Raw genomic sequence first — 64,366 nt, 5'->3', positions numbered from 1 at the left:
AAAAAAGGACCCCCCCCCCCCCCCCGACGATACTTCGTGGATGTAGCGGCTTTTATTTCTCCTTTCCCGTTTGTTTCTTTTGCCGATTTCCTCCCGTCGCCATACGTCATACGAGTTACACAACTTACAGCTATACGAAACTGATGATAATAATAATAGCTTTGATATCATTAAAATATTGCACTAATCTGAGTGACTTTAAACAGGTTAAACATATTAGGATACATCAATTGACATAGTCTTCGCTTACTGTAAATCTGGTACTTGTAATATTGTTCAATTGTTGTATTGAATAATATTATAATATTATGAACGAGCTACAATATTTTATTAAGTACTTATCATTTTTTAACTACATACGCCACTTTCTTCGGCCTATAAAAGAAACTCTCATTTCAATCCGAAAATAAAATAGGTACTTATACTAAAAATGTAGCTGTGTAATATGCAATAATATAATACCCTGATGTGGTGCTTTGGTTGGCCTCAGTTACTAACGCGTTCTAAGGTCAATCATCAGCCGGTGTAGCTAGTTCCCGGATGGGTGACCACTCGGCTTTCTAGTAACAAATCCTCGCCACATATACAAGTGTTCTAACCAACCATACCCTCCTCCGCGGTAAAAATCGGTTAAATAACTTTCAGGCTAATGAAATCAGATGTTAAAGCCTTTACTCAATAAAACAAAAAATAGAAAAGACCCTAGTATTATACAATATAACAATTACTATAGGTAATTATATTAATAATCAACTAATAATGCATACAAATTAAATTATGACTGTTGGGTATAAGACATTAGAGCGAATGGATCAATCTGTGTATGGTAGGCAAAACGCGCGATGTTTAAGTCGACAAAAATACAGTTCCTTGTGTTTACGTACACAACTTACTTAATAATATTAAATTGGCTGATCTCGTGCACTATGTTGCCCGTTAAAAATGCCAACTCTTTATTGTGAGACTCGTGGTGATAATGCGAACAGTATATTATGCCTACCTGCTGTGGATTGCGGACCCCGCTTGATGAGTACTTTATATAAATAATATGTTTTATTTTTATTTTGATTGCGGACACGCCGACGAATGGCTGTAAGTGCAACGCAGCCACCGCTTGGTAGGCAATGTGCTAAAATTCAATTGTATGCATGCTCATATACCTGATCTGCCCGATGAACCACTGCAGGCGACCAATCAACAAAAATAAACACCAATTTCAACTAAATATATTTCCCACATAACCAATGGCAACCGTATATTAAACAAATATTTCCTTCGTAAATCTTAAAAACCCTGTTTGAGCAACTTCCCGGGTGGACCTATAGGGTCCAATTGTGAATCTTAACCATCCAGGGCGTCATCCAAACGCATACAAATGCTATGTACTGAAGTCCCGCCATATACGCATATATTTTAAAGGCTTAAATAGTGAGGGGGACATAATATGAGATTGTTCACACTGGGATGTTGTCAACCTCGGGGATTAAGAATAACGACGCAATAAGAAATCGAGTGCGTATAGTTCTGAGAATCCGACTACCGAAAGTACGTTAAGATAATATATCTAATCTCTCGACCGCCACAACCGGGCGACCGTTTCCTGGAAACCTACGCACACGTGCAATAGTAAACGGGGTCAGCGCTATCTTATCGCTAGGAGAAGAGTGGAGAGTAGGCCTATAAAACAGGGACCCATCTACCCGATATTCAGACTTGATTCACCAGAGCCAGTACGAGCACCGGGGCTGGGACAGATTTTCCGATTTTGATAGCGGTAGTGATAAGCTTTTGGCCGAAATGATAAGTGTGGTTGTTCTTTGTTATTACATCGGTTACACAGTGACCAACTTGAGGTGGTGTTGCATAGCAAGTCGAGGGATATTTTCGATTTGCGGAGCGTAGCGACTGCGCCGAGGAGCGTAGCGACGAGTGCCGCTAACAAGGCATCACTGTAAATTATTTCCTATTGGTGGTGTCACTGCTGGATCTCTGGTATATTCTGGTACAAGTTGTGGTATATCGAGATATTATCAAAATTTTTTCGCTTATCAAAATCGGGAAATCTGTACCCGTCCCTACGAGCACCCTCACGCCAGTCGACTCTCTGATAAATTTCAGTGTACCAAAATATTCTATCAGTTTTACATGTCAAATAAAGTCTATGTTCAAAATAATCTAAAATTGACTTAGAATTATTTACACCTCATCATCTTTCATCTTGTACACCACGATCTGTGGGCTGGACAACTACACAAAAAATGCATTCAAATCGGTCCAGCCGTTTAGGAGGAGTTCAGTGTCATACACACGTACAGTAGAATTACATATATAAAGATTATGTACCTATACATTTCAGGATACTATATACCAGCTATTACATATTATAATAAATAAGTCGTTAATTGCGCACTGCAGAGTTTTAACTTTGGTAATATTTTGGGCGAGTGTCTATATGTATATTTGTGAGTGCATGTAGTATGTGATAACCTAAGTCTCTATTATAATATGTTAGGGTGCTGGAATGCGCTACATGAACAATGTTGAAAATATGCATCCGAATATGTAATTAAAATTAGGTACTAAGATATTCAGCTAATATTATAGGGATAAAAACGATTGAACATTGTCAAGATGAGCACTTATGATGAGCACTATATGATAGCCGATAAGTATCAATAACCGATTAAAATTCTTACATTTTTCCAACTAGTGTTTTTTTTTTTTTGTAAAAATGTTATGAAATATGATGAAAACTATGTCAAACTTTTTGTATGATTTCAGCATTTCACGAAACAAATTTAAATATCTTACATTGTACAACCGTCAAAATAAGTAGGCACGTGTGCAAATGCAAGGATAGTCTTGAAGTCTATTTGATATTATATAACAAATTATCTTGCCGACGTGTGTTTCACTTATCGGGAAAAAATCGTTGTACACCGCGCTGTTGTACGAGTCACGTAGTCACGGGCATAATATTATATTATAATAATATTTATTGTAATATTTTTCAGCATTCATTTTCAATCTCCGTCGTCGCCGAGATATCGAGAGAAAACATTAAACAATAATAACGTGTAATATATTATCATCATATGGATGGTACACGCTCACTGCGATATCTCCTTACTGGAAAAACGAACGGTGCTGCAGCTATGATATTATATTATGCGCTCGCCGTATCTGGAAAATATCAATAAAATATCAATACGCATCAAATGATTTGTACCAACTAACAGATGGATTTATAACAGTTCTTTTAAAACAACAATATCACATTACTTCGTAACGTAATGCAGTTCTGTATAACTGTATAAGTGCATGTATAATGTAACGTATATTGAACAGCGTTGTTTTCGACGGCATCGTGTATAACGATGACAAACGATAATAATTTACAATTTTTGTATTGTTTTTTTTTATTGTGTAAAAGACATCTAAAATCGATATAACGATATTATTATTATTATTATACCGCGTGGAATCGAAACGATTCGGATGATAAATATATTATTATATATGACGTTTTATGGAACCAGGTGAATGGGAACACCAGCGTGTTTCCTATACGGATAAAGGTAACAGCGGCCACTAACATAAAGCAATTGAATTATAAAATATATAATAATATGTATTAGTAATAATACACAATAATAATAATAATAATAATAATACTATACGTAGTTAAGCTTTGTATTTGCTTACATTTTATATATGCCATTCGAACATGCGCATGTGTGTTTATATTATGTAGAAATCCAATAAATTTATTGATAACACGATGAAGCATACTGAAGTATCTCGACTGCGAGCTGACTTTTTATTTTATGTTTTATACAACAGTAGGTAGAATCCGACTGTCACTTCTACCGGTTTTCTATCTCTGCATCACAAAATATCCGTTCCGATTTATTTCATTCCGTGACTTTATATGCATGTATCAATGTACCTATGCATCAGTGCGTGAGTACCATACATACATGCATACATACATACATGCATACATACACACATACATATACATACATATATATATATATAGAGTAGTGACTTGATTTACGTTTGGGTAGTAATATTTCACATGCATGTATATAATACGATATTATATATATGTTAAGCTGAAATATACAGTGTAGTGAACCTATATTAAAATATATAATATAATATATTAGTATGTTTTTGAATTTTATTACAGCTAAATGAATCAACCAAAGCAGAGCTAATAAGTCCAATGCTACAGATGTCCAGTTTACGGTGTACTTGTATATTGTACATTTCTCATGCCATAAATCTATCCACATTGCAATATATTATGCTATGTACATATTTTTTTATTTTTTCTAATGTGATTAGTGCCTGTACATGAAATTCTAAACGTTTTACTTATCATTACCTAGTTTGCAATATGACTGTTAATCGTTTTTATATCGAAAATAAATACTAATACGTTTTAGTTAATTAAATCAACGAATTTATCGATAATTCTAGGTCCATAGTCAATGTGTAAAAATATTTTATATTTTTCAATGTAAAGCAAGAATATATCTTTAAGTTATAGTACGCTTTGGTTTTAACATATATATTTTGTTTTGACCGCTTTTGAAATATTACATATATTAATAATCTTGTTTATTTAATATTCATGTCAGACAATATATATATATTTTTAAATGAATTTGAATAATAACTGTTGTAACTCTTCCCCTTGTTATAATTATAACTTTAGTATCTAATTTAATTTAATGGCTGTTTGATTATAATTTAAAAATAATGAAACTTTTCTTGTATTAAATAATAAGAAATCTGTTTTTTTAGTGTGAGTAAAGCTGAATATAACGTATAACGCTGATTAAAATGTTCGTAATACACAGACATTTATGTACTTTAGTTGCTGCTTACATTGTATTTATTTAAACGCTTATATTATTATAAGAATATAAGATGTCTGTACAGTGTAAATAGTAAATATAATAAAAAATAGTTAGGCGTTAAGTTAGGCAACCATCGTAGCCCGTAGGTAAAAATATTTGATAATAATTTAAGAAAGCAATTTGCGTTTTGTTTATTTATAAATTTTTAACTCTGATCACCGAAGTGAATTAGATTTTGTTATTGTTCAATGATTTATTGATTATTTTATTTTGAATTTAACTGGTTTTGCAAATAAATTTGAACATGTGAGAATACAAAACCCGTTTTTTCGTTGTAAACAAATATCAGTCTGGTATAAATATTTTATACTGCTACATAAATACATATTAATATTATTATAGTTTTATCAAATTCAAGATTACAATAATTATACACATTCGAGCCTCGATAACTCGAATCTTAAGGGAAATAAAAATAAATCCTAGTTGTGTATTTTTCGAGTTGTAAACCTCAAACACAACTAACAAACTCTTCAAGGGGCAAGAAAAAATTCGGGTTATCGAGACTCTATTATAAATATAAAATTATAAATTAAGATAAATTAAGTGAAAAAGAAATCATTACTCAAAGCACCAATATTAGTATAGTTATGGACAATGAAATAATGCTAAATATAATACATAATACAGCATTGTTATCAACGAGTAATTATTTGAAAGTAATACATATATTAAACTATAAATTATGTAATGTCGGGAAGCGCAGTTATTTTTTTTTATTTGCGCTAAAATCAAACAGCGTTTAAATGCAGGTGTCATAATATTAATTAAATATTGGCTACGCTTATAATAATATTACAGTCTACGCCCGTAATACCTGTATAATGTTTTACTAAGCGTAAACCACCCGCTGGCCACCGGATAGGTTAAAATTTTAATAATAATAATATATATCAATGTAAATAATCCAATACAGACGTAGTAAAAATTAGACACGAGTGATCGTTTCAAGACAACACGTCTGCATGGTGTGCACTTATATATAATAATATGCACAGGTTGTATACACGCAGACACGCTTCTATATTAATGGGTAGATGTGAAAGACGTTTGTCGTTGGAATTATCATAATATTATTTAATTTCGTTTACGTGTCGATGGTGCTCGCTCGTGTCGGTTATTATTAATATTCATGAACGACGTTTACGAAGCGAGCGTTCACAGTGTGGGGCGGAGGAGTATGATATACGGACAGGTGTACATTTTTATTATTTCTACACCATATTTTACATTATAGATACCTATACGACGTATAAATGTAACACAATTCGTTATAATATTATTATTATATTACGCGTTTTACGTGTTTATGATCCAGCAGGCCTCCGAGTCGAGCAGACTACCGCTAAACGGTATTATAATATGTATAGGCGGCACGAGCCTATAACATATAACATAATATTACACATAGGTAGGTACTATAGGTACTCGAAATGCGTGTTTTTAATGTCCGATAAAAAAAAATGAATAATTAACACCTGCCATTTATAGTGTTTAATAATTAGAGCTGCAGAGGGTTACGGATAATCGTGTTTATAGCTTTAAAACCCTACCACTCGCAAAATGCCTACAACTCCTCCCATGTAATAATGTTACAGATACCTACCACCGCGGCCACTGCCCTTCAATAAACACGGCGAAATTGATTGTAAAAATGTTCCGAAGTAATCGGCGTTTATAGTATTAATTCCTATATATATATATATTAAATTCCCACACTACCCAACCCTCTAAATAGTAAATACTGTACTAATTATATACATAAGTATGTGTTTCTCTGCAGTTTATGTACATTATGTAATATATGGAATACAACGGCAGCGAGTATTACGCAGGTATTATTATTATGTTATTTTTTGTTTAAATATAATATATATATATATATTACGGGGGACGTATTATTACCCCCATACTTGAGAGAGTAAAAACGTGAGTATGTTTCGGAGGGGGGGGGGGAAATAAATATTGTACACAGCAGTACCGTGCGTACCTAATGAAGAGATATATTAGTACATATATATTGAGAGGAAAAACGAACGGTTGGGAAAAAAAGAGAATAAATAAATCCTACTCCGGTTTTGGGGCTTGTAGTGGGAAACCAAGAGGGTTGTTTAATACCGCGCCCTCGGAAAAGCAACGCTACTACAACGACGAAACAATAACGTTACAACATCATACATATAATATTATTGAACCCGAGGGATTTGGCCGGTTGTAGGTATATGTATTTTATGTGTGCCCTCGCCGTCGAACGGTTTGCCAACCATTATGTTAAACAAAATATGTGTTTGTTTTTAATGCAATAAATGCGAATTACTGGATATTTGCTCTGTGTTTGTTTAGAGAGGTATAAACGGGTTTTACGGTTTTCCAAACAACTAATCAGCTTAAACGCTTGTACGAACGATCGCTGCCGCCGTCATTGCTGAGTCAAAATGGGGAGAGGGAGAGAGAGAGAGAGAGAGAGAGAGAGAGAGAGAACGAGAGAGAAAATAAATAAAATAGAGACACGGTCGGCGGCGGTGACTGCAATTTGTCAAAGATCTAAAAAATAAAAATAAACAAACGATTAATAATACACGCAGCAGCCGGGTGCAGGATAGGGTGACGAGTCGAAATGGACTTGAAACACAAGCTACTACAGCTCATCTCATGTTTGTGTATAAAAGGTTATGTGTTATACGAAATTATTTCTTCATTTAGGCACAATATACGCATTAAGGTCGTTGTTTCATAGTTGAACGTCAAACTTAAATCATTTCACGTATGCTTTCAGAGAACGTACAATATTATATTATGTATAAAATATAAATATTTTATAATAATATTGTATGGTCATATAATAATTTAACGTTTCAGCTTTGTACCATATCTATTACAATATTTATGATCTTGATTACGTTTTTTAATTTATTATTCGAATTTATAAAACATAAAAAATTATCAAATTTGGTTGTATTCCTTGATGACACTTTCTACATTGTAAATATAATTTGTGTACCTACCTATAGGAGTGGAATAGTATTACTGAAGAGTGAAGGTTAACTAGATTTGCATATAATAATACTTTTGGTTAAACCTGGTGAAACTGATATGGACAATAGACAAATTGAATCCCGTGTTTGTACAAAAGCGTTTTATTTGACAAGTCAAGTTCAGTAGATCGAATAAATGGATAAGGATTTGTTCTACTCTTTCAATATTTGATTAAAAATTCAAAAACTCAACAAGCAGATTTATTATATATTTTTATGTTGTAATTTATTAAATAACTTTATATGGCTAATGCTCACTAGGTATGAGATGTTGTTAACGAGAAAGCATCGCTATACAATTTTTTACATAATATTATTATTTTTCAATTTTGTTTAATTCCTTATAGTTTTTGGTTCACGTTTTTATATTAAGAAGGTACTACTAGCCTATGTAGGGTATACCTACTACACATTTATGATAATATCGTTTTTTAGTTAAACGCATCTGTTATTTTTTAATACAATTATTAAAATATACTAATTAAATAATTGATCAACCAAATTATCTTTTATAATATACAATAATAAATAATAATACAATAACGTGTTCTTTATAATATAAACATGAATTATAATCATTGAATCATATAAATAAATATTCTGTGGCTTGGTGAGGCGAGGTATTTTAACGTGTTCCGAGGCATCGACCGGTGTCACTAAATCCCCGATGGGTGACCAACAGTGGTTTTATTGACAATTCTTCGCCACATATACGCGTGTTCTAACCAACCGTAAACTCCCTACAGTACTAAAACCTACCAAGTAACTCAGGCTTATGACGTCAAATGTTGAAACCTTAACTCAATAAATAAAAAAATATGCTATTATAATTTGTTCACGGTATAACGAAGTTCAATTGTATTAACAATATTACAACTCATCATATACTAGTTAATACTATACATCAATTATCAGTTTATAAGTATTAGTGTTATTTACCACTATAATGTAGTGTGCAGTGTATAAATCATCTGTTAGTTTTCAGTTTCATTTCAATAATATTATTTTGAACGTGAATAGCACGAGTTTAAGAAATTTACATTTAAGAACTTAGTTTATCTAATACCTGCAGTGGTAGATAGATATTTAACAATGCCTCTGGCAACGATTTTCTCGTATAGTAGACTATCATCAATATTTTAATATTCAATCGATAAATTTAAGTATTATTTAAACAACATATTATATCAGGTTCAATATTCATGGTAATTATGGTAATAAATAATAATTATTATAAATTATAATCCTATTATGCGTACAATAATAATATCGTCCAATTCTTTATAAGCAAAATACATACATGCGTGTCTCGTGCACATGAATAAATACCATTATATTGAAAGTATTGATATCTTTGCAGTACATTTAAACTAAATCATATTGATTTCCTTTTATTTACTCGTGGAACCATGGTTGTCCAAAATTAAATTCTCTGATCACAATTATATACATAATATAATATAACTTATATACCTAACTATAAAAATATATATACAACATAAGACTATATTAGTATATTATATGGAAATCATTGTTAATATTTAATAGGCATCGTTCAACAACAATAAATTCGAACTAAAAGTATTTTTGGTTTTGTAATTCGGAACATTTGATCGTAGACTTTATGCACCTAAGTATATGTTATACTCATCCACGTTTATACATAACTGTTAATAACTATATTGTACACTGTCGTCAGAATGCAGTTGTTATCATCTCTCGATTCCGGGGGATGAATGGCAGCAGTGAGCCAACAACGTGTACCCAAACCTCAACTTACATCGGCCCCGAACAGCATGTCGTTTTCCGTCTGTGAGAAATCGCGGCTCCGTACAGCGTTTTGACGCAGTTGGTGTTCGGGAAATACGTTTTAATGATAGGTAAACTATTGTCATCGTCGTCGTCGGGCCCGCGCGGTGCTCCTCGCGGGAGCGCGCAATCGATACGCGCGCGCCGGGTCCGCCGAGCGCGCGCTCGCCCGAGCTCCGAACGGCCGACGTATAGTCGAGCGACGGCGGACGGCGAGCGGCGACGTCGTCTCCGGGCAGAAGTGTGGGCGGCGGCAGCGCGGGGGGGTCCCCGGTTCTGCGAGGGGGGACGCGGAGGGGGCGTGGTCCATATTTCCCGTACACTCCTCCCACTCTACACTCTACAGCATCACTCGCACACAAGAGCACGCGGACGCGCGTGCGTACGTGAGTGTACGCGTGAGTACGAGTGTGTGTGCACGCGGGCGCGCGCGCGCGTGTTTACCGTCGACGGCGCTCCCTCCCCTCCCCTCACCCCGCCCGCGATCGCGTCCACCCACTATACGCATGATATTATTATTATTATTATTATTATTATTATTATTATTGTTACTATTATATTATATCCGTCGCCGACCGCGTTTTTTTTCGCCGTTTTTCGTACCCGCTCGCCCTACTGTACACACGACGACGGCGATCGCGACGCGCCGTCGCGGCCTGCGCCTGGGCCGACGCTGCCACCGCCGCCGCCGCCGCCGGGTTTCCCGTCGCCCGCGTCATACCCGTATTATACGGCGTACGCGCGCGAGCGTTATCTGATGATTCGCGTTTCTCTCTGTGAACCGCCGCCGCCGCTGCCGCCGCCAATAATATATCCTCGTGGTGTGGGTGCCGCCGACGGTATTCACATTTTCTGCTTCGCTGCAGTGACCGTCTCCGCAGCTGCCGTCTCGGCCATCGCTCTCTCCGCCACCGCGAGTACCTGATACCATAAATATTATGTTATTATTACCGTTACCGTAATACCGCATTCGCGGCCCGTCCGAGTGCGCGTTGGCCGACCACGAAAACATATATTACTATTTGATATTTGTACGCTGCAAAGTCGACGTCCGTCGTCGCCGTGGTCGTCGTCGCGGCCGCAGCAGCCGTCTCCATAGTAGTCTGTACAGTGCGAATCGTGCGCGCGCGCACAGTCCGTCGTCGTAGGTGGATGAGCGCGCACGGACGGCGCGTATTCCCGCCGCCGCCGCCGCATTGACAAACAAACAAGGATACCGTGGTAATATATCATATTATTATTATTATTATTATTATTAATACCATCAAACCGTGCCTACTATAAAGGCGCATTCACAGCAGCTACGCCGTGTGTCACGCCGTGTTGATCAAATCGCATTTTGATTGGATGTTAATTTTTCGGTATCGTGTAGTAACCAAGTCGCAACCGAGTATACCAAGATTTGACTTCAGCTCAACTTGTAAACCATATTGGTTACCAGTTATAACCATATAGTTACCACGAACTCGCACGACAGGACACACGACGCAGCTGTGAATCCGGCTTAATTTCGTATCATTATTATTATTTGGCTTGCACGTTTTTCTCCATACCCTGACGGGACCTAGGCAGGGACCTAGATGGTAGGGTCTCCGTGAATCCTAGAGCATTACCACGTCATCCTGTTTGGTTTGGGTCCTCGATGTCTTGTCGTGTCGTAGTGGTTATGATGTGTTATAAATTGTAATATATTATACTGGGGATCTTGCTGGAATCGTAAATGTTTTCAAGTTATACCAACACGGTACTTACAGCGTTATCACCTTTCACATTGGTATATAAACTATTATGTAAATGTTATACATTAGTGTTTTCGTGGTAGACTTTATAGCAAACAACTATAATAGGTACACTGCAAAGATACCGCGGTAGGTACTATTATAAATTATAATATTAATATCATCAAACTATATTATCTGTACTACTGTATCATTAGGTACCGACATATTAGAATAAAGGTAATGTTAACGTTGTGACTCAGTGTTTGTACTGAAAATTTCGTTTTTGTGTTTAAGATTTCGATTTTCCTCCATCGCTGTAAGTATTATAATAACGGCGTGTGTCACTATACCCCGAGGTGTGCAATTTCGGGGATCTAGGTGGCATATTTATCCCCGTGAATCCTTCAGAATTTTTATGTCGGTGGTCCTCGATGTACTGTCTTATCGTAGTCGTTATGATATGTTATGAATTATAATATATTATACTGGGCATCCTGTCTGTTACGTAAATGTTTTCAAGTAATACCTATATGGTACTTACCGCGTTACTACTTTTCACCTAGGTATGTATACTATTAAAATAGTATTATGTAAATATTATTCATGGGTATTTTCGTTATAGACTTTATACCGTATAATGAGGATACCGTGGTATTATTAATGTCATCAAACTGTATCAACTGCTCTATATCATTACATGTTTGAGAATAGATAATGTTAACGTCATGGTTCGGTGGTTGTACGGGAATTTTCGTTCTGGTGTTTAAAATTTCGATTTTTCTCCATGTCACACATATTATTTTATATTACTTTAAGTGCTTATAATTTCCTATGTGTGTTTAATATCTGGTGATTAAATTAAAAATTATATATACTGTAATGTTTAAAATTATTATTAATATATCCAGAATAAATCGGGTTTGATATCCCGTCAATGAAATAAGAAAACATATTCCATAAGTACAATAAGTTATTAGAAATTTGTAATGACACAGGTATTATTTAATACTTTTAACTGTCTAATTCTGTTTTAATATCTCTAGGACATTTAGGTTTGGTTTATAATTTATATAATCCGTTAATGCGAGTATAAATACATTTTTTAATCAATCATTTTAGGTACTAAATTAATTACAATTTTTGAACCACTATTATTCCAAAAGTAGAGATATAATTCTGAAATGATCACAAAAAACTGATTTAATAACTAAAAACTAAAAAAAAAAGGTCAATTTATTCAGTTAAGACCATATTGTATCGTGTATAGTTTAAACGCTTGAGGAACTAAGACGTAACTATAGTACCATACATAGGTACCTACCCTGATCTAACGAATTTTAAATGTCTGAATTATATGGTATTTATGTATTTTTAAAATCTCACATAATATGTTGATATACATTATAACTAATATAACTAATTAATACATTATTACAACTAATCGAGGAATTCGTTTTTGTTAAAAATAATAATATTATATTGTATTTAACTAGAAATTTAATATAGAAATCACACTTAATGCACCTATGTATATTGTACAGATTTAATACTTTGTAGATTTTTTTGAAAACAGATTTCTTTTTTGGATTGATTAGTGTGTGATTGTAATATAATGTAATAAACAAAAATTTATTATTTTATCATTCATTCATTTACTTGTATCAAACGGCTGTATATAGTTATAATCATACCTAAGTTAGAAGAATTATTAAAATTATAGGTGGTTATTAAACTAACATTTTATTTTAACTTAATTTTTAATTATTTCAAACAGGCTATACATATTTGCCACGAATGTTTTATAATGCTATATGCATAAACTATACAGTATAGGTTGTAAGATAGCCAGGTATATTATTCCAAACACAGTAGATGAACATTTTAAATTTTTAAAAATTTGAATGATTTTATAAAACAGTATAATATAATGAGATATTGTATATTTTAAATATCATACAAGCAGTAAATGTTATACTACTACGTGTGTGGTTGAAGAATTCGTTCAATAGCGATTGTTAATATTTCAGTCTGTACTTTTTGTTGTAGTTGATAGTTTTGATACACTGCAGTCAATAAACAATAATAAATAACTTTTTAATTGATGTAATATTTTGTGAATCAAATACGATGAACTGAAACATATTGAATTTTCACCCCCTCTGCACGCTATATTATTCACGGATGATTAGACTTTATACGAAGAACAAATCTGCATCACGAATAATATAGAATTACCACAGTATTCTCTCTATAAATAAAAGTCTCCCTCACCCTAACCAGATTATATATACTTATACTAAAACATATTTTTTTGTTTGAAAAACTACCATATTACTTTATACTTGACGTGCTTTTAACAGGGCGGATTCACCACGCCCTTTCTACACTATATTATACACATTATTCATTTGACCAAATTTTTTTCTTCTATCTGAGTTATAGAAGAAGAATATTTATTGAAATCATTAGTTTTATCATGAATAAGAAAAATAAATAACTTTTCTTAAGACCTATACATATGTATAAGGTTATAAAAAACAAACGATTTTTATCTAAAACAATGAAAAATAAAATTAGATTAATTTTTAGATGTTCATCAAATATTACGAAATGTTTATAAATTATAGTTTATTTTAAATATATTTTAGTTTATTTCCAATATAACAGTATAACAATAAATTATTAAATGGAAGTAGGTAGTAGATTATTATTGGATACTGATATAAGTGATAGCTGATAAGTTTAATACATTACAAAAATATATCATGTGTTTATGTACAGTAATTGTATACCTAGGTACATATATATACCTACATATACAATAAAATAATAATAGATATAATAATATGTGTATAATAATATTTTTGTATTTCAAAGTTAATATTATATACGCCCTATTATTTAAATTACTACTTAATCTGGTTGATTTTAGTTAACAACCAAGGTTTAAAAATAATGTAATGAATTAAAAAACGATTATAATGCAATTCTTTGTATTTTCTTAAGTTTAGTCACATGTAAAATATCTATGCAGATGTTCATGTTTATTATAGTCTACATTTTTAAACACAAAAATAAATATTCAATCAAGATTATAATAAATCATCAGATGTTGAGATTATACACCATTTGAAATATTTTACCCAGACAAATATTTTAATTTGATAAAGGCCAACTTTTTTTTTAAAATAATATTACGCACACACATACACACCTATATGTATAAATTGTATATAATATAATATACATCATAAATATATAAAAATAATAAATTATGCTCTTTTAATGAGAATAAATTGACAATCGCATGATTAAGTACAGATTGTTTTTAAATATTTATATCCAAAAATTAATAATACAATAAATTAAATATTATGTTTTTTATAATACTTAAAGATGTTTCTTTTTATTTGATTTAAGCAGTAATTATGATTCGTAAATATGTTGATCATAATTCATAATAATTATTAATATCAATGATACCGTGTTACAGTATTACTGCAGGGTTACAAGGTTAAGCCCCCCCCCCCCATCAAAACTTGAACAATACTTCTTCTTTTTTATAATATTTAAAAGTCTAATGTCGAGTTGCATTAAAATTGACTATTTAAATCGTTCACTTAAATTGAATGGACCAATTATAGGCAATTAAATTGTACTTAAGGGATCATTGAATCACTATTGGTTCATTATATGCGTTAAGTAATTGTATTGCTACCCAGCATTAAAATTTAGAACAATAACATAGCTAAATATGGACAATTTTAAATACATATTAATTTTATGATATATGATACTGAAATATTATTGTATTATTGCAGTTATTCCTTCATTTTCTTTTCTCAAATGCTTATATAGGTATGTATTAAGTTAAAAGTATTGTTTACTTTTCCATATAATTAAGACTACGTGTTGCGATGCTATCGTGGTAGATCACGTACATCCTGACCAGTGATACATGACCACTATACTTGGTTCAAATAACCCATATTAGGGTTTAAATTGGTGAATTAGTCGTCATATTATGGAATATCATATAAAAAAATCATGTACAAATTATACAAGTTACTGTGTGGCCAATCGTTTAATATAGCATAAAAAAAATATAAGTGCTTACTATGCGGATGGTGGATATCAATTACCTCTATAGTAGTTAGAACATTTTGATATAACTAGTATAATAAAAAAAATACATCGATATACGATGATATTATATATAGGTACTAATAAAATTGTCTACCTTACAATGTTGAATGAAACAAGTTTTATTTTTGGTGAAGTATTTAAATTATTACTATTTTGATTGTTTTATGGTCATGATTAAAAATGTATTAATATTATAAATTATCTTTATAGACCATCAGTTGATACTATCAGTTTCTAAGTTGTCTCAACTAGCTATATAATTGCGTATAAAATAGTGAGTAAAATTAACCCATGTAAATAATAATATTAAGTAGGAACAAACCGATTAAAATTGTTATTGATTATTAAAAATAAAGACTGTTTCATTCTCAAATAAAACTTAAATTAACAACAAAAAGCATTAACAGTATTATGTATACAACGATTCGTGATTCGTGTGCCATTAATTATTTTACTCCTAAGTAATCCTAGAAAAAAAATTATAATGCATGTGCCAGATCAGGATAATTTGTTGTTAATATCTCTACTGCGAGTTGATATAGTAATTAAAAACAATGATTGTGTTGTTGTATATATAAAGTTTTGATTACGATTTCCATAACTATTATATTGGATGCATATTTTGTTATTGTTATCGAAGATGGTTGGGTTAGGTTAGGCACTTGTCGATTGTCCGAATACGGAGGAATGTGATTTCAATGATTTAAACAGTGCAGAACAAATCCGATGCAAAACGTTTCGCAGACTTCCGTTTAACATTTTTGAGGCCGAGCCGAGGCTCTGAATAACAATAATATGGCCACCGCTTTTCGGGTGACTTTGACATTTTGTGACCCAAAAATCCGGTTATGATAGATGAAGAGGGGAAAGCAGCGTGCGTCATCAAATTTACTTTATTATTTTTTTTTTGTCCGGCCACCTCCTCCGACCATCCTCGTAGAATTTTTTCCACATAAAACGTACATGCTACAGATAGATTTTTACTGTGCGACGAATTTTCCAAATAAGTCGAAACCGGTCGTCCCGCAGGAATCCCGACCGTATTGCAACAATGGCTTTTATTGGCTAAGACAGGTTCTCTCTGTGCTCGGTATATATACCGAGCGGTCATTTCACCTGCGAAGTATTTTTATTATATTATGTGTGTGAGTTTGTGTGTTTGTGTGTGTGTGTGTGTGTGCAAGTGAGCGCGCGCGCGCGAGCGTTTTTATTTTTTTATAATACTCCACTATAACAAAACGCGCCGCCTCGCCAAAGTCGGATATATATTTTTATATGTATAAATGGAAATCATAAAAAAAAAAAAAATAGCGCTTGCCGAGAGAAAAATAAACAACTGCAGCAGAATTATAAATTGTGGCAATTTACCGGTACCACCGCAAAAGTATTATTATCATGTGTGTACGATACGATTGCATCGATGAGGACAACGGTACTTGATGTAAAAGATAAAGAAACGGACCTATATAAATAATATTGCGCACACAAGGGTCTTATAATAAATTATCTTGAATATTATTGTGTGTTGTGTATTGAGAAACAGAATGATGAAATATCTTCTGTTTAAAATAATAAATTATTTTCTGTTTTTTGTACCTGGGTATACATAGATACACCCATGACAAAATAGATAGGTATTATCATAGTTGTAATAATTTTTGTCAGTAAGCGCATCTCCTTTACCTCCGACCCATGTATCAAAGTTCTCTACTTCTGATTAGGTAATTGATTTTTTTTCTATATTATACATGTATGTATATGATTGAGAGCCAATAAGAAGTGGAGAATTACGAAATATGGGTGAAGTGAAGAGCGGGGAATAAGTATCAAACAACTGTGATGATACCTATCTATTTTGTCATGGCTATAAGTACGAATAATATATTTATTTGTGATTACACACCATATTATAAAAATATAAACAATTTCGATTGTGATAGCGTATAAGTGAATAAAATATTATTTCTTCACTTGTTTAAAAGTCATCTTTGATCAGACGATACAGGTTAAAGCACGTTATAGTAGACCATATAACGGTCATCATTAGACAACATTTTCGGATGAAATTAATTGTGGTTCAATATTTTAATATCCATGCCGATTTGCAGCTATTGTACCTAACGTTGTATCTATGTCAGCGGCATTATCTGTACTCTACAAATTACAATACATAAACATATCGCAATAGAAGCGAAAAATTTGAACAATATAAAATATTTTATATAATTATTGTATACTAACATTTAAATTAAATATCAAAATCGTAATATCAGGAACCGTATCATCTCCAAGAGTAACCCAGAAACTATTTTCAAGACGTACACACTTGCAAGGATTGCAGGTATACAAATGAAATTTTTTGACTTTTGATAAGTAAAAGGTTTTACTAATTTAAATTTTAAAATGTATAAAGTTATTGCTATTTTATGATTTTTATATAGTTGCACACTACCGATTTAATAGTTTTCTTAATTGTAATAAATAGATTTTAAACATAATTTTTCTTTTTTTCTTTCGATTTAAAGTATCTTTTTCACATTTTTACTGATTTAATCTTGATTTTTACGTTTACGAGAAACGATCGTCGTTAGCACACTCTATATGTGTCGTGGAACACATGTGAAATGGGCTAACAAAATGGATATTGTTATTAATTACCTATTAAAATATATACATCATAAATTATAATAGGCTATCGATGAGGCAATGAACAATATTATGAATCCTAGTGGTAATTGTTGAATACTAAATTTTAATTACTTTTAGTTTACAATTCATTAAATCAATTTGTGTAGTTACCTATAAATATTATAAAATTGTTATTATTTTGATAAAAAATATCGATTTTAATTATTGTGAATTCTAATATAAACCTTGAATGTCATTAAAAAAATTTGTTTCTTAAAAGATTTATATCGATTTTGAAATCGATTTCAATCAATGTAAACCATTGAATTATCGAATAGAAAACGCGTTCTTATAGGAGCAAAAAAAATCATCTCTATTCCATTCATAGTGTTTTTGCGTGGCCATTAACGGTGTTATTTATAGTCGGTCTCAGTGGTTTTTAAAACTAACAGGTTCTTGCTTGGAGGAGGGGGGGACAAGAAACACTATACCGTAATGTCAAATTACTATAACGCCCCGACACACGATGGAAGGACGATAATTAATTTTTTTTTATAAGTTGCAGTTATAATTTTTTTAAACACTTTTTACGAAATGATACGTGTAATTAGAGGAAGGTCTAGCAATTGGTGTTACAGTTTTTTTGAATCGTGGCCAGAAAAGAGCACGAATTGGTGGGTGTCAAGAGAGTGGGAGGATAGGGACAAAAAAAACCATTTGAAGATCTAGATTAAATAACCCGTCACTGTCAGAGCTCTAATTAAAAGAGATGTAAAAAAAACATGTTTGTTATACATACATAACTTTTACTGCTCAAGTGATGTGTATACTCAAAAAGAAAATAATTTATTAAACCGACCAAAAAGAGAAAACATCATTAAATATTAGTGAATTCTGTCAATCAATGATGTATATTTCATGAGTTTATTACAAAACGTCGACGATTGTTTGTACACGATTTTATAACTATTATTGTTCATTATTAGTGTATAATAATATATTATTATCTATATACCTAATTATAATACTATTATAAAAAGACGTATTTTTGTTTTATTATTTTTTTGTGTAGGTTTCAAAAAATGGCAAACCGTGTTTGAATATAATTAACAATTTACACGGCCGCCAATTCAATCGATGGTGATATTTTTTCATTGCTTTCTGTATAATTTAATAATTTTGGATGTTATAGCTTTTTTTATACTAAGCAATTCTAATTTTGGAATCGAGCCATTCCGACTAAACCGTTTTACTTGATTAAATAGGTACTAACGACTCAAACAAATTGATGAGTAAATCGCGTATTATAGAATGCACTTTTCTAGTTTAAATATAAACACTTATGTTTAATCAACTTCAACGTCGTGACAAGTGTTCGTACTCATTATGAAAATTGGCAATTACAACAAGATTGTCTCTTTTAATAGTCACTAGTTTACCTAACATTTCGAACAAAACATTTTACAAACCCGAAAAATTATACCATGTGTTTGAGTCAAATCGTCTGAACCAGGGATGTTTAACTTTCTGGGATTCGTGGGGCACACGAAGAGTGTAAAAGTTGTCACGAGCCACATTTTCCATAATACAAGTATATAGGTTATAGATATATCTCATAAGAGCAAAAAGCAATAAAATATTATCCTTTTCAATAAAACATATGTTTATAAATTATATAATTACAATATACGTATACTAATATACACCCTCTATGAGTTTTATTTTTGATATGTTTCAATCTATGTATAGTAGTACTCAGTATAATATTTTTTTCTCAGAATCATAATTTATACAGATAGGTTACAAATAGGTGATAAATGGTTTTGAAATTGTCGGGTACTGTGAGTCGGAAACGCCTGGTCCCGGCGGCGTGCTCGGAATCCGTTCCGATTTAGTAAAATATCAGACAAAACCCGAGACGTTTATCATGAAGCATATGGGAATATTAATTGTAAATTATTTACCCATGTACTATATGTTACAGGTCATGTTCTGTACGTGGATATGCTGAAGGATATTCACAGTCCAGGATTGGCTGCCGATCCGGAGGACGGCAGCAACGGAGCTTGTTGCGCCGGTTGCGGTAGATCGATAGACGACCGTTTCTACCTGTCCGCTGTGGATATGTGTTGGCACATAGGGTGTTTGCAATGTGCCGAATGTAAACTGCCACTGGACACGGAACTTACGTGTTACTCTAGGCACGGCAACATCTACTGCAAACAAGACTATTACAGGTATTTTTTAGAATTTTTTATCTTAGCAAACAATTATGTAGGCATGCCTACTGGCTACTGGGAGAAAGAAAAATAACATAATTGCATACCAGTTCAAAATAAATGAATTTGTTCGAGACTGTACTGGTATACATATTATATTGTAGTGAGACGGACAAAGACTTAGGATGTAAATGCCTGAAGTGCATTCATTATGTTTAAAATGACATAACTATACTCGTACACGAGTTCTGAATGCAATTACGTGTAGGGAGACTTTGTTCAACAGCAACTCGAACACCCTAATTTACTCGCATGATGACTGCTGGTTCCGGTTGAATTCTGACCTACGACTTGCAGGGGAACAAATAACCCAGTAATTATTTGTTTATAAAAATATGGTAAACGACAGTAACAAAACAGATCTAATTTAAGAATAGTTGTTGCTTATCGTCGCGGTACAAAAACGTCGTAGTTTATATACCAATATAATACATATTATGCTTTTTCGGAACCTCAACGATAGTGTATGAAATACGTATTTTTTTCTCTATAGATTTTTTGAATTATAGAATTCAAAACCATATTAATCGTATTGGTACGAGTAGGTATAATGAACATTATTTCAAAACGAACTAATTCTGAGGATTTATTTTAAGCCAATAATATGGAATCGGATTTCCTGTCAATATGGTTTGAATGATTGTATGCACGTGCATATCACGTTTGAGTTGATGAAGTGCAAGGATTAAATAATAATAATACAATGAGGGGTTAGAGAATAGGTACTGCAAAGCCTGTTGGAGTGATTTGTGCTTGTGTATTGAACAAGTCACGCCTCCGTCGTCATAAAATATTTCAGCATTTTATTTCATTAAATTTTCATACCCATATAATAATTTTATATAGTAGTAGTGTACCTGTAGTACCTCTAATCCTAAAGTTAAGTTAAATTTCGTTCATTTATAAATAATTAAATAATAAATATAATAAAGTTATTATTGTTATTATTGATGATATAATTTATATTGCATAACCATTTACTTTTTTATTATTTTAAACCACCTAACTGGCTACTTATTTACTAAAAAATAAACAAATAACTTAAGTTAAGTTAAGTTAGTTGCAAGTTTTCAAAAAGCCTTTAACTTAACAGAGTTAAAAATAAATTAGTTTTACTATTAACTTTAAACTTTTAAAAATGTTTTCTATCGACTTAAATAAAGTCAATTAAAAATTATCTGTAACTTGTTCATGCTTGAACCGATAACTAGATGAAAGTTATCGCGGAACTAGAAAAATCAGTTTCTGGGATTTCTAACATGTGCTAATATTAATTAATGATCATCATCGCAACGATAATAATAATAAATATTATATTAATGTATTACGGGTATACCTACTCCCACGTCGAGAGTTTGGACTACGTTTTGAGGTCGGCTCCGTCTACCGACTGTCGGTCACGTTCCGCCCCTCTGACAATCGACTGGCAGGCAGGATTTAATACAATATATACATAAAATATAATAATATGATGATGTGTGCACGCGGTAATAACGAGACCGACTTGAGGGTTGTTCACTCGTGAACCGCACGCCGTTTGGGCGGACACAAAACATCTGTACCGACGATATAATATCGCGGCGGTGGCGGCGGTGGATCGAGTCTACCTGCCGCGTGCTTAATCCCTTTGTAGAGTCGCTTTTATAATACCAACCTACATAGAATTATACCACGGGCACCCGGAGAGACGTGTGCACGTGCACAAGTCTCTTGTCGTTTATAATATAATATTGTAATCATTGTTTCCGACGATCCCGAATTAATATTATATTTTAATACACTGCCTTTACCCCGCACACTATATATAGGTACACGGCTTTAAATTAATATAATGGTCTGACTACTGTACGTTATCTGCGGTAGCTGGTGCTTTCGGACGTCCCCCGCAGGTTTTCCAGGTGCCCGTTGTCGCCGCCGTGTCGTGTACCTACTCGTGTGCTTATATAAGTGTATATAATATACTTGTGTCATCGCCGATGGTCGGCCACGCGTCTCCTAATCAAAATCCGATCGCTGATTTTTGGCTAGATAATCTCCACACGGCACAGGGCGAGTGCAGTAAAATTTCCTTTTTTTTTTTGCACGTGTCCAGCCCCCGAGCCACAATGTGTTTAACAGAGTGTGCTACTCGCCACGCATTTGCGGTAGATCTGTAGGTTATATAATGACGTTTACTAGCTGCTGCGGCCGTCCGCTTCAAATTATAATATTTATGACTCTGTGGTGCGGTGTTATTCATGTTATACCGCGGTACAAAATTGACAACATGTTAAACTACTGAATAGGTACTACTATATATATTATGGGTATTGCATATATATACAGCGAAAAATATACTTACCGTCACATGAACATTCTAGTACAAAGTATGATGCTAAAATATGCAAACAGTTGTTATTCAGTTTTCAAATGTTTCCAAGTTTGTTTTAGGATCTTGTTTTATTGTTCAGCATTCACAAATTCTTTGAATTTGAGCTATTTTTCAAAAATAATAAAACAATTTATAAAATTTATAATCCATATATTCTAACATATGGACAGGTATGTGATAGACCATCGATATTCCCTTTGATGCACATTCGGAATAATATCCCATAACCATTTTTAAACATCTTAAAACTTGAATATTTAACCATGTATCCCTATAGACAAAACTATAATAATAATAAAAAATAAATGTTATCAAATAATAATAGTTTATTTTTTTTATTAGTTTTCTTTACTTATTGATCCAAATTTAATGCAAAAGACAAAATACATTTCTTAACATAATATTTTAATGATATAATTTTAATCATGCACTCAGTGAACCAAATTAACCGACGAACAACCAGGTATTACTGCTTTAGTATGGAACAAAATATAACGATGTATCGATACAAATAATATAGTTAAACAAGTATTTACTGACTTCGAATTTTTATACTTGTGGAGGGAGTCAGCTACGACTATCCCATTTCTCCTGCAGTGGGAATATTGGGATGATGGAGAAAAGTTTCGCTTTGAGGCTTTTTTATTTTTACATTATTATATTATTATACATCGACGTTTAATTAGTAGTAAGCGCCCACATGTGTTAAGTACGCGTCAATACATTTTTCGTGGATTACATTTCTGCAAACTATATTATATGAGAATGCAATATATTATTAAAAATCAGTTCAAACTTTTGTGAACAAAATACGTAAAACAAAATCAGTATGTATATCCTAAAAAAAATAAGAATATAATATTATCATAATATCATAATATCATATCGATGGTATATTATATGTAGTGGTTGTGGTGCGCTTAACCGTCCCATTACATCGCATACTACAATGTAGTCGCAACTAAAAACAAAATAAATATAGGATAGACCATTTTGTAAATAGTCGTTACACATTTAAAAGTAGTCAAGAGTTCAAGGTTTAGTGTTCAGGTATATAAAGTGTAATATGTATGTGTATTGATTGTGACTAGTGTATGGTTTATTGTACATTATAATATAAATTATAATACAATTATTATAATTGGATTTAGGACCGTATGTAATGTACAAATTAAATAAAATAAAAAAAACCAAAAACCGTATCGATAATTGCTTCAACATGCAGAGCAAATCTATATCAGCGTTTCCCAAACTGTTTCTCCTCCGGACCACATAGAGTATAATAAAAATGATGGCGAACCCCATAATGAAAATAATCTGACAATAATAAATAAAAATAATTTGCCGACTGCCTTCTGTACACATAGTTTTATGCGGACCTGCCATAGACTTTATACTGAGTATATCTAGTATAAGGTCTTTGGGACCGACACAGTTTGGAAAACGCTATACCTATGTTATCATGATAAAGTATAGTTAGTTATTATCACAGTTGTAATAGTTTTTTCAGTATGCCCAGTATTGCCCATCTCCTCCATTTCCGACCCATGTATCAAAGTTCTCTACTTCTTATTAGGTAATTGATTTTTTTCTATATTATACATGTGTTTATTTGATTGAGAGCCAATAAGAAGTGGAAAAGTACGATGTATAGGCGAAGTAAATAGCGGGGAATACTTATCAACTGTGACGACACCTATCATGCTAATTATATTATAAAATACGATAGTAAATAGTACAACGGCAACTCTCTAAAATAAACCCTTACATCACTTGTTTTCTTAAATCGACAGGCTGTTCTCGATAAAACGCTGCGCCCGGTGTCAGGGCGGTATCGGCGCTTGCGACCTGGTGATGAGGGCCAAGGACCTCGTGTATCACGTGGAGTGTTTTGCGTGTTACGCGTGCGGTGCGGTCCTGTGCAAGGGCGACTATTACGGGGTGCGGGACGGTGCGGTTTTCTGCCGCCCTGACTACGAGCGGCTCAAGCACAGGGACATGGCGTGCGATCTGGAGCCCATGTGCAGTCCCCCCCGGGCGGCCGGCCACCACTGGCCATCGGCGCACAAGGGTCGGCCCCGGAAGAAGAGGAACGTCCAACTGCTGTCGTCGCCCATGACGACGGCCGATTGCAACGGGCTCACGGAGCTCAACGTGCTCAGGATACCGCAGTCGACATTGGGTGAGTATACCTATTACCTCAGCTATTTTATATTTACATTGCACAGTCTCACACGCTAAATGTAAAGACAAGACCCACACATGCATACGATTTGAAAATTGTCCATTTTTAACTCCTTCGCAACCCCCTTAAGACGTTACCCCCTCTTGCGTCAGATAAGGTTAGATACGAGTTACAGTAAGGGTTGCCCTGCTATCGATGAGGGTCTCTCTAAAACCATAAAAAAATATTCAGTACATAATTGTTTGTTCAAACGACGGATTGTAATTATATGGTTGTATATGCATATATATATATATATATATATATGGCATTAATAAGTTTGTAACTATTTATATATGCGTGTCCGCAGTTAAGAATACATCTGCTGACTGCTAGTATTATTGGTTAATAACAAATTACAATTAGTGAATTTTTTTACCCATCCGATAATGTATAAATAATGTTTGATAAACTGTTTTTTTCCTGTGACTGTGACAATAATTTATCATTAAGAGTTATGAACTTATGGGGCATACGATAATTTTTTAACAAATATGTATATATGTTCCTACGTAATTATATACATTAAAATTATTTAAACATAAATAAGCAGCATACGTCCGAAGCCGAACAGGTGAAAGACATATTATAATTATGTATGATAAGAAACAGAAAAGCCATCTCATCCCCCCCCCCCCACAAGTATTTTTGCGTTGTACTAAAATATAGATAATACGAAATGAAGTATGCCACTGCATAGCTTATGACCTTCAAATTAGCAAAATATTCTTTAAAATTGAGTTTGTTATAATTTATATATCTATCATTTAAATTTTTACCAAATTTAAATTTGATATAGGTACATTAGATGAATTCTAAACAATTAAGTTTAATGAACTAATATTTTATGTAGACATCTAATTTTTTGTAACAGTGAGATACTATATTCTGTTCCATGTGTTTTGTGTCATTCTTACAACTGAGACGAGTATAAAAATAATGCTTGTTATTCTAAGAGGGAAATAATCGATTAGTTAAAATAATATTAATATTTCGTCTGTAATATAATACCTCAAAATTATTACAAAATTATTTTCTTTTAAACAATATTTACAAAAACTTAAGAATTTATATGTGGGCATTCTCAAATATTCATAAGTAACGTAGGTACCTATTGAATATTCTTCAATCCAAACATTATTTGCTTTTAATGGAAAATAAATGTTTTCCTTTGAATTTTATTTCACATATGAATCGTACAAATATCTAACACCTGTAACTTTAACTGCGTAAACAAAAACAAATAATGTATTCGAAATTCTGATCCCTACGTGTAAAATATTACAAATATACAATGATTAAAATTAAGTTTATGTGACGTTCATGAACTTGGCTCACTTACTTTACCCAATCCACTCCAGAGGTGTGCCAAAACATAAAAAATAATTAGCAAATAATAGCAAGTTACGGTCGTCATCCATATTGGATTCACATGGCCATATCGTTCAAACTTTTGCAAGCTTAGGTTAAAAAATAGTACTATTATTTAGTGCTGAAATCCAGAATTTCTGTTTCGTGAAATGTTCTTAGTAGGTAATTACTAATTAGTATTTGTATAAAGCTGTCAGCAGTTCTATAATCTATTTAAGTAGTTATCATGACATGACAAACATAATAATATATAAAACCATTAAAGCAATATTTTAAAGTTTGGTTTTTGTATGTATTGTTAATAACTTACTACTGGCCAGATTTAATATTTGAGATCATTAGATATGTAATTATTTGTAGATAATGCAAAAACACAAAAACATTAATTAGCAAATTACCTTATTTATATATAAGTGAGTAGAAAAAATAATAAGTTTATGCAAATAAAGATAATGTCTACCAACTCAGCATGTAAAACTATTTATTACTATCATTTATCAGACCTTATAATAATAATATATGCTTAAGATTAAATATCAAAATTCAAGCACATAAATTGCCAATCATAAATACATTAAGAATAATAAATACTTAATATTATACTACCGTTATGACTATTGATGGCATAAAATGAGACAAATTATTAAATACGATCGTGTTAAACGTATTAATTTAAATATTAGGTACTTTATAAACGCATTGAATAAATTCTACTTTGGTGGGCAGACTAACAGGTGAAGTACCTATACATTAGGCAAAAAACATAATTTTAATAGAGGTTTTATGTATGTAAAATGTTCAATGCCAAACACGTTTTTATAGAATTTACTGATTTTATATCTTGTTTACTGTAAACCCATCTACACCACTAATCTCCGTCTGGCTTGTATAGCAGTCGTAGCATAAATAATTTAAATATTATTGAGACTCCAACTCTCCGATTTTTGGTCCAATTAGTATTCTTTTTTCTATTATTTATATTATATAAATAATATAATGCAGTAAAAATAAATAAAAAAAACACACATTTTTGTTGAAGTTATTTTGATATTTGTTTAAGTTATATGGTTATGAATTATGATTAATGATATACATGAAATCATTAAATTAAAAAAAAATATATTAATTAAAACAAATTATATTTTATATTTATGCCTAATGTTATATAATATAACGTGTAGGTAGGTACATACAAATGTCAAGTTATTACATGTAGACACCTACCTGAACACCTGAGTATTATTAACTTTTTTATTCAATATCTCATATACATATAATAATAATATGAATAAGTCCTGACATTTGTTATTTTTATGTGTGTTATTCTAATTGAAAATTGTCCAAAATAATACAAAAATCAAAATACGACGTATCGACAAAGTAGTGTTGGCATTTCTGAGGTAAGCTCGATTCAACTTTTCCCCGTCACATATAGGACTTGTATAATATACGAATTTAAAGGACGTTGGCGGAAGATACATGTGAGGAGAATGTACAAAAGTTGATCGCTAATTATCAAAAATTGAAAAGTATATCCAAATGTATCTGAATCGAAAAATATGTTTATAATAATTTATAGGTCGGTAAGATATTCTGTACCACAAAAATCAAAACTTGATGAGTTTTTTTTTATAACAGGCTTTATTTTCCGAATAACACTCGTACATTTATAGTATTCATTTTTAATATTCAATAAATTGATTTGTAACTTGACGTACAAAAACAGTTATTGAGAAAGTAGTGACAAAATATTCAAATCGAAAGCGCCAAAAGATGCGAGATTATAGTTCATTATACGTATTATATTTTATTGGAATTGGATAGCGTTTAGTAATATTATAACTCTGCGCGATTCGTCTTAAATAGTTATATTACTAATTTAATCTTTTATTTTATAAACTGTTGGTATAATGTACAAAATATATTTCATCTGAACTGTAATAAATTAATAGTATGGAATGGGAAAAAAAAAGATAATTTGTTAGTAGCTAATTGAAAATCGACGCGACGCTGCGTACATAACCGCGGTATATATTGGAGTTCGTGGAACGCGCTGCAGACGAGGTGACGAACAAAATGGTGACTGGGGCGGGGAGAGGAAGAAGAATTTTTTTTTATCTTTTACTTTTTACCTACATCGGCGTACGCATATACATATAAAATGTATATAAATACGTGCTGCGATATAAATCACGTAGCGTTCGGAAATAAATTTAACTCGCGTCCGGTGGCAAAGACATATTGGCCTTCTGCGAAGAGCGCTCTCGAGCTCACTATAGTTCGCGCTCCACCGTTCGAACCAGTATAATATACCTACCGACTATTTATACAGAGCGATTCACCGAGCATGCTCGTGCCACCCCACTTTTTCCGTTAATTATGCGTTTATTCAAATTCCGATTTTTCGAAGTTTTGAACTATACCTACTTAAAGACCGCATATTATACTCGTATCTTCAAACGCATAGGTTTTTATGCCATCATTTATAAGGAATGTCCCGATACAAAATCAGTTTTTTTTTTTTTTTTTCAAAACAGAGCATCCCTTTTTTACTGTAAATCGTTAAATATATGATGATTTAGAAAACGTTGAACTAGTGTGTGAGGCGTGGTTCTACGCATAAAATATATAACACTATGTAATAATCAGCCAAGTACCGCCACTATTAAAATACACAAAAATTGTTTAAAATTAATATGAAACTATTATTTTTAGTGCGTAAAGTCTAATTTCACTGAAATTACTCGTAAGTACTTAAAATTTCGATTTAGATAAGGTGATCAAAATGTACGAAAAATAATAATAAGCTCAACAGTTAACATGTAGCAAAAAGAGAATGATTTTGCATTTGAAAAAAGTTACATATTTCCATTTGCATCACCGCACTCCTTAAATGCGAAAAAAACCTAAGTGTCTTATATGTATGTCCTAACCAAATATCGGAAATCGAATAAACGGTTACGAGGTTGAGCATTGTACTATCAATTATGCTTGTTGAATGAACACGACGATGACTTAAGATATGACCGTCTGTAAACGAAAAGTAACTTTTGTGCACCTACATAATAATAAGCACCGTTTATATAATAATATCGTGTATACTCGCCCGCTTATGTGTGGCGCCGAAGGAGGCGATAAATAAGTATAATATATAATACATAGTAAATAACCGAACACGAAATACTATATTATTATGCAATACATATACAGTCGCGGCGACTGCAATACCATATATTATACTTATTTTTATTGGATATGGTGCCACCATGATGTATAGTATATTTATACGTATAGTGTACCGGAGGGATGGTGTGTCGCATAAGAATAATATATTATCGACGAGAGACTGGAAGCGAAGATTGTACGTTTTTTATTTCTTTTTCATCTCTTCGTCTCCTCTCTCTCTCTATCTCCGTGTATATATATACATATACGCATACCCGGTGGCTTTAAGATAGAAACCGTGTCGTCGTCCCCAAGACGATTTATATGCAAGCGCGCGAGCACACACACACACACACACACACACACACACACACACACACACACACACACACACAGATTCACGCACACAAACGCGAACGATCGTCGGTTTTTATTTTATTTTACTCGGTCGTCGCCGCGCGTAGGAGCAGCAAAAACTTCTTCTTTACACTCCCGGGGACCCGAGACGACGACATTATAATAATATACGGTTTTACACGGAGCGCGTGTTGTCGCACCTCTAATTGGACGCCGCCGGAGGCCACCCAGAGGATGATCGCCGCCGCGAGCACCCGGTAGCAATGCGCTGCAACCCCGCGCGCGAGTATATTCTCAACTCGAACACACACACACGCACACATATTATACGGTCTTATCGGCACGTCCTGGTAATAATAATAATAATATATTTCATCCCCTGCCGCCGCCGCCGCTTCCTATTCGGAAGGTTTATTATCGTATACCTACCTATATATATATATATATATTATATTATTATCGTGTTGTATCTGTGTGTGGAAACCGTTCGGCGTTCGGTGTCAACGAAAAACGAACCCTTTCGACGGGAGACCCAATTAAAATTTAATATAGTCCTATACTGCGGGGGCTTCCGCGGGAATGTATATAATAATACTATATATATATATACTGTAGGTACCTATATATGTGACGTACTTTAGTGGTATACTCACGTGTATATTATTTTATTACCGAAAAAAACTACGATTCGTGTGTTATCTGTATACCTCTAATATAAAATATGTATGCACCGCAGCACTATATTACACATTTACACTGTAGCGGTGACTTAATCGAATCGAGGTGAACGTCCACAAAAACAATTCCGAATGAAAAAAAAATGGGTATGAAGACTTACAGGGTGATTCCAGTTTTTTAGTGAGCTGCAAAATAAGGTGGCCGTGCACCCTCCTGTATTAATAGGACGTTCCTTTACACGATATATAATTTATAATAATATTATGCGCACATTATTTATTATTATAGTATAACGTTAACAGTCGAATAACGATAATACATTAATCGAACATTTTCGTGTGGGATCCGAATTATCACCACAGACCACGTATAATGTGTTTTTGGCGCTCGTGTATAGTCGTAGGTATATGTAAAGGCAACAGGATTAAGTAAAAAAATCAAGTAAATTTTTATTTCGTAACGCGCGTAATCAATAACTATCTGTTCTCCAGTTTCGGTTGGAATACCTATACATAATATTGTTTTGTATATCCTCCACAGCTGTATTTTTTTTACTTACTATAATTTATTATGAACGATAAACCGAAATTTAATAAATAGTAATTATACGGTTATTGTTTCTAACCAATTCATACTATCGTATTTTTTAAATATGTGTAACATATTATAGGTATATTATTAAGTGTGATTACAACTAGGGCACGACTTGTATGCACTAAAAAACTAGTCAAATATTTATATGAAAATATGCATTATGAGCATTAAACATTCTCAGATATAGGTACTGTAAAGTATTATGCACAAAAAAAAAATATTGTAGGATCTACTTATATTTATACCTATACCTATTGGCTATTTTAGTACAGAACTGAACAATATTTGTCACTTAAATTTCCCATATTTCTACGACACATAAATCACCTATAGATAATACCAATTAAAAAGTATAGATACAGCCTTATATTAACTTATATAAACTGCTACAGTATAAATATTACGTATTGACCATAAAGATATGGTCTATACGACGACACTCACAATTTAATCAAATATTTTTTGACCTTTGCTCAAAAAAAAATAATTACCAAGGTACCATATTTTCATAGACAACATTTTAGCCGTCATAGACAATCGTATTTTTTACTTATACTTGGCAAACAATAAGATCAACCAGAAAAATACGCAAATACATGAAAGGCCTTGCACTATTTATAACTATATCAACACTTTTTAGTAAAATAAAAAATAAAGCCACACAATTCCTACAAAACATCTATACTTTAAACAAATGATCCTAAATTTTTTTTTTTGATTACTTACTAAACTTTGCGTAACAATTAGTATCAAAAATTTAAGAATTAAATATTACTGATTAAAAGTTGTAATATATAATATATATATAATTATCTCATGCCTTGGTTGGTTATGATAACTTTGTAATATGTACGGATGTGTATAGTAGGTACATAACTCTGATTTGTTATTTAAAGGTAGGTATTAATGATATTACCTTAACAATTTGAAGATTTTATGTAAAATTTCAACATCGTTGAAGTTCCCTTCATATCACAGGTATTTTAAAATCTAGATACAGTTGAACACTGTAATATTGCAGGTTCTTGCATAATATGTTGTCGCGGGTAGCATAATAAAGCTTATAATGTACATACATTATAATTACGTAATATTACACGACACTAATTATGAGTTTTCAATAACGTACTTATCTATATAGGAACAAATTATAATGCCTAATACAACAAACCAAGCACGTGTTCTTTACTATACAAATTTGTTTCAAAAAAAAAAAACCTTTGAACCGTTTTTCAACCAAATAGATCCGATTCGGTCATGCAAACTTGTGCATACATGTATGCACACTTTGGCCAAGTCCGACAACAATAACAATGGAGGCGACGTGTATAAATTATATACACGAACGAAAGTACGATGTGGGGCTGTCAACGAGCGAGTTGACATAAAAACACCACCTCCAAACGATTTCCATTCGTCGTTGGTGGATATAACGAGATGTCATTGAAAAAAAACCATTTCTAAGCATTTCTCCCCCCTCCGTTTTCCCTTTCGCCGTCGCTACACCACCCTTGTTTCTTTTCTTTCGCTCTCCGCTATCTCTCTCTCTCTCTCTCTCTCTCTCTTTCTTTTTTTTATTCCGTATATTTCCCGACCCGAACGCGTCGTCAATAGTTGTGCCCATTAACCTCGGCGGCCAGTGTTTGTGTCGAACAAATGTTTTCTTTCCCAAGCACACTTCTTATGTGCATTGTTTATTTTGGATTATTTCGCCGATGTGGGGCACCTGTCCGTCATTCGTCACTAAAGTGTATACACACACGTATATACGCGCGGACAGCACACGTTTTATTTCCGTACGATAGTTCAAAAAAAAAAATGTATGCCTACACGTATGATATGTTATGTATGTATATATATAATATGTAAACGAAAAGAGAACAAGCGCTTACAGAGAGAGCGTGTGAGTGAGACCGATGGAGTGGTGAGGGGGTATTATGTACAAAAAAAGACGGAAATCGACAGAGAGAGAAAGAGAGATATAGAGAAAAAAGAGTATGTATGACGTGTATACGTTCTGCAAACAATGGACGCCCCCGTGCCATCCAGATGTCGATACTCGTGGAGAAAGGGGATATATAAGTCCTGCAGCAAGTCCTGCGCGACCATGTGCGGTGGTTAAATGACGTTTCCTGCAGCTCCTAGAGCACTAGTCCACCTAATAAGGAATAAATTACTGACCGTAAGTCAGTTTTTTTCTTTACATTTATATTTTTTTAAGACTATAATATAATAGCGGATATAATACGGATACATGCGTACACATGCCTTTAAGTACAAAATATAATATATATTATAATATTATCTATACGACATGCGCTTGTTTATGTCTCCACTCATGCCAATTCGTTTGTTTTAACGGTAGATTTTGGATCTCAATGCACACGCGTCGCTTGATTAAATTATATATAATATACCCCAGTGATCGTGTATATATATTAAGCTCATTATCATAAATTTGACTAGACTTAATTAACCAGTCGTCTAAATAAATATGTATATAGTATAATACAAGGTGCATTTGCGTATTTTATATATAAAAAATATTTATGTCTAGGTAGGATAGGTAGGTATACTCAAGTAATAATTATTTTTTATCTTTTTTTTTACACGGGATTAAGTAGTTTTAGTTTCAGTTGTACAATTGCAGACAATTATCACCTTCTAAGTATATAGTATTAGTAAAATAATTACAGGCGAATCGGTTTTCTTTAAAAAATAAATATATAATACTTAAAAAAATGATGGTAATAAAATCAGTTTTACAATATTTTTAGCAATTTTTATCTAATTTATCTTATGCGATAAAAAATAATAGAGATAGATTCCAATTATATGCGATTGCATTTTGCACTTGTGTATTTTAAATTTCGAAACTGAATGTTTCACAAGATTTGAACTTGTTGTTGGACACTGTCGTTATTGCACATTATTATAATATTATACTCACGATTTAATAACCCAGCATTTTCTTTGCAGAAGTCATGCAAGCCACCGACCTATCTTCTTCGATGGAATCGCTGACTTACGAAACGTCCAGCCTGTCCTCACCAACAAACTCCTCGACGATGGGCACCACCGGTGGCATGTCACAGCAGCAACATCAACAAGCACGAACGAAGCGCATGCGGACGTCATTCAAACACCACCAGCTGCGTACAATGAAGTCGTACTTCAACATCAACCAAAACCCAGACGCCAAGGACTTGAAACAGCTGGCTCAAAAGACAGGACTGTCCAAACGAGTGTTACAGGTAAGGCAAGGCGACTCTTCAGATTACGTTACTATTTACAACAATACACAATGTAGGAACTGCAGTGTACACATTTAAAGTGAGAATTACGACGAGTCTCTCGTACATATATAGGTTTGGTTTCAAAACGCCCGAGCAAAGTGGAGAAGAAACATTATGAGGCAAGAGAACAACCAAATGGTGACCAGTTCCATGTCGAACCAGAACCAGAGTGCGCCGTCCGACCCCGATCTCATCAGGGGACACACCCAGACATCGCAGGGTTTAAACTTTGTTGATCTCTTTTGATTTCACATTCGTAAGTCGTAGCTACATATCGATTATCGAATCACCGTCGACACCATAGCTGGTTAGGTTATATTTTCGCCGGTCGGTTCAAGCACGTATTAGGCGTACCCAAAACGTCCAACATCAAAACACATTCAACCTTTCCTTATATTAACCGTTATTTTTTTTTAAATCCAATAGATAAAATCCTGGTGACGATACATGGCAGTGTCCACCTACGAACGGACGTATATATATTATAATGTTACATATTTACAATTAATCGTCTTCACTCGAATATTATACACAGGAGAACGATAAATCAATAAATATATCATACTACCATATTCTTACAAAATTATTTGTGCCGTGTCATATATAATATACACGGTGCTATATACGGAACCACCTGTAAATCGTAATTAATTTATAATATGTTTAACTGTTTAAGTGATTATGAGTATAAGAAAGAGAAAACAATTGTTCCTTAACTTCATGTATTATTATTACACTCTTTGTTACACATATAATACGTATGTATGTATGTATGTATGTATAATTTGTAATGCGTACATTGTAACATATTATTATTAATTAAGTTTAGAACGTATATATTATTATATGTTAAACACGCGTGTTATTTGAGCTGCCTATTCGCGTGCGGCGTATACTCAAAGGTTTGCTAAACACTGGCAATTAATTGTATATGTTTTCTTTTGTGCTTGAATGAAAAAAGAATAAAATTGAATGGTCGCCCTAATTAGTAATTAGTAAATACGACTCGTAAAACATTAAGTATACACCGCACGGCTAAGACTGGCAACGATAATACGTACGCGTACACGCCTTGGCTGAGAAGTTATTAAAAAAAAAACCCTGTCACCCCGCCGTAAAATCCATTTTTTTTTAAACATATTTAATAATTTAAACATAATATTTATTTTCATAATGTCGTGTATCAAGCGGTCAAGCCAAAAATCATTAACTTTAATCGTTTACAAACAAATTTGAGCCACTTTACATTGCGAAAACATGCTAAATAGTAAATACCATATCATAATAAATTTAATATTTATGCCGTTAATTTAACGAGCCTGAATTCAATAGGTGTTTGTATTTTGTATAATATATGAAAGGTAAACAACTGTTGTCGTCCTCGTCACTTGTCGATAATTTTAGAAATACAAAAACGTTAATAGTTAAATTATTCTCAGAATAAAATTCATATAAAATGATAAATTAAAAATATTTTAAATGATTTTTGTGATGAACACTATTATTATTAATACTTTGTTCAGTTATCAAGCTATTATTTCCGGTTTGAAAAAATAATAATTTAAGACCATAATATTTTATCGTAATCAGTCTACGAGAACCGCTAGTGCGTTTTTATTAACCTCGTTTTCATGAATTTTTATTTGTAAGTGTATTGACCAAGCGTAGTAGGTATACTTACATATGGCATGGTAAAACATTAAAAAAAGTAATTGAACATTTTAATTTTCGCATATATATTAAATTTTTGCAAAAATGAAATATTTAGTTATGTGAAAAATATAGCTTCAAAGCCAAAGGTACTGTAATATTAACTATTTGTGTATATTTTATTACACCTATAAGAGGAAGACAATTGTTATAAATAAATTACTGTTATTGTTTCGGGGCAATATCTTATTATTATTGCTTACAACACATGCAGATGAGCTATTCCAAAGCAATTGATCTTATTAAATTCTAGTCAATTTATTACTAAGCATATTAACTGTATATATTATATGAAGTTGAAAAAAAACACAACAATATCATAATATATATATTATTAGTGAATATTTTAGAGTTAGTGAGTAGATCCGTTATTTTAATGATAAAATATTATATTATATACTTCTAGGAGATTATAATAATTTATTATTATTATATTATTTACGTGTGTGTATTTATATATCATACAATGTCGATAAAAAATTATGTTCTCTTTTTGTTAAAAAAAATATAAATTTGAAAAAAAAACTATTTCAATAACTATATAATCAAAACGTGTTTATTTTCATGTACCTATGATTATATATATATATTCCTTTCTACCTACCCTTTGTTTAACTCCATACGTATTCTTTTAGAGGAAAACACTAATTTACCCAACATTTCCAATCCAACGTTTTTTTTTAAATTTAGTTGTTTTAGATAATTTCAAGTCAAGTCATTACAAAGAAAGATTTTTAAAAAAGTTATATTTTATTACCACGGTTATCATTATTTAAATGTTTACTCTTTTAAATGACTTTTTTAATTTCATATTCCTAAGTAGAATAATTGTCTGAGTAATACAATATTCAAAAAAGTCTTACTTCGAACAAGCAGCAGTTAATCAGTTTTAAGCTATAGCACTCATAACTTAAGTATTTAAGATTTTGTTGAACAAATTCTTGATGAATTGAAGGCTCAAGCCACTCCACTCGGCTCATCAAAACTTTAAATACGTAGGTACTTATAACTAATTAATGAGGTACTCGTTTGAAATTCAATTTTTGTGAATTGAATTTATCAAAAAAAAAATATTCTGCTTCGAAACATATAAAGTTAAAAATGTACGCGCAGTGGTTCAAAAAATAAAAACTAGGTCTTAAAAAAAAAAAATGATACTGAAAAAGATTTTATTTTATTTTTCAAAAATGTTGTTTTGTATAATTATTATAATATAATATAATAATAATAATATTATATTATTGTAAAAAAAAAATATTTCCAAAAAAGTTTTTTCACTTCGAGAAAATGAATTACAACAGTGACCTTGTATACAACACCATTGATATACTCACTGTATAGTATATCATATTTTATAATCAATGTGTCCTGTGGACTCTGCTGAGAACTGCTCAAAACGTCCTTACGCGACAATCGATATCGTATTGTTTCGAACGAAAACAGGCGTGAGAACCGTATAATATATATTGTTGTTATCCTCTACATAATGTAATAGGTATTATAATATCCTATTTATAATAATAATATTATTATACTGCACAAACGATCGACTCTGTTCGTCGGTGGAATTCTACAGCGAAACATTCACACCCGGATCGGTAAAATAATATATATACAGACAGTGGTGTCACGAACATTTTATTCTTAGGGACAAATACTGAAGCTATCCGTAAGTCGAAACCCACCCACCCACATATAGAACTAAAACCTGCTGATGCATATATATTATATTTTTTTTAATTATAAAATAAATATTGATATTATTTTACTATATCAATTAATATTAATGTATTAAGTTACCTAATATTGAACTTATGTTCTTTTAACAAATTTAACGTTGGCAGGTTAGTAAACTATTTTAATATATTAAAAAATAACAATATTAAGAAAATATATGTATATAATATTAGTAAAACTGTAAAACATAAATAATTCTACATAATATGACTACTAGACTACTTATGAGTATAATAACCTAGTTAACATAACGTGAAAAGTATTCCTCACTCAAAAACGTACTTGTAGGGAGGGGGGACTAGTGCGGTTTATTTCTTGTCCCAATATCAATCTGCGGAACTTTGCAATCTACTAAATTGACTCCGTTTACCTTAACAAGCTATATAAAATAATTTATAATTAATTATAAACATTAATTATAAAATGTATACAACATGTTTTAATATAATTTATTATTGTCATTTAAGTAATTTAATATCTGGCTAATAATCCATGAAAATAAAAGAGGTGCCATCGTATACACTTGCCACCTTTTCATCTTTTAGACCACTGTTTTTTAATTAAATTAGAAATACATTAACCCGAGCATAGTTACATAATATTTTAATTTATTGATATTTTTTATAGTTAATTACATTCAACCGATCTTTTCACAAAAAAAAAAAAGAAAAGATTTTAGGTGAAAGGGTTTCCATCTGTGTCTGAGAGTCTGAAAGAGAAAACAAAATATATTGCGCTGGCATCCTCTCAACAAGATATCGGCCGATAAAAAAACCACCCTGTATAACAAACGTGCCAATGCCAACATTATAACATTTATTATTCGAAATTACGTAATGTCGTATGATTTCCCAACCCTGTGCCCTGTACCACCCCGCCGACGCCGCCGCCGCAGTATCCGCGCGAGACCGTAAGACACACTCATTCGCGGTGCCCACACCACGAGAACCCATACACACACGCACGGCTATAATACGCATTGTGCGCACACAAAACATTATAACACGCGCGTCGTGTAAACGTAATTATTGTTATTTTAATATTCTTTGTGTTAGAAACGCGCCGAGTTCGAGTGTCGCAGCGTGCCCAAGCGTTCGAGTCGCGCCCCCGTAGTACGTGATTTTCCGTGTGAACACCTTTGCATTGGCGAATCTCTGACGGTATTGTGTCATTAAAAAATAAATGAAACAATCGTTATCAGACGACCGTCGCACAATAATTCGCGTAATCTCCGCGCTCTTATCTCCGCGTGTGCCGTCTAAAAAACCTACGCCATTCGATTCGCATATAATATTATAATAATAACAATAAAAAAAAAAAAAATATTCATATAATAAAGTTTCGTGTCACACGGTCTCTCGGAGGCGGCGGCAAAATTATTACCATTATTATTATCATTATCATAACGATCCCGTGTACGACCGACCTTGGACCTATATTATTATCATGTATGCGAGAGTGCCGAATAAATGGCACGTAATATTATGTGGAAATCACAGCAGTATTATGGGTAGGTACCTGCGTCATTATTTAAGGGTTTTGTTCTTCTCGCGTTTTCGGGTTCGTTCGATGTACGCCTAATATATATATATATGCTTGAAATCGATACATTGAACGGGAACAATAATAGGATTAATACACGGCAAACGTATATCGTACCTACCTGTTGGAACTTGGAAGTGTAGAGTTGGCAGTGTGCAGGTGGTGGGTGGACCGGGGTGATATTTTAACCCCCTGCAAAGCCTCTTTTTTTTTATTTTTCTGTTTTGATGTCTTCTTTAATAGAGTGTAGTAATAGTTTGTGTTGTTATTTTTTAGAAAATGCTGTATTACATATAGTGTAATGTCGGCATTGGCGCCCCGAGAAAGGGGGTTCAATCTGGGGCATTTCCCCTTCTGGCTTTTCGGGATTTTTTTTTTTATTTGTTAGGTATATTATGATAAATCATTATAATATAACAAATTGAAAGTGTTTAAACGGAATTTTAAAAACTCCTGTGAAGTTAAGTTAAGAATTAATATTATGTTTTGATTTATGTTGTAATATATTATGTATTAACAAACTGCCCCCCCTCTCCTAGACAAATGTCTGCGGGCGCCTATGTGTACATGCTATATACGCTCACTATTTATTATGATATAAACTTATCTACTGTCCACGATAATTAATATTTTGAAAAAAAAACTCAAATTACGCTTAGTCGATTATTATTTTGTTTTTATTTAGAAGGGTTTTATAAAAAAACTTGAATCAAAATTTTCTATTTTTTTGTTCGGTTGTTGATAGGTAGCTACACTTTTATACGTATAAATACTGCTATTTTTAGTAAGCCTCAAATATTTTATAGAGCTTTAATATTTTTATTCGTCATCATCTCTCCAAATAAATCTGAAAATATCATTGCCAGTAACCGTATATATAAGAAACCGATTCTTAGAAATGCAAAATGAATATTATCTAAGACATTTTTTAAGTTTAAAATATACTTTTATACATCTTATTATCTATAGTATTATTTAAACATGATCCTATTTTTTTGAATGTTTACCTTGGATTTTATCATTATAAAAGCCGTACACGTCGTGGTGTATTAAATTGAATATTAAAAAAATGCAGATTTGTCAAAAGTTTTCGAATTTGGGTTTGTTGAGTATTGAGTGAGTATCGTAAGTATATAATTGGTATACTTACTAAATGTGGTGTCATTCAGCTGCCTAAAATCATATGTACCACCCACATAAAATCATATGTGGGTGGGCGCAGGGTACAACAATATTATGAATTAACATAGTCGAACCATTGAGATATACTTCTGCATTATTTATTATTATACATATCATAATAAGACGAAGAGATTTTATTATAGGTTTTGCATTTGGTATGGGTATGATATTAATAATTTAGCGTGGGTCTCAAACGATACGTGGGTGGATCATGTGAAACCGAATCTCTTTTTAACCATGTTTGGTATAGTTTTTGCCAAAACCTGTCTTGTATACCCGGTCACAGGTATAGGTATAACGTAGCGAAAAGCTAAAAAAGTTACAAAACACAATTTCGGATAAATCATGAATTCTCTAGACTTTAAAACATTATGCCTATTTGTATTTTGTGTCAGCTGTGTTTTACTATTAAATACCAATTATTGTTCCCTCTGGTACACGACTCTTCGAGAGTTTTTGCCACCACCGACACCCACTCCCACTCTTCTCGATTTTCTAATTTTTATTCCCAATTTGGTATCCCTAATATCTTTAAATCCTAGCTGCTTTATTCCATCCATCCATCGTCTTTTTTGACGTCCTCTTGGTCTCTTCCCTGTGTATTTCTACTCGTCCGCCACTTTTGCAGGATACTCTGAAGTCTGAGTCTATATAACCTTCTCACAGCATGTGCCCAAACCATTTGATTCTTTGTGCTTTATAGTATACCTGTATAGGCTACAATATGTGTAAATGTATAACAGAGGTGGGCGCACATTAGTTGAGGTTTTAGGGACTCAGCCTCCCAAACATTTCCTAAATGTAGTTTTCATCTTATTCCGTATTTATAAAGTATAGCTTCAGCGTCCCCCTCCTCAAATCTCATTACAGTAACTATATGTTAATGGATAGAGTATAAAATATATATAATGCAGATTGCTACAATATAATATAATAATTTGAACCTTGATTAAAATATTACTATTATAATGCGCGCGGGTAGAATAATATCATAATATTATGCAGTGAAAATAGCAGGCGTTTCTTCTACACGGACGCACTACTACGCCGTGCAGCTTACACGTACCTACTGTGAGTGGGCACCGCGCTCGGTATTGTGCTTATCACGTTAATCAATTACGGGACAGAGTAAGACCCTTCGCAGAGTATAGACTACGCGCGTTTATAGAATTTTATTACATTATTATATAGGTGTACACGAGCAAGAGGACGACTGTTCGACGCAGAGATGCACAGAATAATATAATGAGCGTAAAATATGTGTAATATTTAATAATAATAATAATAATAATAATAATAATAATGCTTATAGACGATGCTGTCAAACGACGAAACGAGATAATTCCTCTATAATTTTCGCCCGGGACCGCGGAGACCTGTTGCAGACCGACGCCCGCCGCCGAACCTTTATATTATTATATATTATTATTTAAATATACACGAGGCGGCGGCGTCGTCGTCTTCTGCGGCGAGCACACCCGAGTCATACGCGTACCCAATACCCATACATATTATTATTATTATTATTATTATTATTATATCGCCGTATCTCGATTGTCGACAACAATGTGCGATTGTAGTTGTTATTTTCATTGTGTAAAATGACTTGACAGTTAAATTCGACGCGTAATATATTTCGTACGCGCCGTAAATAAATAATATACACACAAGTAATATTATTATATATATATATATATATACCTACCTCGACCTACCTATAAAATACGACTCGAGACGCGACCCGTCATCATTAGGCCGCTATTATTATTATTATTATTTTTTTTTGTATTATTATTATTGTGCCGGCGCGCGTAACGTGTAATAATAATAATAATAATAATAATATATCGTTATCTCGCCGAACGCCATCGGTCGTGTTGCCCGGGAGCCGAGCGCTTTTTTTGTTCGACGCGGACAAGTGTGAATTACGGGGCGCCTCCGACGTCACCGATTCTGCCGACCCGGTCGGTTTTCGAAAATATTATACGACGAGGCGGCGTTTAGATGATTTTTTTTTATCGTTCTTCGCCGCCGCCGCCGCCGCAGTCCCTCCACGCCCCGCCACGACCGTTTTTTACTTTTCTATTCCGTATCTCGGACGTCGATCCGGCGGCTGCAAAAGGGGAAGTTCGGCTGTCGCCGGCGGCACCATGGGCACACTACATCTATCTATAATCTACAGTACGGCAGCTACGAATCATATTATATTATCGTACGCGTGAGACTTGTCATTCCACCACCACGCGATTAGTAGATAACTACCGAATTACCTATGTATATTATATTATATATTTTATATTTATTCGATGTGCACGCGTCTAGAAACCGTGTATAAAAATGTGAAAATATAAATGTTGTCACTAATGTGCTCTGTGACAACACTCGTCCGAATATCTTGATTTTTTTTGTTTTTAGTCAAAGAGTACGTCGCGGCTTAAGGCTTAATTTTAATTCCACAAGTAACTAAAGGGTAGCTCACAAAATAATTTTTTTTTTCAGCACACAAAAAGAATAACATTGTTTTTGTTCATTTCAATGGTAGCCTATGGTAACATAATATTACATCACAAAGTGTTATGTACTATTAAAATTAAAAAAACAGACGTTGAGACACGTGCTATCCCGGGTGAATATAAGAAGATTAAGCGCAGGTTTAAAGTATATTCTTACAGACCCACAGATATATACTATTTACTAGATGCCCAACTCCATATACCACTGCGTATTGGTGTTACTAAGCCAAATGGGTTGGGCAATGTTTCCAATCTGTAATCAATATAATTATTATTATAACATAATAATGTAATTATTATAAAAAATGTACCAACTACCAAACACTAATGAGTACTTTAAACTATTTGCTCCTACGAGTACTAGTAAGTAGTAGTATTACCATGTGATTTAATAATATACATGTTTAATTATTATAAATTATAATTTTGTCTGTTATCACTAACATTGATAACATCGGCTTGTAAACAATGCCCAATCTGCATTATGACTGTATAATAATGTTGGCTTCTAGTATGGGAACCGAGTCGGGCATCTAGTAATATTAGTATATATCTGTGTATAGACCCAACTTCTGTCCTGGAAATATTGATAGATGAAATGGAATAAACTGGTGGCACCATCTGTCCGGCAAAATGAAATTAGTAAGAAAATAGAAAATAATTTGCAAAACGTAATACCTGTGATGGGGGGCGTAACATAGCTGTAGATATTGTATTGACTTAGGTGACTGTAATTGAGTAATTATGTGATGGTGGTTATTATAAAAAATGGTGGCATTTTTTTAAGGGCAACGAAGTGCACGGTATCAGCTACAGTATATTTATGTGTGCATGTCTATATACTATGTATTTATACTTATATGTACCTAAATGTATTATGTAAATGTTATTTATTAATTTATATGTACATGCCTACGTATTATTTCATCCGATCGATTGTGTTATACCTGCGCCGTCAAACACGAATAAATATAAGAATATAACTACGTCGTGGCCCCGTTTTAATGTCGTCCAGTTGGTACTATTATAGTTTACACACTTTTGGGGAAACGAATATATTATTATAATACTATGGCTTTGAAACGAAATCAAGTCTGTTCGAAAAATGTTTCCCCTTTCAAAAATCTACGTGCGATACGCCCCGTCGTACGTCGGTTTCTCGTATTTGGATTACGTACCACTAAATTTATTCTTTTTTTTAGACCATATACCCCTCAGGGGTAAGCTGCAAACTAATAAATTGTTTAGGGCCACCAACGCGTTACACAAAATATGTACCAACCGAATGATTTTTCACATCGATGAATTTATAAGGACGATACACCCGCATGTGTTGTTTCCGTCCAACAAAATATGTGAGACATAACGAAAACTGTTTTGCGTGGGAAAGAACCGATAACGTTACAGTCATAGCTAAGAAACGAATTTTTCACCACATAAAGTGAAGAACTTTGGCTGTGAAACATGATTTTTATTTTTTCGATATAGGAAAAAAGATATTCAAGTTTGAAAAACAAAAAAATTATAGATTTTGAAACAATAAGAACTTTTTTTCATACAAGTGATGTGAAAAAAAATAAAAAACGATATTTCACAGATAATGTTCTCAGCTATAATATTGTATATCAATTTTGAGTCTTACCCATCACTACAGCCGTAGTGGTTTTATATCGTAAGCTAGTTTTTGCTATTGAACATTTGTAAGACGGAGACAGCACGTCATGCGGGTTTAGAGTCCTCTTAAAGTTGTAATGTTGAATTTTACATAATATTTTAGATGTTATTGAGTATGAAATGTAAACGCATAAACCTAATTTTGTTTTTAACAAATAAGTATGTTTTTGGGCTGAGTACAGGTATTTTTCCAGGCGATTTTCGTAACGCATTGTTTATTGTCATACGGAAACGCAAATTCAACGATGAAAAAGTAACAAAAAAAAAACGTTATTTATTTTAATTCGTAACAAAATGTAGCATGGTACTAGATATTTTCTACTGTACCCAAAAACATATTGTACAATATATGTATGGTTCCTCAATTTTCTCTGAGAAGAAAATATATCTAGTAAAACATGCTACTTATGATATATACGAACGAAATTTTTCATTTTTTTTATGCTTTTATTGGGCAATGATCATATAGTTTAAAGTAAAAGTGATAAAATTGCCATTTTCTGTATAGGTGCCTATATATTTATATATTTTTTTTAATTACCTACCTGTTGAGCCTTTAACAACGATGGTTATTATCTTAGATATCTATTTTTATATTAAATATTTTAATATTTTACAGGCCATAAATAAAACAATACAACATTATTTTACAATAATTAAGTCTTCACAATTTTCGGATTAAGTTTACATGATGAAAAACCATGTACATCGCTTCCGTGATTTCTTCGTATTGCAGCGAGGCTTTGTTACTACTCACTGGGCTAATAAGGATTTTTAAGTTGCTTCAGTGAATTTTAGGCATATGATCACAATGTGATTGATTGTGACGTTTGGTACAATACTACTTATAGCTCATTAATATTTAGTATTTGAATAAAGATCCATCACACCAGCATCCCGAGAACGAAAAATGAAAGTGGCAAATCTCTGGGGCCAAGAACAAAAAAGTTATTACGGAAATAGTTTGATCGAAAAAGATGATATCTATTTTCATAATCTTATAGTTCATACTAGGGATGGTAAATTCCTTGAAACGAGTGGAAATTCACGGAAATCATAAATATAATTGTATAGTCAACGTATCGTTTTAGGTCAACTAATGCTGTAATTAATTTCAATATCGTGTCTAAGCAAGTCTAATGAAAGAAAACATTATGCCATGAGTATTATAGGTACCTTAAACAATGGAAATTCACTGATGTAGAAGATATTATATACTACGGACAAGATTAAAATTCTGTTTGCCTTCCAAAAATGTTTATTGTTTTTACCGTTGAACACAGCGTAAAAATACTGACGACGGAAAAAGGTTACAGAAGTAAACAATAAACTGCTAAACATTGGCTCATTCGGAATTCCAAAATTTTGAGTTGAGATTGCGTTATGGCTTCATGCAAAGCACCTCCTTCAACCCTCCGTAGTTCATTGAAGGTTGGTGCACAAACGATGGAACTCAAGCACATACCAGCACAATCGAATGGCATAATTTAAATTTAAAAAATGGGTGGTTGGGGCGAGAAAGTTTCTCTGTTACCTCCACTAAAAAAACTTTTGTTGGTCATTATTAAGGGCTGCTGCACAAACGATGAAATTCGATCAAATGCCAGCACAACCGTTTCTCAAACGAACCAATGGCCTAATTAAAATTAAAAATGCGATGGTGGGGTGTGGTAGTTCCGATGGCACCCTCAATCGAAACCCTTGTACATTATTTGGGGTTGTAGAACAAACCAGCACAAACGAAATCCCTAGGTCAGGTCACAGATGGGGTTCCCAGGGAAATGTACCTTCATAAATGTTACAATTAGTTTAATAGCAAATATGATATGAAATTTTGTTTGTACATAGTACTAGTTCAAAGTTTAAATAAAATGTGATTTTCTTTCATTTTTTGGAAAAATTAAAAATGTATAACCATCTAAAGAAGAAAAAAATAGTCAACCAGCATATTCACCAGGACTGGCTCCGCATTTCACGCACATTGAGAGAATACATATAGAGCAGAGAAAAAAAAAATGTTGGTTTTTATTGTAATGACTTACGACTTCTAGAATCCTTGACATTCTAATAATTTTATAAATATAACGCCAGAAGTAGTTGCATCCTATTTTAATGCCACATAGAACTCTGACAGGCTGCGTATACATATATCTGTGTAATCAAGTATGGTTTAAATGCGCAACGCTTGCAAAAATGTAAGTTGGTATTAGAAATCAGGACAATATTTAAAACAAAATGTGAATCTACTAGCCTAAAATATTAATATTATAAATATTATTTAAAATCCAAAAATGCTACGGTATTTTTTTTTAGGACAACTTTTTAATCATATTTAATAAGTAGATAATAAATAATATGTAAGATACGTATTTAGATACCTGTGTATAATATAATATGACATTTTTTTTTCAGTAGTGGAACTGACGTATAGATATTTTCGGATAAATGGCCCATTCAACCGAAACGATATAATATTATCATTTACGTAATGATAATATTTAAGAGAGATGATAATATCATCTTCAATGAGTATGGCGTGCACTTTCCGCGTCACTCAAGCTATTTTTTGGTGTAAACACACAAACGTTCCACTGTCTTGCTGTTCGGGTTTACAGTAAATACAATTTACGAGTCTATAATACAAGATATTATTATTAAATGCGTATTTTATATACTTACCCGCCGCGCGTGTAATGAACTCTGGCCGTTTAGGTGAATTATTAGGATAATAGAGTCGTCTGTTACCGTTTACACGTCAAAAAACGTGTTTTTTTTTTTTGCTTTTTTCGGCCCATAAAATATAGTAATGGTATTTCACCGTGATTCCACTTCAACAAAACATTATACATATGATTTTATCATTTTTTTTTTATTATTATTCAAAACCGCCGCAGCAGATACGGCACACGTTTGGAATATTTAATCCAACATAATATTTACTCAATTTATTGTTACATACCCAAATAGATATAATATCTAATTTTCATTTACACTGTGACCTATTATAAACTTCTATAAATATTATACAGTCACGATCTCGGTTACGACGACGCCACACCCGCATTTGTTGTGTCTGTCTTTCAACTCTTACAAGTCCGTAACATTATAATATTATCATATCAAATTTACGTTCAGCTCAGTTCACGTCTGTAGCGTCGTTAGCAGTGGTGTGAATTGACCCAACTTAAAGGCACGAGTACATCAGCTATCTCGATTTATTTTGTTAATTATGTTTTTTATGGTAAAACACCATTTTTAAGCGTAAGTTCAATGACCATTTTTAAATTGAAATTTTTCACCTGTAGGTGTTCACTTCGAAATAGATCATTTATAAAAATCTCAAGTACAATCACAGGAAATGTTTTTACTTCTAAATGTATATATTAGGCAAATATAGATGATTAATATTTCCTCTTATACATGCCAAAACTAACGAAACCAAAAGCATGATCTGTTGAGCGTAAATTGTCTGTTACCTACACGTTTTTAGAGTGAGGCAACGCATCAGTTCTATCTTAATACTTACCTATTTTCGATATCCAAACATTTATTTAAATTCTTGAATAACGATTCCATACTATACAAAGTGATTCGCCAAGCAGCCTCACCCCAATCTTTTCATTTAATAATGTATTTTTTCAAATTCTGATTCACTTTCGAAGACCGAATTTTGGAGTTCTTAGGATTTTTCGTAGTATCTACTTAAGGAGTTTTTTGTAGCGATACAAACTTCTGATTTTCAAATGAGAACCCCATTCCCTTTTTTACTGTAAATTATTTAGAGGATAATTGTTTTGAAAATGTTGATGTATCTAATTCATAAGATTCAAACGAGTAGTTTTTCAGTTATTAAAAGGTTTGTATTGAGGATAACTAATAATTCTTAAAAATGGTTATACAATAATATAAAATACATGTTATATCAGATCTAGTACTTGTTATGCTTGGAAAATGTTTATAAAATTACAATTAATAGATTAATAGATTAATATCAATTACTTATATGACCATTTTCATATTACTATATAATATAGTCTTCCATATCTTCGAGTCCATTATCAGGGACCTATTATCCTTAGTACGCAGAGTTAAATAACTCAAAAACTTTACTAGTTTGAATTTTGATTATTATTAAGTATTTTATCGCCACAGGACGCTCTTTAAGCAGTAAAAAAAATAACAAAACTTTGTAAATATGGGTTTTAAGTCTATTTCAAAATTCTTCAAATCAGAATTTGAATAGGCAAAATGTCAATATTCATTATTCAAGGGAACAATGGGAGTGAGCAATGAGCATGCTTGGTGAATCACTCTGTGTGTACACCGTCTTCTTGGCACTGACTTGTGCGTATCTTTATTCATTACCTATGCGACAAAAGTCAATATATTATTATACATTTTAACAATATCTAAATGTAATACTCTCCAAAGTTGGGTTTCCATAATGAATAATATATTAGGTATAATATATTTCAAAGATTCACACAAAACCGCTTCGACATAATAACATAAGCATGCTCATTATAAAGCATCATCGTAGTGCCTATGAATCCAGAATATTGATAAAAATCTGAAAACAGATCATTTTTTTTTTTTGTTTGAAACCAGTATTTGTTGAGAGCATTATATTATTAATATAATATTTATATAGATATAGGTACAGGCGATGATTAACACTGCAGCTTTAGTGTCAAGTAAATTGTATTATATTTAGATGTTAATTTTTTTAATTTTTATCAATTTCCCCAATCACAATGTTTTTTCGTCCAATATTAGGTTATGTAACTTCAGGCTACAACTCTATTCTCACGGACATAGTTTTTACTAGACTATGACACAGTTCTCTAGTTCTTCTAAGAACTAGAATTATATAACATACAATATTATATAATATTAACTACCAATCAACCAATTAAATACGCGTATTAAACTATGTCCAATTAGTAATTATTAATTAATAACAATCACAATTTATTATTTTCACATAGCGCATAATAACATTATAATAAATCATCACTTGTAGATTTTTGTCAAAGTGATGTGAAGTGATAAAACCAACCAGTTAAAGGTATAAAAAAAAATACTATGTATGTTGAAATATATTTTATTTAATTATACGAGTAAACCGTAAATACATATTTTTACATGTCGAACAACTTTTCTCGTGCATTATATAGTGATGCTAATTAGTAATTAGTAATAGTTTAAGATGAAGCTGTTAAGTTTTTTTAAAGTGTACTTTTCATCAAACTATTCACTTATAAGTTGTATTAGGTACGTTATTTTATAATATTGAAACACATTTACTAAAGTACTAAAATATATTATATAATATTATAGTGTACACACATGGAATTTGCTTTACAATAATTATCCTCTGTGCCTTTAATATTTCTATGCGTTAGAGTCATTCAAGTAAATTAAAAATTTTATTTTCAAAATGTTTTCAAATAATATTTGCTTTATTTGATATTCGAATGGCTTAACAATATTTTAATAACTTTAACCAAAAATGACAATAAGTTTTTTTTTCCAATATAAATTAACTACTATATCTACATGGGTAAGTATTAAATTTTTTCAAGTGGGTATTATGATCATTATTAAATCTTAGCATTTTACATAGTTACTCAGTTATAATTCGATCAAACATTAAAACATCGTATAAGACCGAAGTACGACCAAAAAATAAAACTATTAATAATATATTAGAAAAGCTAAAAAAAAAACAAATAAAATTGATTTTGATAAATGAAAATGATGGCATGTGAGTATGTCGCCTCTCGAAAAATGATCGAATAAAAAGCGGAGGGAAGTTTTTTTTTATAAAATTAATAAAAAAAATAAACAACAAAGCTTCCCTAAATAATTACTTAAATAGTACGTATACCGTATTGCCGTGATGTATACAATATCATTATGCTTGTTATAGTGTTATGTTATAATCAATTGATTCGAAATATTATAAATGCACATTTCAAGTTATTCATAAGTTCCGCATAAATTAAGTATGAAATGAAAATCCGTCTCAACATGTAAAAATCGCACCTATCTACACCACACTTAGCACTTAGCTACGACATAAAAACATGCAATATATATATTGCTGATTTTAAATCAATAACGGATGAAACACGCAATTAGTCTGTGTCTACATAAATACGTAATGTATGCTCTGTGATTTGATCCGAAGTAAGATTTGGTGGACAAAAATAGGACGTATTAAAAATGTACTTCAACGCAAGTCCGACAAACGTGAGAAATATAATACCTTAAATCTATCAACATTCAACGTACATTTCCCCGACCCCCACCCATTTCGTTTCCCCCTCCCCACCCACAGTTATTTGTTTGTTGCGAGGGCGTTTTTTGCGCAGGATTTCCTGGTCTTGCGGCAGGAATTGGCAGCAACGGAGCACTAAATATTGGCGTTGGAAAAAGTCGAAAAATCGGAATGGGAGGGGTTGACGAAATGTACGTTATCTATCATTTTTCCGGAGGCCCCTTATATGCTGCCAAAAATCTCATTTTTACGGTTTGACGCAATATTATAATATGTATGATCCGTGTATCGATGTATCATGTGTCATATATGTACGTAAGTTACGCAAGACGACTCACAAAAAATATCAGGAACGTAAGCGCCAACGTTGCCGGACACATTTGTCATCTTGGGCTCTCCCCCAAAGAACAAATAACGACGAACCCTCGGAATGACTGTTGGTAAGTCCTCGAACCCGTCAGGTGGGTGGAAACTGAAAAATGTTAGTCGGCTAGCGTATCTATAAAACATCCAATGGCGCCTACGTCTTGTAATATCGATGTCGTCGAGTGGTACACGTGCTTCGTATAATTCTGCGGGATTGAATAACGAACTTCTACAGTTGGAGATTTATTTTCTTTGAACTTTAAAAATTAGCTCAGAGTGACATCAGATGAGTATTTTCATAAGTTATTTTCGTAGATTTTTTGCCACTAAATTTCAATTGCATCTACGCAGTGGTGTACACACACGGGGGGGTTGGGTGTTTCAACCCCCCCCCCCCCTAGTATTTTTTCAGTTTACGTAATTACGTAAAAATGTATAATAAAAATGATGACAATTTAAAAAAAAAATTAATAGTACCAATAAAAATAAATACAAAATTAAATTAAGGGAATTTCAGTGTTACCGTCACAATCGAGTTTCGATTAAAAATGTACGGCGAGAAGACCGTCGTCACCGAAGTTATTATTTAATAATAATTATTATTAGATATGGGATATTCCAAATTATACTTCATTATATTACAACATTATATTTTAAACTGAAAAATAATTATTTACACAGGACAGATTAAATGGATTGTCCATGTTGTCGGTATACCGTGATATAAATTTAACTCCTGAAGAAGTCATTGATGAGTTGGGACAAAAACCCAGGAAAATAGACATTGTTTTACAATGAAAATAAATATTAGTTAAACAACATATTATTTTGATTTATCAATGTATAATATATATATGTATATAATTTTTTATACGTAATCCCCCCCCCCATTGAAAATAGCTGTGTACGCCACTGCATCTACGTGTATAATGGGTACATAATACACAATGCGTACCAAAAATAAATTTTATTTTTGTATTTCCATAACTATAAAATCATATAAATGATAACTAATTAGAATACGAGTAAACTTATTGTACTTTAAATGAAATCAAAAAAAATGTACTTTTGACCGATTGAAAACAATTATCAATTTATCATTTAAAAAAGCATAAAGTATTGATTTTTAATGATATTATTATATTATGTATTACACATTTGCACATCAGTACATCACGCATTACACGTAGGTACGACATATACCCATAATTGTATAATAATATATTAAATGTAATTCTTATAATATATATTCCATTTATTATATTATATAGGGCGATTGAATAACACTCTAACGGGTAAACATTCATTTTCTAAAAAAAGTATTTTAAAAAAGTTTTACCATTAAATACAAAAAATGTGGAAAAAAAATGTACACCTCTATAAATTGTGAATAGGTACATGCCTAATATATAACTAATTTAAGTACTCGTCTGAAATTTCCTGAAAACCTACTTCAAAATTATCAGAAGAATATTCTACTCCGAAGTATGAAATTAAAAAGTATGCTGCTGCCGTTCAAAAAAGTAAAAACTTACATCAATACAATCATAACGATAAAAAGCATCATAAAATACTTATTTTCCATACATGTTGTTTTATAATGACATAAAATTGTGTGAAAAATAATTTGTTCAACATTGTGCAGAGTTAAAAACAAAACTGATTTTCACAAACTACTGGTTAAATACAGGTATACACTATACATTATGAGTGACTTCAAAATAAAGGGACCATATGTTTTAATAAAATTTATAAAATTGAATTCATTCATAAAAATATCTTCAAACGTGCCATAAAAATAATATACCAAAAAGCTTAAAAAAATATTTAGTTTACATGATAATACTATTATGTATGTGTTACAAAAAAAAAAAAAATCATTATAATAATAACGAAACATGGGAAATTGTCTGTTAGTAATATTTTTTTTTTATTATTATAATAAAACATTCCTAGCCTTTGTAGGTTATCTACATCTATAGATATTTACAGTATTTGTACGTAATTTTTGACAATTTTAACTTGATAATTATTAATAATATGACAATAGTAATGATACTCGAGGTTTATAAGACATTATTATACATTATGTGAAAATTAGTAAATATGATATAATTAATATTATAGATTATATAATATAATAGCATTATAAAATCAATGATAATAGTAAATACAATAGTTTAATATAATATTGGAATAATTAAATAATAAGATTTTGTGCGCGGCCGAGTGTGAGACGTCTGGTCTAAGGTGGTGAACGTATGTGTAAATTAAAGGGCAATGAACCTGTTGATTTATGGAGTGAACTGCGGACATTTGCAGCAGCGGCTCATGAGTGGTCCCGAATTTCCAAAATCTGGATGTCTTTGGGTAGGTTTCTCACGAACCATGTGGTGCGTTCGTTATTATCCTTAATATTTTTATTTTGGGAAATTTGAATTCGTCTTATGTCCGTGACCTAGCAGCTACCTCAGATAGGGTATAAAGTATAAATTGGCACTGGGCGTAGTATAGTTGTTTACGTATTATATCGATATTGAGCATTTATTATGTATAGCTGTTTTTTTGTTGAAAACTGGAAATGACATTGAGAGGCGTTGGTATCCTTGTCGGAGTTTTGTGGATATGTGTGGCCACCGGGTTAGCTCCTTGTCAAGTGTGACTCCGTGTGATACGCGACGGATGGCTGCCAGGGAATTGGTTCGCTATCGAGTCGCAGAGTTGGTGGGGTGGAATATTGACGTTGGTTAATTTTAACCCGTGCCTTGTGAAGTGTTGATTTGAACATCACAGCTTTTACACCACTTTGAAAGAATATTAAGATGATCCCGTAGGTCGTTTGTTTTCGCCTCAAGACTACGAGATTCGCTATGAATTGTTATATAGTCTGCGAAAAAGGCGATGTCGGCACGTGGTGACTGGTGGCTGATGGCATGTCAGATATGTAATTATTGAACAAGATAGTTTCCAAACTGGGACCTACCGTATCTAAGGTCCCAGCTTGGAGCCTCCAGTGTGTTACCTAATAAAAGACCACATTAAAATAGGTACATGCCACCAACATTTTGACGAAGATATAGTTGATTAACATAATACGATTGAGGAACAAACGCATTATTAATAAAATCATAATATTGTCGAATATCATTATAATAATATGTACAATAAAACGATACCCGGTGTACCTACCAATAATATGGTTTTTTACATTTTTGTGCGTGTGCGTGTGTGTGTGTGTGTGTGTGTGTGTGTGTGTGTGTGTGTGTGTGTGTGTGTGTGTATTATAAAATAATACGAATAGATGAGGACGTTAGATAGCGCCGCAACGGCTGTCGGGATCCGATGGCGCTTTTGTCTACTCCTCCGATACATTGTAATCTGTTGTTTAATTGGAAGAAATTCCGATTGTCACGAGGACAGATCACCGGTATCGATTACCGCGTGTTTTCGGTGGTTTTTTCCTATACACTCTTCGTTTTTGAGTTATTTATTTAGATATTTTATTTATTTTTTTTTACCAATATCGTTCCACGCCGTTAGTGCGTACGCACGTGTATTATACACCTATACGCGCCCGTGCGTGCGTGTGTGTGTGTGTGTGTNGTGTGTGTGTGTGTGTGTGTGTGTGTGTGTGTGTGTGTGTGTGTGTGTGTGTGTGTGTGTGTGTGTGTGTGTGTGTGTGTGCGCGTGCGTATATATTATGTTTTATCTGTTCAAAAGAGTTTTATCATCGGTTAAAGTCTACGGTTATAAATTTGTTTATTTTCGTACTTTATCGATCGGCGGGCCCCCGTCGTCGGCCGGGAAGGAAAATAAACGGTAACAATCTCGTTTGTTTGTCTGCGACCACATTAATTCATCCCGAGTAATATAATAATATTCTAATAATATTGTAATATACACACCCATTTCCCGTGGGAACCCGATGTATTTTATTCGACTATTACAGCTATATACCTACACGTCTTCTCCTCTCGTATAGCCGCATGTGTAGGTTTTACGGAAGGTGGTATTTTTTATTTATTTTTTTATTTTTTATTTTTTTTATTTCTCTATAAACGTTTTACCTTTATAACCTGCAGCTGCCTATACATTTTTGATGGATTATTTTATGTTCGTCATATAATCTGTGTATAGTGTATAAATGGCAAATGCCGCTCGCTCACTCGTTCATATTGCTACATCTCAAAAACTGCAAACCGTACGAATTCGAAAGAGGTGCAATAAGAGGGGATTTTCCGTTATTCGCGTTTTGAAGAGATAGTCAAACAGCGATCTCGAGGTTCGCAGTGAAAATTTAGACTTTTTTTTCTTTATAAATGGTGGCCATTCGAGCCGATCAGTATTACAAGCACGCATTAATAGTAATGACGGGCTTATATCATTATGATGGCCTCGAATAAAGAAACTATATCTCCAAATGTATCTGTGTGGCTTATAATATGCTCAAAAACTACTCGATTCGACTTGAAGAAAATCTCAGAGAATGTTTTTAGATATTTCAGAAAAATTTAGAGAGTAAGTAGTACAAGCGGATCCGTTCGATTAAATTATGAATCATTACTGTGCGCCTTGTCCTGCACTCCCGAGTTTTTGATTTCACGATTACTATTTAACGATTATGATGGCTAGTTGACATGGGAATATATTATGGTAAAACCAGAATTCGCAGTTGTTAATTACCAAAACAGTTTTTGCTTTTATAACTCATTTTGTATACTTCCAAACATTTCGGCAATGTTAACAGTTCAATTACATTTAGCTGCGGTTGAAACCCTTTCGAATTTCGTACCTAATACAGAGCGTAACAGAAATAACTGACTAATGCAATAACTTTTGTTATAATCAATATTTTGAATTTTTTTTTTTTTCATTTACATATATAATTTATAGTCACTTGCTACATGTTTATTATAAAAAAAATTATTTTTATTTTTCAATACTGAATACAAAAAATTTAAAATTTAACAGTTCAAAATAGCCAATTTTGAATCTGATTGTAAGAACAATTTTGATGGTAAAAACATTTATCTCATTCGAGTAGTTTATTTTTTAGAATTTTTTTAAATATCAATATTTTTTTGATTAAATTCATTTGGAACGTTATAACTTTTTGCAAAATATAATTTTAGAAAATTTGCTGACATGAATATATTTCTTAAATTATTTTCTACTCATATAATGTTAAAAAATTTTGTCCAACATTAAGATAGCATCTTTTTTTTTTGGTCAGTTCTATATCTGTTACCTCTTGTACATATCATAACAGTATTTATACTAAGACTAACGAAGTAATGTTAGAAGAATATATCGATTTAGACATTTTTACTCTCAATATTTCTAAAATAAATTTCTTAAAAAATACTTTATACTTTGCATACTTTTTTTAAAAATATTCTAATACATTATAATTTCTGACCAAAATTTCGAAAGTATTGATTTTACAATGATGTTAGTGACTTTTTTTTCTGCCAGTCATCATCTTTTGGTTACTATAAATACTTCAATTTTCTACTTGAGCATATTTTCTGATAGGTGTGTGAATTTGGTTGGTATTTTTGGTCAAAAGTAAACAATTCTCATTTCTCAATAGTTTTCAAACTCATAGCGGGATGAACAAAATTATGAAAAACGTTAATTTCAGGTTTTTACTATTGTCACCTACTTAGTAAATTAAATTCTTGCCACATTTCTACTCGAAGCATTTTTTATGCATGATACAATATTCAAAATTCCAAAAATTTATAAATTATTTTGTGCCTAGTTAAAATGTGTAAAAACTTTAAATGTATACCTAAAATTTGAAAATTGAATACAAGATAAAGTTTCTCACGAGATGTTATTATTGGAGTTAAAAAAAAATCGAGTGGAATTCCAGAAATATTTTTTATGATGGTTTGAAATTAAAATGTTGACAATATTGAATAATCAAGCTAAATCAAATGAGTTTATTTTTTGTTGTCATTCAAAAACAAATATCTGTAGATTCGTACTTAAAATGGTCACCTTTTTTCTTCAGTATTTGAAGTTCAAATTATAAAGACATTCATTAAAATCGAGAAAAATTTCACAATATTATATTGTAGTTAAAAATGTTAAGTATTCAATTGTTGTATCTATAGGTTTGATAACTAATACGAGGGTTCTTATAAGTTATAATTAAGTCATACAAGTATTTCATATCTCGCGGAAGCAATGCGAAAGCAGTTTCCGCGTCGCCGTCGATTCCAAACTGCAAAATAAAAAAGTATTTCATATTGGAAACAAAAAATCTAAAAACTGTATAAACGCAATATTATTTTTATAAACCTCAAAAATTACATTTTGACACAACTCGATGTGTAACAAAGAATTTCCATTTCGGCTACTTTGTTGTAACTCAAAAATATTATTAGTCGCGATTTGAAACCTTATTACCATTGATTAAAGAGAGTATTTACAATCAATGGATTCCAATATTAACATTTTTTTTTCACCACTGATCAAAACTTTACATTTTCCGGTACTTTTTTGATTCTACAGCAATTCGTATACATTTAACTTACACCATTTTTTTCTTTTTTAATTTCGTCAAACTGAAGTGTCATCTCCGGTACCACGTCCAGGTGAGATATCTAGGTGTCCTATATTATGTCGAGTTTCAAAACGGCGAGGTTTTTTAACGGTTCGGTTGAAATGTGTTGTATACCAAACTGCAAACACATCAGTAATCATCATAAAAATATCACTTTTTAGTGCAAAAGACACACTAAGATTTAACATCATATTAAATGACCTACATACATTAAAACTATATTTTTCCTTCTGCTTGCTAGTGGGTAAGCGCTTAGTATAATAATTTCTATATTGTCAACTATATTATAATATTATGATCTCAATTTATGGGTGAGACTAATGTCGAACGAACGTACGACTAGAAGTTTTGAAAAAAAAATCATTTTTGTTTTTAGTACATTTTAAAGCAAGTACTCGATGGTTGATTAACTATACTGTTTTTAATTCGAATAATTATTATGAATATTGATGTATTTGTTTCTCATAATTGAACCACATAATATCGAAGCTGGGAATGGCTTTCGCATTAACTCCACCCACATTATTGTTTATAATAATATATTTTATTGTTTATTTTTTTTTTTTCACTAATAAAAATGACAGCTCTTTTGTCTCTCACAGACTTACCGATACTGATTTAAAAGAGAGTATGCTAAGTACCTGAATTAATTTTTTTTTATGAGGAATATGGCCAGCTGATTTTTGTCAATCCATGATTTTTAGCCTTTGCAGGTCCCATAGGTTGAAACTCACATCAATCTTCCTCTTTCTGGATGAGTTGATGAATCTAAGCATTTGTATTTTGTATACATAATTTATATAAATATTGTGCTGTATTTACTTACACATATCACATAATATCATCAGCTATTATTATTACAATAATTTTTTTAATTTATTTTTATATCAAAACATATATTATTTATAACTGGAAGCGGATAACAACATAATATCTGCAGGTACATCTAAGCAATTCTATTTCGTGCAACCGTATAGAGTAACGAAGATTATTAAAAAATAATTTGTTCAACCACCTTGATTTTACAGAAATGTGCAGCAGAGTTTGGGTCAAAGACTTAGGATTCGAAATAGATTCGTTCGAAACGAGTTGAGACGTTAATTAATTAATTACGTATTGTATATACTTATATAGTGCACATGCAATACCTATACCCGACCACCGCTAAAGCTTTTTAACGAAAAAACAAAAACACGAATTTCATTATCTTATTAAAAATTAATTACCAGCAATAAATTTTTATTCCGGATGTGTATTATTTACATTCTATTCTTTCCTGTTTTTTTTTTTTTTTTGGTAAGCCTCCGCTTCGTCCGTATTCCCATCATAATAGCTGATAATAACCCATTTAACTATGTACACACATAACGAAAACGTTAAGTTCTCTTAGCATAAAACAGCTGAACTGATCATATTTTTTTTAATCAGTCCTACTAATATATTATTAAATTATAAAATTTTAAAAGATGCCCGTTTTCTCCCACGAAGACATTATAACGTGTGCGAAAATAATCTGACACGTGTATTTACTGATAATGAGATTACAACTCACCTAACACATACATATTTTTATGTAAAAATCACCTGAAAATAACAAGAGGAACACAAAAAAAAATTTAATTCTAAAGTGTAATTTTTGAGTTTGTTAGCTTTTTGCACGAAGAATAATAGGTTCACTACCACGATTAGGGACCGGATGTCGATGCACTAGATACAATTTTAAAGATGCAATTCTGACATAAAAAAAACCAAAAAGCGCCCTAAAAAAACACTGTATATTATGTTAATTTCTAAAATACTTGAACTTCGCTCGCAAAACTATTAAAGTTGATAAAATTATTTATCAATTATAATTTTAAACCTTAATCGTACGTGATTTCGATTTAAATTTGAATTTCAAAACTGGTTTTAATCTGGGAAACAGTTAAACATGTTGTTTTAAGTATTTTTCTTAATATGTAAGTAAGTATCATTAATTATTCGATTGGAGGTAAATATAAAAATACAATGACAAACAATTAACTCATAGTTTTTCTATCAATTGTTAAAAACACAAGGAAAATATGACCTTAAGTCATAAAAATGACTTAAAAACGAAAAAACGCAAAAAATTCAAATAAAAATTACTTGTATAGATTCGTATGTTATTGGAACACATTTTGAGCTAGAAAAGCATCGTCTATCATCATTTTTCAAAAAATTATGCAAAAGTCAGCAAAATCCGAGTCCTAATCATGATGGTATAGATTTCGAAGGTATTTTGGTTTTAATGATTTAAAAATTTTAGTAATTAATATTAATTGTTTTTGGACATCTCGATGCAAGCGATTTCGGTAAACATTTTTCGGCGGACGGATACCCAAGGGTATTGGTGAACGGGTAAAAACATTATTTTTTTTTGAAGTTTTACCTAAATAAATGATTGTTTTGAGTTTTCCAAATGATAATTTGTTCTAAATTAATTTTAAAGTTAGTCACTGTAACAGTAATTTTTGAACACTTTGTAATTTATAAAAACGTAAAAGATGCAAACATTGATAAATAAGTACAGAGAAATTATCTAATTATTATTCGTTTATGGATCAATGCGTGGTCACATTTCCTATTTGGTTTCTTTTTTGTAATTATTATTATTATTAATTACTTATTAGTTTAACAAATCTCTACACCATTTTCGTTATATGAATCTAGGAAGAATGTAGGGAAAATTGCGTTGATTGATATGTCGTGGATTTTGGATGGGTAAGTGAAAAATTTGAAATTTCTCTCTTATTGACATCTTTGAATTCTCCTTTGACAGTTTTTAGATGCATATCAATGTAAAGATGTTATTTTTCCTCGGTTGATATTATTTTGAAATTACTGTATTTTTTCATACTTGATGTTTTACCATTTTTCTATAATTGGAGGCCATAGACCCAGATTGATTTTAGAAGGTACACGAGTAGTTTTAAGTAGTATAAGTAAATTTAATTCGGCGTGTTCATTATTTAATGAGTAGTTTTTTAAGCTTGCATGTAGGTTATCAGACATTAGTGAAATAATTTATGATGTATCATAGCATCCTTTGTACACTGCATATCATTAAAACGATTATAATAAATTTACGAATTTTAGTACTTAGGCCAACATTACGTTTACAATAATAATTGTTTATGATGTGAAAATTATTTTAATCCATTTGTTTTTTACACATGTCCGATAGATACAAACCTAATAAATGTGTATATGTAGATTAAAGGTGATGCATATTTTAGTTCTGGCCAAATGTTCATAAAATACATTGTATTATAATCTAATATTATGTAAGTAATAAATACAAAATCTTATACAGGATGATGTTTTCAATTGTTGACCTGCAGGGTACACCACACGCGGCTTGGACGATATTCATAATATTTTTTTTTTTTTAAGAATTTATTTCATTTTTCTCCCAGTATTGATTATTTTGGTTTCAAGATGGCAATCCTACTGGATTTAAGTTTTAAATTATCGACAAGGATGTTTGTCTGGACTCAGGTTACAGAACTATAGCTTATGGTTTGTAGTTTTCAATGTTTTCAATTATTTCCAGTTGAAATTGGAGTAATAGAGAAAGAATAATATTACAGCTATAATCTGAAAATGTAAGAAATGTAACTTTTTAACCAAGTACCACAATAATTATTATTGTGAAATTGTATTTTTAAATTTGTGCGTAAGCGCAAAACTATTTTTAGATTAACTATTTAATAATAATATGTCTGGGAAGTTAAAACTGAATGTAAATAAAAATGTCCATAGAATAATGAAAATATTATACTCAAGTACCTACACAATGAACATTTGTTCTACTAACAAAAAGATCACCTTGTATACCACTATATAACTGACAGATAGCAACTGTAGTAGGTACCTACATTTTTCACCGCATAAGATAATTTAAAGTACAAGTATAATAAATCAAAAAACAATTAATTTATGAGTGTATTATGGTAATTTTAAATCTGAAAATAATAACATGATTTAATTATTTGGTCTGTGTATTTACTTACGAATTCGTCTAAACAATCATATTGCATTTTTAAATAAAAATTAGCATTTTACTTATTTTATATTAATGCGTTTTATATTATTAAAGTATGAAATAATTAAAACAATATTTTTGTTTGGTTTTTAATTTGATCATTAAATATTTAACTGGATTGCAACTTTATGTACTGCATATTATGATGAGTTATTTAATTAACATTCTAAAATACGGCCAGGTTACACTTATTTTATTGCAGTTTAGAGTTTGTATAGGTACTTAAATCAAAAAATTAATTATTTTTATCTCGACTACACTGAAATGGAACAACTGTAAAATATTACTATTTACTATCGTCCATTACAATCAATAACATATATATATCAGTGTACCAGCTGGTACCTAGTGTAAGCAGCCATAGTGCCATACATAATAATATAATTTACTGATATTATGACTTTCCAGTGGCCAGGTACAACCGTGTAAAAAATCTAATAAATTCCAACTCACGGGATAAAATATGGTTTTTGATTAAGTAAGTATAATACAGAATTTGGAAAAATAGATCAATTTAATATTAGCATTGGAATTGGTAATCGATTCTGTATCAATATCAGTAATTTTAATTTTAATAATGTTAACACTTACAAAAAATAGAATTTCTTTTATTATTTCAATAGAGTACAATGTATTTATTAATAACTAAGCAACTATATTTTAAAGTTCTATTAGGATTATATTTTTCAATTGTATTAATATACAAGGTAATTTTTGAAGCATGTTCATCACCCCAATTTTTTGCTTTAATAGCTTAATAGTAGATTTGTTCAAATTCTGGTTTTTAGAATTTTTAATTATACCTAAAGACTATATTTTCAAATTTTTAATATTTCTGAGGCCTATACAAACTTCTATTTTTCAAATAATACCCCACCCCTTTTTGCATCAAATTATTTAACGGATGATATTCTTTAAAATTTGGATGTATCTAAATCAAAATTCTAATTAGTTCATTATAAGTAGTTTTTGAGTTATTAAAATGTTTATACTAAGGATAATAATCCTTAAAAATGGTTTTACAAAACTGTAACTCAAATGAAATATTAGATGTGGTATTTACTTGAACCATTTTTATAAATAAACTATTTATATTGAGAGATCAATAGCAGTTATCAATATTTTTAAATTATCTAATTATACAGCTACTTAACCCATTACCATAGACATATTATTCTTAGGCCCAAAACCCCCACAAAGGAGTGCTGTTGGATCTTTTAAAATTTAGAATTTTAAATGGTAACACTAATTTCATATTAAATAATATTCAACAAGACCCGCAAAAACATTTAATATAGGACCCAACATTTTATGGGGGGGGGGGGGGGGAGGAGGGCTTGCTTAGACCTTACTACACAAAGTCATACAACTCAAAAACAACTCCTTCAAATTTTGATTCAGATACATCAAAATTGTCAACAAAAAAATAACTGCAAAGTAATTAAAAACGAAAAAATAAGTTCCTAATTGAAAAACAGAGGTTTGTACTGTCACAGGATCATCCTTAAGTAGTACAATATATCTCAAGTATTATAAAATATGGTCTTCCAGTTTAAGCTTGTATAGATTTGTATATATTAAAAATCAGACTTTTAATGAATGCATGATTTAAGCATAAAATAGGACAAGCATGCTTAAAGAATCACCCTTTATATTGACAATGTTATGTTTTAGTTTTATTTATACATTTTATATCCTTACATCTTTACAAGTTTAGTTAATAACTGGAATATATTTAATTATAAAACTCTGTATCTCCTCCACAAACTTTGATTTTTTGAGACATAGTCATTTAAAATTCATAACGTTATACTTTGGAATTTATTTAAGTATATTTGTGAAATGAAATTAATTTTATTATTATTAAAAGAGCACCTCCTTAAAGTGCTTAGGCACCCTTAGGCAAACGTTTGATATGATTTCAAATTTTTGGGGATGCTGGGATTTTTCGTGAATAATTTTTTTATTGTGTCATCTGCATCATAATATTAGGTAATGGATTTAGGTTCGTAACGTTTTTTTAATTATGTTATAAATTATAGTTATTAATTTTATAGATTTTCCAATTTCAATTTTTAATGATTTGATATAATTTTTTTTTACTATTTTTATAA

General features: G+C 31.8%; 1 protein-coding gene across 1 annotated transcript; it reads left to right on the top strand.

Moving 5' to 3' along the window:
- Positions 1-10,308: 10,308 nt before the first annotated feature.
- On the top strand, positions 10,309-35,214 carry LOC111032173 (LIM/homeobox protein Lhx2-like). The gene is made up of 6 exons (XM_022312405.1): positions 10,309-10,996; positions 20,255-20,507; positions 24,714-25,102; positions 34,289-34,563; positions 34,678-34,861; positions 35,032-35,214. The coding sequence occupies exons 2-5, from the start codon at positions 20,275-20,277 to the stop codon at positions 34,849-34,851; spliced, it is 1,071 nt and encodes a 356-aa protein (XP_022168097.1). The 5' UTR covers positions 10,309-10,996; positions 20,255-20,274; the 3' UTR covers positions 34,852-34,861; positions 35,032-35,214.
- The last annotated feature ends 29,152 nt before the right edge of the window (positions 35,215-64,366 follow it).

Source organism: Myzus persicae, unplaced genomic scaffold (genome assembly GCF_001856785.1).
Source record: "Myzus persicae strain clone G006 unplaced genomic scaffold, MPER_G0061.0, whole genome shotgun sequence".
Taxonomy (NCBI): domain Eukaryota; kingdom Metazoa; phylum Arthropoda; class Insecta; order Hemiptera; family Aphididae; genus Myzus; species Myzus persicae.
The sequence above is the reverse complement of the archived record's forward strand: the minus strand, read 5'-3'. Positions and strand labels throughout refer to the sequence as shown.

Excerpts from the sequence above, each read along its gene's own strand:
- LOC111032173 (XM_022312405.1), top strand. The coding sequence starts at position 20,275 with ATGCTGAAGGATATTCACAGTCCAGGATTGGCTGCCGATCCGGAGGAC. Across the intron at positions 25,103-34,288 it reads GATACCGCAGTCGACATTGG|AAGTCATGCAAGCCACCGAC; the intron begins GTGAGTATACCT and ends TTTTCTTTGCAG. Across the intron at positions 34,564-34,677 it reads TGTCCAAACGAGTGTTACAG|GTTTGGTTTCAAAACGCCCG; the intron begins GTAAGGCAAGGC and ends GTACATATATAG.